The 60,948-nt window shown below is 43.1% G+C and overlaps 2 protein-coding genes across 2 annotated transcripts; both read right to left on the bottom strand.

The window, feature by feature from the left end:
- Positions 1-1,711: 1,711 nt before the first annotated feature.
- On the bottom strand, positions 1,712-17,628 carry znhit6 (zinc finger HIT-type containing 6). The gene is made up of 10 exons (XM_029147630.3): positions 17,423-17,628; positions 17,067-17,132; positions 16,814-16,920; positions 16,575-16,660; positions 15,381-15,481; positions 8,804-8,872; positions 8,569-8,649; positions 7,648-7,728; positions 3,837-3,961; positions 1,712-2,419 (listed from the first exon to the last, which is right to left on the bottom strand). Exons 1-10 carry the CDS (start codon positions 17,503-17,505, stop codon positions 1,857-1,859), a joined length of 1,362 nt encoding a protein of 453 aa, XP_029003463.1. The 5' UTR covers positions 17,506-17,628; the 3' UTR covers positions 1,712-1,856.
- Positions 17,629-18,025: 397 nt separating this feature from the next.
- On the bottom strand, positions 18,026-57,839 carry LOC114853820 (collagen alpha-1(XXIV) chain). Its single transcript, XM_029147628.3, has 60 exons — positions 57,169-57,839; positions 52,701-52,771; positions 49,275-50,593; positions 46,104-46,157; positions 44,583-44,636; positions 43,736-43,789; positions 43,374-43,427; positions 42,617-42,661; positions 41,727-41,780; positions 41,389-41,433; positions 40,978-41,031; positions 40,554-40,598; positions 39,990-40,043; positions 39,760-39,804; positions 39,573-39,626; positions 39,202-39,246; positions 38,866-38,919; positions 38,665-38,718; positions 38,422-38,475; positions 37,555-37,608; positions 37,425-37,478; positions 36,843-36,887; positions 36,588-36,641; positions 36,032-36,076; positions 34,772-34,825; positions 34,307-34,360; positions 33,402-33,455; positions 33,145-33,198; positions 32,660-32,713; positions 32,531-32,575; positions 31,873-31,917; positions 29,988-30,041; positions 29,355-29,408; positions 29,194-29,247; positions 28,796-28,849; positions 28,631-28,684; positions 28,332-28,439; positions 27,451-27,504; positions 27,060-27,167; positions 26,666-26,719; positions 26,295-26,348; positions 26,093-26,149; positions 25,440-25,493; positions 24,922-24,975; positions 24,636-24,689; positions 24,107-24,160; positions 23,670-23,777; positions 22,848-22,955; positions 22,618-22,725; positions 21,801-21,854; positions 21,618-21,680; positions 21,461-21,514; positions 21,258-21,293; positions 21,092-21,127; positions 20,829-20,855; positions 20,405-20,458; positions 20,126-20,294; positions 19,898-20,007; positions 19,506-19,727; positions 18,026-19,414 (listed from the first exon to the last, which is right to left on the bottom strand). The coding sequence occupies exons 1-60, from the start codon at positions 57,219-57,221 to the stop codon at positions 19,271-19,273; spliced, it is 5,088 nt and encodes a 1,695-aa protein (XP_029003461.1). The 5' UTR covers positions 57,222-57,839; the 3' UTR covers positions 18,026-19,270.
- Positions 57,840-60,948: the final 3,109 nt, after the last annotated feature.

Genomic DNA, 60,948 nt, shown 5'->3' with positions numbered 1-60,948 from the left:
TGCCTCATACGCTGTCAAACCTGTAAAGTGACCTAAGGAGGAAACCCGTTAGGAGGCCAAAGGCTTTCTGAAGAACTCTGCTTCGATCTAACACAGACACACAGCTGTGGTAGATGTCCAGGTCAATGTTCCACAGCTCAGCAGATCAAACATCTGCAAAATGAGCCGACGTCGATCACCAATCAAAGCTCTGGTACGACACAGTGGTGTTTGGGTGTATGAGCAAAGACCCCTCGGCTTCGACCAGGACTGGCTCCAGAAATGTGACCCAGTTTCCCTGATCTGCTGATGGTGGAGTTCGGAGATTCAACATTTAAAATGGGGACAACTTCACAACTGGAGGTGAATGTGAAAATACACAGTTTGAGCTCTCAACAAAAGGGAACAAGTTCTGCTCCAAACATTCAATTGGGCTTCAGTCTCCGAGGCCCAAGTGCCGGGTGTTTTTGTGCTAAAGTGTGTCAGTGACATTAACAGAAACAGGCTGGATGGCCTCATTTAATAAAATAGTGACTTTAGCAAAATATCAATGAAACGGTTCAGTTCAAAACATCAAAAGAAATGTAAAATATGACCCAGTTAAAGTAGAGACTTGGTTGAGGATGGATTTTAGGATTTCCACCATAAACACTGATTATTAAATTATCTGGACTGCACAACGTTAACAATTGTGTGTAAAAACAGGCGGCATCGAGCTCTGGAAACGTTCGTTTGTGGTTTAGTTCTGGATGAGTCCACCAGAACACAGCTGTGTCCCTAAATTGGTCTTGTAAAATCCAATTCTCAACTATTATTACAATTAAGCCCTTCCCACAAAATTACAACTAATTAATTGCAAACCAAATCGAGACATTTCAAAGGCCAATTTAGCTAAATTGGAGGCATTATTTCCAGTGAATGTACTCTCCTCAGACTAAAAACAGCTCCGATTTAACTTTAACAGCAAACAGAAACACAAGCACAGCTTTTGTGTGGTTGCGTTGAAACACTTTATTGAGATCGAAAATTAAGAGAACCGCTAAAATAAAATGGGCGGTAATTCAAACCAGGCAAAAGAAAGAGAAAACAGTGGTTCATCCACTTGATCCCACTCATAAGAGCCGTGTGTGCTTCTACACTGTACGGATCATAAACAACACAATCTTTAATGATCTAGTAATAACCACCATTTACAGATTAAATGTTTGTCTGAAACTAAAGCATAAATTGTAAATATGCTGTTTGCTAGTGTTGAAAGCAGATGTCTTTTAGCTTCAGACACTGCAACCTTTTGCTAGTACAGCTTGTACTTTAAATGTTTGTACACTGTTAATGTATGGGAGAGCCCCCACAGGCTTTAACTGACTCCATATCTGTGTATGTTGAATGTTGGGGAATTCCTCGGATTTCAGGAGGAGCGGAAAAATGCCTCATCCCAGCGAGCACTTAGGACGAATTGTGCATGAGAGTCAACGTCCCAAAAATGTTAGCCGGGTTATGAAAACACGGACCCCACCAGCGTGTTTATACTGTCGGTACCAGTGGCACCGCGCTTCCGTAACAAACCCACATTAGACGCAACGCAACCGAACGCTCCAGAAACGAGCACAAACGATTCAATGATGAGCTGATGAGTTCACAGATAACGATGAGATCACATAAAACTGTAGTAGGACCAGTAGAAAACAGCAAACTTTCCAACACCAGTTTAAATGGCTTTTATTTAAAAAAAAAAAAAAAAAAAAAACTAAATATAGACATTTGCACAAAAATGTGTTGTTTCTCAATGTTTGCATTAGTTCACTTTTTACCAGGCAGATGTCAGACACGTCTGCCCCCTCACTCTTCTCATCACCAACATCTGGGTAGTATCATTCTTATCCACAGCTGTCAGCAGCATTAGCTGACTCATTCTCATCTTGACATTGATGGATACAAACAAGCTCTGACTCTTTTGCGGCATTCTCCTTACTCACGCTGACCTCAGCACTTTCTGTGACAGCTGAAGTGTCATCTGCAAATGCAATAACATTCTCCTTTATACACTGATCCGTGCTGCCGTCACTTCTTCTAATAACTCCCTCATCAACATTAATGTCCATGTCGTCTCCTACTTCATCTTTCACCACCTCCGGTTCAGTAGCTGGACTTCTGGCTTGATCACAGCTCTTATTATCTGGGGTTACGTGTTTATCGTTTTCTTCTTCACTACTGTCTGTGAGCTCTCCCTCCTCTAACTCTTCTCCCTCCGCCTTTCTCTTGGCCCCTTTCTGCTGTGGCTTATCGATTTCAGATCTAGTCTCCGAGGTTCCCATCCAGATGTTGACTCCTCCCGGGGTGTGAGACCCTTGCAGGGATGTTGAAACTTGTTTTACATCATTCTCTCGGTCCACTCCTCCAGTCTCGGTTGTAAACGTACAGCAGGCTGACACAGGTTCAGCTGAAACGAGGAGCTTATTTGGTTATCACATGATTAACAATGCCCACTGTAGAGTTCTTACATGTTCAAACTTGCACGTGATCATTTGCACAGATACGGTAGGGTAAAGAAAAAAGCTCATTAGACTACAGGTTTAAACAGAAGCGCAATATATGACAAGCATTAAGTTACGCAATAAAATAGAACAAACACCTGTGAAATAAAGGCTTAAGAGTGAATGACTGCAAACGCAATTGTGAAATGTGAATCCTGAACTAATTATTTCTTAACATAAACTCCAAACAGTCTGGTGAAACATAAAACACAAGCAATAATGGGCAATGAATAATATAATTTGTGCAAATGTTAAGTCAACAAGTTATGCAAAATCCCAAATAAATCATCATCAAGCTGAGATCGTTTCAGCTTTCTTCTGTGTGAGCACGTACGACGTGTTCACTTACATCCACTCCCTGTACTTCTGTGTTACATCTCAACTACATTTACCTGTATCCCACTGCTAAGCACTAACTGTGGCTCTGGCCACTAGTTTGACCAGGACCTCACTTTGGGAGCCACGTCTCACTGTGAGACTAAGGCTTGCACTGCTCATGGTTTATCAGAGCCACATTGGATTACAAACTGTGCTTCTCAAGCGTGACATTAAAAAATTCTCCAGCCATAAATAAAGTGTAGACTTTAACAAGCTGAATGCAGCTTGAACCAGAACACTGTGCAGCTGCATGCTGCCTATTGGCATTACTTTATTCTCACTAGATACAGCGTTACTACAGAGGCCAATTGTTTGTTATCACTTCCTGCCCAGCTTCCCAGGCCATGGCATGTGCAATTATCAGGATGTTTCTATGGCTAGCATTACAGCCAAACCGTGTGCTACCAACGCCTTATCACTGAAAACACAAACAGGCTCAGACTAAAATTACCTCATTCGTCATTCTGCCCGTCTGGGTCTGACAGTATAATGATAATGAGATAGACAATGTCTTACCACACCACTCACATGGTGATATACAGCCCTATTAGCACACACACTGAAAGACTAATGTAGGAGATGTGTAATTTCTGATCATTTGCTCTGTTATTTTCTGATGATTCACAGCTCGGGAGGTCACCGTTCATCAGTTATGCACGTCTGATCCTCTGTTTGGCTGCGCCTGCAGTCGACGTTACGTTGGTGTATGTAATGTCCATAGTGGTAGCGTGTTACCATAGTGACAAATAAGTGAGTTGTAAAGTTTTAGATGTAGCCAACAGGACATGAAACAATACTGATGGAATCAGGGGTGTAGACTGGTTGGCTCTTTGGGGTTATATGTATATTGACTCATGATATACCACCAAACCTTTGTTGCAATAAGAACAATGAAGTGACGAAGAATTCACAGTAAAAAGCTTAAGGGCAGGGTGGTTTCGTTACCTCGTCCTTTTAGTGGATATTCCTCCCAGTGTTCCCGCAGAACAACATACAGCACAGGATATTCGATCAGCGTTTTGTAGCTCAGGTTGTCCCTTAGGCTCTTCTCCATGTCCAACTCATGGTACCTATTTGAGGTCAAATTGAAGCACAAAGGACACGGAGGCGGTTACAAGACAACCCAATTACCGCATGTTTGCTAAATTGCGTGACATTAGGCTCATTGTGGGTAATCTACACTTTGTGTGTCTGTGTGCCAGCGCAGACAGTATAACCTTTTTAAACTGGAAACTGCAGCATTATATTTTAAACTGCCAAGGGGGCATCGGCAGCTGATAGGGATTTGAGCCACGACTTGGCAATCAGGGACTGATAAATCACCAGACTAAATAGTGAAGGTGGGTTGCACACATTCAACATCAACACAAGGCATCGTATGTGCTGGATATCTGGGGCCACCTCCCTGCTGCACATCAAACCCCTGACAGTGTTAAGAAGGATTGTTTGTTTGGCACAACCAAACTTATTTTCCCAGTTAGATACCCACTCCCTAACTCTTGCTCCCAATATTTGATAAAAGGGTCTGGTTCCAATAACCCAGTTTCCTTTTCTTCATTTATTTTGGGTGGGCTAAAGACACAGCCCAAGAGTAAACTGCTGTATGTGCTGGCACTTCCTAAACGACAGGATGAAGGTGATGGCTGTAGGAACTTTAAACACACTGCTCATTTGCCAAACTGCAAACGGTTGCCAGGTATTGTGATGACGTGGGGGTCTATCCACATCAAAAGACTAGAACAGATTGAATAGAACATTGGACCCAAGATGTAGGTACAAGAGTCGCAGGGCAGAAAGCAAAGGATAACAAAGCCGGCATTTTTGTGTATACAGGCTAAACTGAAACACATGAGTGTGTAAACAAGTAGGGCAAAAAGGAGCGGGAGTAGGTGGCCAAACAGGCTGCAGCTCCCTGTGGTGTCAAGGAGACTGTTAAAGAGCTGGCCATCTCCAGAAACACGGCTGCAAGGACCAACCAAGAACAGGCGCACATCTGGTCTCTATATAATGTTCTAGTAAATGAACAGAACAGAGGGTGAGACTGATGTTTTATTCAGGGGGGTTCACTTCGCTTTCCCTCCACCGCTGAGGCCCATCAGCGAGGAGATAGCTGTGGTAGAGAACCGACGAAAACATTTTGACACTGAACAGATGTTGTTTTGATAACAAGTAAGAATTATACATGTCCAAAATTAAGCTGGACGTCTTTTAGCCATTCGCTAGTCGGTAGCGCCGTCGTTTAGTTTGAACAGCTGCAACGCGCAAGGAAAACACTCTCGGTTCGGCTCGTGCTGAAATCAGACACTCCTTGAATGGCGAGTGTGAACGTCTTCCGAGATTTCATGGCAATTGACCCATTTTTGTTCTTGCCAATTCTATGTCCTTACGTGTCCTTGTGCATCGACAGGGCAGGCGATCAAATACGTTTGATGAACAAACAAGACTGCGAAAGATCAAGATGCACATGGTTCTTAATATGAGAAAGTGCAGGTCTCCGTTGCATTTGAATGTTTGAGCCAAATGCATATTTTATATTCATTCCAGGCACAGAAACAGTAAATTTAAGTAAAATATTCCTAAGTCACTTGCACTTCTGTTAAAAGCCAATGAGTACTGATTGACATTAAAGTAAATGAGGTTTGGAAGTGATGATCACAAATTTTCTGAATCTATGACACTGTTGGGTCTGTTCTGAACAGTCTACCAAATTATCTGGTTATCACAGACTTTGATAATAGGTTAGAAAAATGGTAAGAGTAGTCAAAGCAGTATTGCTTCTGTGCTTCATGGAAGGTATTATTAGGCAACGTGACTCTGGTAATAATAAACTTATTCATCTCCTGGACAAGTAACAATACCTTTAGTTACCTCTGTACCAGGTTAAGCAATCCAAAAATGCTAATATGCAGTAAATTGGGCAGTTGTCATATGAGACCTGAAGCCTGTCAAAACACTTTTCCCACATGGTAATTGAAGGGACTGTATCTAATTCCAGAACATCCAGTCCAACCAGCATATTGACTTCACTAAGCAATTGACCCAGTTTTACTTCTAAACACAAGCCCCTCTGTCACTTTTCATAAGCGCAACACCCATAACTGATTCTCTTAAGGGAACACTAAACGTGAGGACATTTAAACATCTGAATGTCCTAATACTCGCTCAGTGTTTTAGTAACAAGGTCGTCCAAAATAACAAAAGGTCCCAAGAAAACATGTACTGCACAGAAGCTAACTTGAACAATGCTCAAGGAAAAGCTAGTGGAGAGTCTGGGTTTGCCACAAATGTGTAACAGAAAGCACTGCTTCATCTGGATAAACACATCGGTATCTAATGAATCCAAATTTGGAATAAAAACAAAGTTCACTAACAGGTTTCCTTTTACTGGCTTCAAAGGTAAAAACAGGATGTGCACTCCTGACACGTCAACGGGCGTAGGGGTTCTGTGGGATTCAGCAGACTGAGAGGAAAAGAAGTCGTCAGGGGAAAAAGGGCATCCTCATGATCTCAAGAGTGGAATCAGCCAAAAAATAAATAAACATTAAAATAAAAAATATAAACAAACAGCCAGCAGTGGGTGAATGCTTCTCTTGAAGGACTGTGTACTACCCAGTAATGATGTTGACTTGGTACACAGCTATGTTTAGCTTCACACAAGAGCTCATTCATTTGACCTGGCTGATATTCCAGTAGACGTTCAACAACACATAATACACTCATAGCTTTTGTGTTGGACTTGGCTGAGCGTAAGTGGGACACAGAGATAATGTAAGCCACTGGATTACTCAATACCACTGACCTTAGTAGAATGTGTCCAACTATTTGGCTTTATACAGAGGCAGAATTAGCTCAAAGCTTTCACATACACAACCTGTCTTCAGTTGTAGGCAAAGTGGTTACACCAATACTTAACGTTGATATGAATGGATACAGCGGAAAAAGGTAAAGTGGGGTAGTTTCCTGGTTTACTACATAAACTGCTCAAGTAAACGTGTAAAGTAGGTAAGTCAGTGTCTTCATAACTGATCGTAGCACCTGTGGGAACGGCGTCTTAAGTTTTAAATAGCAAACTAAATCTGTGCGTGGAATAAGGATGAAAGACGGGTTGGGAAGTTTCATGACGTTAAACGCTTGCCAGGAGGGTACGGATTAGGAGCGCCCAGGACCATCATTTACTCTATGATTAAGTGAAAATGGAGGAGAGCCAAAGAATCTGAAAGCAGGCGAGCAAAGAGGGTGTTATTACCACAAGCCTCTGACTGTCATTAACAATAAACAAAGACCAGTGGATCCAGCAGGAAGACGCTCACAGGTGAGGCAACACTACGGAAACAAAGCCAGCGTGTTGCCGTAAATGTTTTAATCAGAGGCATTCAGTGCTAGGGTGATACCTCTTGGGAAAGCGGAAACAAACATGACTAAGTGAAAATATAACAGCCTAAGAATCTGAGGGAAAAGGTGGGAGAAAGAGAGCTGCTGAATGTTTTGATAGTAAAACTCCCAGTTAAGACTTCACTGACACGAGTCTGAGGAAACTTCTGTCTGAGGAAGTCAAAGAAAAAAAGAACTGTCCTGACTGGAAAGAGTAAGGGGTCAGGGAGGATAACAGTAATACATCTGGTGAATCCTCAGCAAAAGCAAATTTATAGTCATATTATCAGATAAAGGCAGATAAGCCGTAAGTCATTAAGAACTAATTTCCCCCAAATTTCGGAGAAACCCAGTTTGAACTGTAAGGAAACCGGAAACTGTTCACCTCACAGAGTTCGCCTTCCTCCCCTCCGCCTTCATGAAGACTTTAACGTGGTCAGGAGGAGCTTGAACATAAATCCTCAACCTGAAACATAAAAGTCACAAAACACGGGGTGTCAGACACTGAGATAAGAACTTTTCCAGTGATGCATTTAGGTTTGAGAAACCTTTATGTTGTTTGTAATTTCTTTATCATATGACTTTAGCAATGATTATACTTTCACCTGTCCCAAAATAAGATAAAAGAAAAGAAATTACCCAAATAATTTACCTTTTGTGGAAAATGGTCCAATCTTAATATTTGTGCAGCTCAAAACGTGTAAATCTGTGTGAGCATCAGCTATGACTGAATCTTTCATTTTTCTTGTATCCCACTCTGGGGGATGTTTCTTAGAAGTTACTCTGGGCTTCCTTGGGCCCTTCCAGACCAATAAACACCCCAGTCATTGTGTGATCTTTGATCACCACTACTGGACAGGGCAGCTGTAATGTCTGACCACGTCTTAGATCATATTTCATCATATATGCAGAAATCTCTAAACTTCCAATTACCAGTGTAAAAGAGAAGGCACCGTTTGATAACTGTAAAAGTCAAAACACAAAGAGCTCACTTAGTGTGCACAGCAGCACACTTATCTGACACACCGAAGGACACATGTATAGGCTATGACTGGGGTATCATGTGCTCACACAGAACTGAGCCCTGTAAACGGCCAGTGGGGAAACCCATCACCGACCTCGACTTTTAATTTGAACCATGATGAGACAGACTGTTACAAGTTCATTTTTTAAAATTGTACGATGCAGTGGAAGATGACTGTGAACACAGCGAACCTCTACCCAGCACGAAGAAATGATCACTTACAGCATGTGCAGGGAGAACATACACATTAAAAGAAAAAGCATTTAAAAGGCCAGCACTCACTTTTGACGTGTCACAGGGTCTGACTCCGTAGGATGGATGTAAGATCTCAAGATGTGCTTCAAGGTTTGTTTGTCAGACACCCTAAAATGTAAAGAGAGACGTTGAAATAAAGTCAACTCAAATTTCGGTTCTAAATTCAATATGATTTCTACAAGGCTGATAAACATTTATCTGAATCTGAACACTTGTACCAAGCAGAATAACATTAAACAGAACGTTTTGTTAAACAACTCACCTCCTCTGACTGAACTCTGTGCTGCTCTGAGGAAAGATGAGTTTGAGGTGCCACATGAACTGTTTGTCTCTGAATGGGACAGAAACAAAATCTGTGTTTATTCTCATCTTATCAAAAACAGTAAAGTTTGATGTTTGTTTTTCCAACGCTGACAGATGAGGTCATCTGTGTTCACCATCAAACACAAATGCAAAAAGACAATACGTCCGGCTGCTTCCAAGATCTTGGCCATCTCAGTGACTGTGTGTGTATAAATGAATAAACCAGAGTTGCCATGGAGACCATGACATATACACTCAACACTACGACACCAGCTGTTGGATATCACATAATGACCACTTCTTCTGGGGTAATGCTTTGGGCAGTAGCTATTAAATGTGGTTGGGTTTTCTGGGTTGCTGGGCGTGCTCCACAGCCAAACATGTCTCCCCTTAACAGTTGCTCAGCTCATATCTACTACGGTCATCTTGATGCAAAAATAGCCAACGGAATCTGATGTATCAGACTGTTTAAGAGATATGAATAATAAGGCCAGGCCATTCGTTACCATCTATCAAAAACTAAGATGACAAGTAATGTGCTATATAATGTAAATAGTGGTTTACAGTATGACACTACATTTAAGTACATGTATCTTCACAAAATGAGGCCTTTTTCACACACACGCACACGCACACACACGCACACGCACACGCACACACAATATTCTAGAGTATACATATTGCCGTCCGTGGACTATATGAACACAGGCATCATAAAGTCCAGCCTACTGGTCAAATGCTCTTCTAGTACGAGACCCCACAGTGCTAAATATAACTACAAAGCATTGCTTTGAGCAAGGCCGCAAAATTGGCCATATATAGCCTGGGTCTGATCCATCAACCTCTTCACCATCAGAGTAGGATGACTGAGCCCTTGATGATCTGAGGAATGAAGATGAAACATACCCTCAAAAAGAGGCAAAGCTTAATTGTAAGTTAGATAAAAGAAACCTTGTTATTAGAGATTTTCGTACTAACCAAGAACAACTTAGAGGTTTCTTTTAAGATCTATAATATAACAACCAAAAAAGGTCTTTCAATTTGAACAAGATGAAAAATCAATAAATCTAATGCAATATTAATATCATGCTGGAATTAAGTAATGTTCAACATGTTTAGTTTAAGTCATTTTAGGAAACTTCAGAAAATATCTGGTTCCACTATGAATGTTTGATGTAAATGAAACAACCAGGTTGTGGGCAAAAGCATTAAGTTTTCCACAGACTAAAGAATGAATCAATAATCATTATTGAATTAGAAATAAAGAAATACAGGTCCAACTGTGGCGAACTGCCCCATATAAGTTGGTTATACATTTACACTTGGTGAGGAAAGAGTCCTTAGAGCTCCTGAAAGCAGCAACAGACAAACAGGGAGAGAAGAGGAGTAGCTATGGGGGATTCCCTGTGCAACCAATACCTCAAACTCCTTAGTCAGAGGAATTTATGTATTTCTCCTTTGTTGTATTGGTTCACCCGATGCGTGTGCAAGTATGTGTGCTTGTACGTGGAAGCAAATGTGGGTGTGGCACCAGGTGTGATACCATTATTCTGTCATTACAGCAAATGGAAACTATGTGCTCCAATGGAAAAGGGGCTTGCCCAAAGATGCATGGGATCGTTTCAAGCAAGGTCACAGCACATACCTGGGATAATTGCCACGGTTCATTGGGGGGGAAAAGTCAAAACAGAAGGCTCAACCTTAAACGACAACGGCTTTGAATATCAGAACCGGCTGAAAAGCACCAGAACAGATTGTCTGGACACAGTTACTTCTGGAGGGCGTAAACTGAAGGAGCTTTAGATTTTCATTGTTTATTTTGTCCCAGTCTCAAAACTCTGTGTCCTGAGTAAAGAAATCCGAGGTTTCAAATTGTTTTCAGTGGCCCAAATAGCGTAGGAAGAATAGAGATGGTCATCTCCAACTCTCATCCCCAAGGGTTTCTGCTTCCTCTTTCTCAAATTGGCAGCATAACATTATTTTGTTTCCCTCACTAGGTTACTGAATATTAACAAAAAATGGTCTAGACAAAGGCTTAAAACCCCTCAAAAAGCTCATGTAGAAAACTCAACAACAGCTTTTTGTTAGAGAAAAGCTGAATTTGAACAAAATACAAATACAAATTCTTATTGATTTATTTTACACCTAATGGGGCAAAACCCAGACGGCATGTGAAGGTGTATGTTAGTAAATGTAACATGAGACTAGAGTAAAACCACAAAAACAGCTCTCACACACATTACTGATGTGCCTGGTTATTGCTGTAGCTTTGCATATCCAGCCATGAACTCATACTTTGGACCAGGTGTAGTCTGTGCTAAAACAAAACACAAACCAGGACATTAACATGAACACTTAAGGGGTCTGTGTGCCTGTTCTTCCACAGTAGCCACCTCTAGTGCTAGATCATTGTGCTAAAACAAGACCTGTTTCGTGGCCAAACGTTATTAACACCAAAGTCGTTTTGTCCAAGTGCAAAAAGACCCAATTAATTCTAATTAAATACAACACATGGAAACCTAATTATGAAGTCTCAGTGAACTGAGCATGACACATGGCAAGTTTATATTCTCTGCAGCTCGTGCACCACACTCGCACTTCTGATTAATTTACGGTGTGGAATTTCATTCAGAGCCAGACAGCAGCATGTAGCCCACAGTTAAGTTGCCAATAGTGATGGCAGACATTGCAACACTGATGAAATTGCTGCTTGCCATTCTGATGTGAGGTTCGCCTTCGATGGCAGCCGGCATGGTCTCTGCTCTACATCAGCAGTGCTTAATCAAACCAGCGACAGCTAGAAGGCTGCCGATGCTTGTTTCATTTAAATGAATCGGTGGGAAGAAGGAGGGGTAGTGCATGTGAGCTTGCAAAGTAATGAACTGTCCCCCAACATCATATCTGTGGTAAAATATGCTTCTGCCTGGTTTAGATGACTTTTGCACTTATTCATCGAGGGGAATATCTATTCCCTTACTTTTCTTCAAACCTTTAATGAATGTCAAGTGCTACATGGCTGCCTTTTCAAAATTGCATTAATTGGCCTTAGGGAGGTATTGAAATTCCATCTCCTCCAATTACACCCAGTACAACTATTTTCACAACTAGCAAATAAATTCATAATTCTGTTTTTTTATCCACTAAGCGTGTGGTGCCAACTGGAAGTTAAAGTTCGTGAGGATGGTTTACCTCACATCTGGGGAGAACTTGTAAGTGTGTGTCCATGCTTCCAGTCCTGAAAAGATGGGCTGTGACCTAAATGACAGGCATGTCTACGTGTCTGCACAGATCTACAGGGATGTTTAGGTGTTTTCACAGAACTATCAAAACAGTATAGTTTAGCATGAAATCATTCTTATAAAACCCTGCTCAAAGTATTCAAAGTAAAGTAAGCTCAACGACACAATATTCTCCCTTATCAAACCATATAAAAATATGTTATAATCAGTCCTACAGCTTAAAATGAGTCAATTAATTCAGCTAAACTTTCTACTAAACTCAAAATTTGGAAGTTATTGTCACATCAGCTTTTCCTTGTGAAGGTTTTGTGAATGCTGTGGCCAATCCAGTTACTAAGAGGTTACCACATCTGTAACAGGCCTAAATAGAGAGAGACACAGCTAATCAGACCTTACACCCATGATCTTCAGAGTCGCCAATTAACCTATGACTAAGACTGTGGCAGGAAGTTGGAGCACTCCGAGAGAACCCACGTTGGCTGGCCAGCAGGTTCAAACCCGGTCTCCTCTATTTGTGAGCCGACAGTCACCACCATATGCCTGATAAGGGGCTATCTGCTGTGTGCTCACTCTGCCTCTTAGCGCACTGAACAAAAATAGGGGAGCTGATGTCCTTGATGACAGCAGGCCAGAAACAATTTCCAAAGCACTCAAGGAACAAGGAGAGATGAGGCATGACATAAAGTTATGAGAAGCGCCCCAGGTTCAGCGCTGCAAAAGGAGCAGCATCTGCAGGGAAGTGCTTGAAGGAAAAGGTGCAGGTGACAGCTGCTTCCTGCAACACAGACAAACCCTGTCTTCCAGCACATCATCAAGTCGAGCAATAGCTGTAAAAATAAGATGGTGATGACAAGGAGTCCGACAACAATTTCTTAATTCCTTTGTGGCTCCATCAGAAACTCAAATTACAGCATAATGAAGGCGGCACTTTGCTCAACCAATACACTGAACGGGGGAAGAGGAAGACTTTAGCCTGCAACAGATGCCACAGGTCATTTAGAAAAGTCTGACAGGCCAATGCGTCACACAGGCCAAAGCATCAAACATTCTCCTGACAGACAAATGCAGCATAACGAAGACATCTGTTAATATGTAATTATGACTTTATTCCATCCACAAAAATTCACTGTTCTTTGGTACCTGTCAATCAAAGAGAACTGGATTGATTGAGGCCAATTCCCATCATCAAGGAAAAAGACGTAGATGGTACAACCACACAAGCTTGTACAAGTAATTATCTGTAAAGCTAATGAATTATGTAATTATAAACATGTCACACGCATTAACTCCATCTGCATCATACTGACATGCAGTCCACTCAAGCCGTCCATGAGAAAATGCCCTGATTGCACCCAAACTCAACTGCTCCCGATGTTCTGCCAAATGACAGCTATTATACTTACCCTCCAAGGGCTGGACTGAGAGTCAGCTTGTAATTTTTCATCAGTCTATTTACTGTGTGTGTCTTGTTGTCGGGGGGGGGGGGGGGGGTGGGAGTAGTCGCCATTATTTTGCGTACAAACATTTAATCAAAGAGACGCGAGCTCGCAAACTTAAATTTGTACACGCGGGCAGACGCTGACACTTACGCACACACTGCTGCCAGGCATGAAAGCCCTCCAGTCAGCCGTCTGCCAGTAATGATCCTTCTCTGGCAGCACGAGTGCGTAGCATGAATATGTCGCTAACCAGCTGCAGTCACACTGCTCACATCTGCTTTTTATATTATGTACTTGGTACATTCTGAAGCTCATTCTCTCTCTCCTTCACAAGTGACTGTTTAACGCTCAACCCATCCCTTGTGTCCCTTTGTTGTTCTGTGAATGGGACACTGTTCACACTGACACGTAGTGAGACCTTGTCCAACCAGACTAAATAAAGAACTAAAACTCTGAAGTGGACTTGTGAATCTTTCGCCTGGGAATTTTGCTGAAGCAGCTGCAGGTACTTAACCCTTTCCACAGGTGCTGAACCTTTATAAAGTGACTAAAATGTAACAGCCGTACATGTTTCATTCTATAAAAGGGGTTGTGTAGGGAATGAGGACTTTAGGAGTGGAGGGTGGATACAGTGTGCTACTACAACCTGACATAATATTGCCTCATCCTGAACTGTGACGTATATATATGACTTGCCAGCAAAACACCAGAGACAAACATGACAGAGTGGTAGATGCAAGGATGGAAAAGAGGGTGGTAAAAAGGAAACTAACAACATAAAAGCAGCTGCAGACACTCACAAAGGAGTCTTTTAGTGGCAAACATATTGACATCCAATAGTCCCTGGGCATGCAAAGCTTGTAAAAGTTTAATACGCAGTTCAATAACCATTTTCCCTCTTATTCCCTGCCTATATTACCCCACTGAACGATTAGAGTGACAGAGTGACAAAGAAAAGAGAAAATGAGTGGCAGAAGCCTGCCCAAGTTGGGAAAAAGCTGCCAGACACGAAAAGACCACCAGTGCAAACTGGAAAAAGGCCCATGTGAAAGAATTACTCTCAACTTCAGGGTCTCATTGAGTCTCCAAATTACTCAAAGTGTGCGGTTCTGCTTTTTCACTAAGCCTTTTACCCACCAACAGAGAACCAATGAGATCCATTTTGCCAACGCAACAAAGGGTTTATCAGGTATAGTTCAACAGGAAACCTTGTCCTGGTAATACCTGAAAAAGGCTGCTTCACGCTCCTTAACACTAGTACACGACAGTTAAGAATGCGCTTAAAGGAGAAAGCTGATTTCTGCCTGGTTTGCTTTAGTGCATGTAAATGCAATGAGAGACCTTTTAAGCTTTGACTCAAGTGTCATTATCATGAGTTGAGTCAACATTCTAAGCAGCTATAAAGTAGGAGCATGACAGCGTCCCAGCAACTCATTTCAGTCTGTCATACACTAGTCTAAACGTTACCATTACCTGCCTCAGGTAATGTGTTTCATATACGTGAGTGGATATTCATGTTATATCATCATCCAGAGCATTTTTGGAAAAAAGAGTCCAAACCAGAAAGGACTACTGCTGGGGCTAAACAAGAGTGCCATCCTGTGGCTATGTAGAAAAAAGCTCTAATTAAAAGTTCAGAGGATTTTTTAGGTTGAATGGGATAAAATTACAAAAGAGGGTTTATCCCCAAACAAACAATAATTAACTGGTACAGGTTATAGAGCAAAGACTGGCTTCAAATTTTATGAAATGTCACTTTTCTTTAAAAAGCTAATTTGCAAAAACTGAAGGTATGTGAATAAAATCTTTGTCGTTAGAAACAGCTTTGTGATCCAGATGGGTGTAAGTGAATTCTTACTTTGTGAAGACGGTGGAATTCTCTCTGCTCTTAGTGAAGGTGATTGGGAGAAGGCTCAAGGTGATGTTCATCCTACTAGCACAGGATCTCAGTTTCTTGGCCTGGACAGGGCAGAAATGTGAAACACATCATGAAATTGTACGAATGTCCCTGATGTCATGCGTCAGTATTTTACACTTGATGCAGATATTTTGTGTAGTGTGGTGTTTTCAAATTAAATATTAGTAAAAGCTACGCCAGAAAAATGCTAGTTTTACAAAAAACAGATTTAATGGAAACCTTCTATTCTTAGACTGGAAGAGATTTGTTGGGGCCATGGGCTAGCTGACATTTTAGTTTAATGCAAAAGCCAGAGGGGATCTCCTCTAAAAACAAACACAATATTTTGATGCTGAACATCTGCTTTGCATCAATACGTTTGTCCAGGTTTCATTTGCAATTAAACCAAAGATTACATGAACCCATGTCTGCATTTCTAAGGACAGGGCCTTCTTTCTTGGTACTCATGTAACTCCTGCATGGTGGTTTGAGATTGGTGGATAGCAACAGTAAGAGAGGTATTAAGAGCTAGGGCGAACAGGAGATTAAAGCACTTGTAATGTTATACAGAGAATATAAATCCCAAAGCTCATCCTGAGCCAAAGCTGAATCAAAATGTTTCACAGAGAAATCCTCATTATTTTGATTAATTTGCGAAGCCACTGGCTCCAAAAACCCTAATGGAACAAGCTTTACTCCAAGCTATAAAATATCACTGCACTGTAGTAACAGTAAAGGTGAAAGTTGGCAGGGACATTGAATCTTACATAAATGAACCTCTGAGGTCTGGAGTGGCAGATGCATGCATTGCATAACTCCAGACACAAATTATAGAAGAGCAGGAGCAAAAGCAGTAAGAAGTAAACATTTCTGCTATGCAAAAAGTAATGATTCTATTTATAATCATCAGTATACCATTCACAGATTTTCAAACTCTGAAAATAAAATCTACAGGATTTCACACAAATTAAGGATTCTCTATGTTCTCTATCTACTACTAAAACGTAAAACCACAATGACCTCTGGTCATCTGCCAAAGTTAACTAAGGCTATTAATAGGTTTCCAGTTGTTTCATCATTACATATTTACATAATCTAAGACATTGAACCCATCGACTGAAAGAGAATATGACTTCGTATAATTGAAGAAACTACCTTTAAAGTGGTGTGAGGAGTCTGGACGAGACGGTCTCTGGTGGCACCATCAGCAAATCTCCCTGTATCCTCCAGTAACCTGTAGTCTACAGTAAAGGTACAGACAAAAAGACAATGAGTAGGTTTAACATTAGCAATGTCCAAATGTTTTTGCTTAAAAGGATGTAGCTTACATTTAACAGCACTTTCTATAATGTTGTTTCCTGAAACTGATCCTAGCAGGTTGTAAAGTTACTCACCGTTTAGAAGTGTCATCTCATCAAAGTGCGAGAGTGTGACAAAGGCAGTTTTGTCTCTCACTCCGGTGCATCCCGAATCCTTTTTGTGTCTGTTCACACAAAGCAAGCTGCAAAACACATGGTAATAAAAGAAAAAATATTGAATCAGACACATAAGCAACTTTGTGTCACAGGTATATTGTGAAGGAAGATGCACTTGGAGCAGCATGTTTGATGACTCTGCTACCGTTCTTACATTTGAGACCAATCTCACCTGCAGGAATGAGTGAGACAGGCAGGACACCTGTACTTGGCCTCCTCTGATCCACACACACCACAACTGTTGGAGAAATACGAGGTCAGCGTGGTACCACACAGAAAGTGCTCAGCGGATGCCTTGAATAACGGACATGTAAGGTGGAGCTAGCGCTAGCTAACGTGGCAACCCGGGCACTAAACGCGAATACTAAACAACGACATTACATTTTTTATCGATAAGACCTTCTTTTTGTTTGACTGTCATGTTTAATAGCTTTTTACACCAGCACACATGCCATTCTGCCGGACGTGCGTGTTAGCTAGCTACGGCTAAATTAGCAGTTCGCCTCGCGCCGTGTTCGTTAACCTTACTTCAGGAGGGAAATCTTCCTCTTCGTCCCCTTTTGCTCTCCTTCCTGGCCGCTGTCTTCCACCAGGCTCTCCACAGCTGACATCGTGTCTGTTGCCGATGAACTTGAAAGAGACGTTACAGAGCTGTTACACACGCTGGACACAACCGGCGGCACCAAAACAAACCTACTTCCGCTGGTGGAGGCACGTGGAGCTGTGTTCCGGTTCAATACGTGTCCATTAGCGCCCCCTGGTGTTTAAAGCTAATAACTACAACATTATTGTAAGCATTGCGTTGTTTATTGTTAACAACACACCACCTCGTTGTTGTTGATTTTATCTGTTGACTTGGCAAACTGAGAAAATGAGAATGTAAATTCATCACTAATGTGTTGTTACGTTCCACCTCTGAGCTGTAATGACTTTGATGATTCTGCTATGCATCTAGTTCTGAAACCTCTTCAGGTTTTGAGTGAGCTAATTTAAAGAACACGAAGCTAAATTCAAAATGGAAGGAGAGCATAGAAATACGCAGAGAAATTGTAGTTATATGTATTAAAAGCTTTTCACAACGTTTTATTTGGCAAAGTACTGTAACAAGAAAGCCAGAAAGTACAACACCAATTGTGGATAAAATGTTCTGTTTAATTGTGATCAAATTTATATTTTTTTTTATTATTTACACATTTTAATCCAACTTTATGAAATTACACTTGGTTCAAGTTGATATAACTTAAGTATAGAAAACGTTTTTGTTGTTGTATTCTGACTCTGGCTGTAGCTGCCAGTCCACTGAACCACCACTGAAACCGAAAGACAGTATGATAAACATATGGTCGGAGGTGTGAACACAAACACATATTTGAACATAAATACTTCTATAGACTGAGCTGTGGTTGACCAAATAAATCTCTGAGAGTATAACTTACTGTAGTACAGTAATATGGCCAAAAACATTAACAAAAAGGTTATAAATAAACATACAGTATGCTGTCAATATATACACAGGAAATTTAAAAACTCACTGATGACTCATTCTTTGATGCAGCACCAATGATAGGTTTGCCCTGAAGAACCTACCACATAGAAGGACACGCTACAAAAATATGTAGTGTAACAAAATAATGGTTCATAAATTAAAATGGACAAAATCAACATAAGTACTTACACAACATGACAAATCTTGATGTAACCGGTACATACAACACGAAAGCAAAATTGATTAACTTGACATTAGCAACTATTCTAGCAGGCAAATAAGCAGGTAGAGGTAGAGCACCATCTGTGAAGATGAACGGGTCTGACTGGACAGGACTGAAAATAAAAACCGTAGCCTTGGATTGGAAAATGAAATATTGAAAGCAGTCACATATGACCCATATGCTATTGCACTCACATAAACCTTTAGCTGGACAGTGCTCGGATGTAGAGGCCCGGCACGCTCCTTCGGGTTGGGCCCCTGTGTAGAAAGGTCTACGAGTGTTTGGAAAGCGGGCCGGGGTGGCGGTGGAGGTTTTGGGCTTTGGGTGTCAGTAGGCTGCTGCTGGGTGAAGCCCTACCCTGTGATCAGGGACTAAATATGGGTCCATATGCAGCCAACCTAAGCATTGTTTGAACTTTAATTAAAACAAAACGTATTTTACACATTTATTTCTTATAAATATTGGTAATCACTGTTATCCTTTGGACTTCTTTGCCTGGAGATGCAACAGAGATCGACTCCCTTCGTGTATGTCTACTATTGATGGAACATGGGCCCATTGTTACTCTCACAGACACTCCTTCCATCTTGGTCTCAAAGCTTCTCTTTGGGAGGCAGCCCTGCATTTACGTTGTTAATGTAAAGATGTGGGGACAGCGATGACGGTGTCAGAGGAAACACACGGGAGCAGATTCAATATGCCGCTGACTGTTGGGCTCCGTGGGCGATTCCTGTACGTCTACAATGGGCAGCTGACGAGTGTCCTGAGTGTGGAAGAAGAAACGTGACTGGTGCCAGCTGCCATCTTGGATCTGAAAGAGGAAGGATGGATTCAGACACAGAACAGGACAGAGCAGAACAGATCTCTCCAAAACACGAATCAACAAAATCCAAGTTCGTCACCTCGCACTCATCTTGTAGCACATGTGGCTCAAGTATCGCGCCTTTCTTAAAGATCTGCTTGTTCCAGCCGTGAAACCGGAGAGTGCTGCGTTCTCGGTGTGTGGGTCCAGTGGAGCCGGGGCCGTTTGGGTCGTTTAAGCAGTGCAGTGTGATGCTGTGGTTGGCCTCGTTGCTCAGTAAATGGAGGAACTTCATTTGGACTTTCCCTACACCAAACTCCATCTGTGGGGGAGGGGACAGAAGGGAACGTGGTCAAACTGCCGTCATGAGCACACTATGACAAAAACAATCAAATCAGAAAGCTCAACCAATGCTAACAGGGTAAATATAATAAATAGAATAAGCTCAGTCCTTTTGTTCAACACATGAAACCTGGGCTACTTATTTTTTACCTTATTAGAGGCCAGTGGATGTAAACAGGTCTGTCCTCCTGCAGTAAAATTACAGAACACCTTGAAGGCATCAGAGGTACAGCCTAGGTTTGGATCAATCCAGAACCAACCTAAAGGTCCCAAATCCAAACAGAAAACAGGCAAATGTTAAAAAAGTAATATGTTGTACAGTAGGTCTTCTAACATAAAGCATCTCCGTTCGACTGATCCGTCCCTGCAGACCCTCACCGTCTTCGAGCTTGTGCTGACAGTCCAGCAGGTCTTTACAGACGCGGGCCGGGTTCTCCCTGGTTCCCGGAGGTTTTTTGATGCTCTCAATCACACTGCTCAGATAACGCAGCGTCCTCAGTATCTCAGTATTCTGGTCCGGAAAGCTGGTCTCAGTATTTTGAAAGCTCTGGGCAGGAAGGGTAAAAACCACATGGTCAAACTCTACTGTATAAAGTAGGCGCCTTAGAGAGCCAACATCAAGAACCAGAGCCAAACAGACTGTCCTCAATGACTTACCTCTGCCCCTGAGTCTGACAAACTGTAGACTGCAGAGTCATCATAAATCACTTTCTGTGTGAAAAACAACCACAGCATATTCAATATCCTGTTCATCATTAAATTAATATATTTTTAGTCACAGTTTGGTTTGTGAACAACAACTCAGATTCTGTAAACACCAGCATTGCAGGGACACCTTTATTAGAACCAGACGTTTTAATATCAGAGAAAAGCTGTAAGGTGAGTCCTGCATCAATAAACCAGCACACTGCTGATGTCAGTAGAGGATAGAATCACACATTCCACTGACCATTTGTGTGTATATAGAGCAAAGGAGTAATCTGATATATTTGGTTTTAGACTTATTAAAACGTGTGTGTTGAATAGCAACTATCTACAGTGGGGGCATACCACAAAACAGTGAGTAATAAGATGAACTTACTGTTGGACCCGGAGCACCAGGTGGTCCCTAAGGAGGAATGGGGACAAAATGAGTTGGTAAACTAATCTCCATGAGGTATGTAGAACCTGACAACCTTTAGCAAGCTCAGATCACTGGACATTGCTTATTGCACCATATAAAGCTTCTGCTCCACAAGGTGTTTTACTCTCATGGTCCATGGATTCTTTCACACTGTTTCTTATGTAAAGAACTTGGGGGAAGATCTTTGGTTTCATATCAATAATATAACAAGATAAACATACTCTGGGCCCTGGAGTTCCCTGTGGTCCTTGAGGCCCCTGCGAAAAAGAATCTGTGTTAAACAATCAGTGTTAATATAAAAACAGGCCAAGACAGTATGTCTTGTGAGGAATCTGACATTTACTCTTTATTATCTTGACAAGCTTTTGATTTTAATTCATGTCTTACCATCTCACCATCACTTCCTTTTGGCCCCTTTGGTCCCTGTAAAAAGAATATTAAAATGAAACATCTCATTTTTTATTACATTATTCATATTACATACACACACACACACACACACACACACACACACACACACACACACACACACACACACACACACACACACACACACACACACACACACACACACACACACATTCACATACTGGCTTGCCCATTGGGCCCATAATTCCTTCCGGGCCTACAGGTCCTGTAAATCCCTGAAACAGAAAACAAATCAAATGAGGAATCTTTCCAATTTAACCTGTTTAAATAAATTAAAAAATTAAAAATTAAAATATTTTATGTTATGATTAAACCTACTAGAGTTCCAATAGGGCCTTTGGGACCAGGGAAGCCTCCCATTCCCAAATCACCATTTGGACCCTAATCAAAGGGAAAACATTTGTTTTTCAATTGTAATGTTTCACTGGATTAGAACTATTAACACACTGATCTTCCTGCTTGGCTTTCCTACAACTGTTGGTTCACTATGCAGTGTGTTACCTTTGGTCCTGGAAATCCTTGTAAGCCAACCATCCCCGCATCTCCAGGCTCTCCCTGAAAATTAAAAATATATTCACATCACAACAGATCAACACATTAACAAAAGGCACAATACGCTTCCACTCGGAAGAAGAACTCAATTAGTCTTTAAGATGACCTTAAGAATTTACACGTGTACAATATTCTCTCACTCATGCAGTCGAAAGGTGAGGTGTGTGCACCCTACAGTTTGTTTGAGGACTGTCTGTTATCCAGGGTGGCAGACAATTATGTTTGTACAGCCATATATCAATTTCCTGCAGACGGCTGCACATTTGGCCCTGTGGCTTTGGCGCAGAAGATCTGTTCACAGGAACGTGTAACGGGATCTGCCCCAAGGGCCTGAGCCTGCCCTGTGTCTCACAAGCCTCCATGACAAGTAGTGCAAGGAGGAAAGGAGCAAACGATCAAATGCTGCTCCTTTTTTCTCCTTTTTGAGGAGTTACATAAGTGAAGTGGACCACCTCTTTCTCTAGTCTCTGAGGAGTGAGGATCTTACATAACTTTGCCAGGCGGAATATTTCCATTCCCGGTCTCGCCCAGACAATTTGTTACTGTATTACTGTCTGTCAGAAGCACATTTTTAACACGGGTGCAGACCCAAGATCCTGAAGCTATTTAAAGAAGCTCTAAAACCTAAGGACTCTCCTGGTGGAGAAGATTTTATGATGATTACAAATAAACACAGGTATTTTGGACAATAAAGTTACATCAGCACCAAACTGGGTACAAATTTGGTGCTGATGTAAGGTATTCAAGACTATGGCCATATACATACTGCTTGTCCTTTGGGTCCTGGGTCACCTTTCCTGCCCTGGTCACCTGCAGAACCCTCCATGCCTTTGATTCCCGAGGTTCCTCTGTCTCCTGGAAGACCAGGTTCTCCCTGAACAAAAAAAGGCAGAAGTTTACAATCGTTAATTACGTATCAAACATGTTTGTGTTTGGATAAGATACAACCATTCAGATTCCCTCACATTAATACTGATAGAAGTGTCTCATTCTCACCTTCTGACCAGGTGGTCCTATTTCTCCATGTTGTCCAGGAAGTCCAATCTCGCCCCTAGGACCTGGCCGTCCAGGAGGTCCTTCTTGTCCTAGTAAGCCGCGCTGACCCTACATATAAACAGAGCTGGTGTGTCAAACTCCTGGTATTTTGAAGCAAAACTACTACCAGCTGAACTGTTACAAATTAGTTTGTAGTTGCACCAGAGAGCCAACAGGACTTAAGGAATAAGTGAAGTCCTTCTAAATACGGAAATACTGTAGCAGCCTGCTAGGATAATCCCTTTGATGTCTAATTTGCTCTTGAATGCAGGCAGCAGACCAAGATTATCATTTTTTACTTCATAAATGTATGAAAAGGCACGTCTTTGTTTGCCTAATACTGATGCTGGTGTCAGCCCAAGTGAGCACCTTTTACAATTCTGAATTTCAAAGAACTGACCTAATTTCACAGCCAAAGACAGATTTACTAGACAAGACTTGTATACAACAGTAAAACACAAATGAAAGCCGGAATGAAAGGATTTGTAACTTTTGGCTCTGGAGATAAAAGTATGCATAAAATCTCTCTCCAATGTGGCTGCACAAATATTTTAATAGGCTGACTGCGCTAGAGAAAGCCAAATTAAACATTCAGTGATTATTTAATTTTAGCCCCATTTCCCAGGACTTAATAAACAAACGGTAACAGCTCATGAAAAACCAATGCAGTGAAATTTAATTTTTGTGGTAAAAGAACAATGATGGTCACATTAGCAACATTTCAATTATAATATAGCACTTATTAAAAAAAACACATGTGCAGGTATACAGTGCTTCCATTACCTGTCGCCCTTGCTTTCCTGGTAGTCCGGGAGGGCCGGTCAGTCCAGGCTGCCCATCTGGGCCTGGGTAACCCTTCATTCCAATGACTCCAGGCAAACCAGTTGACCCCTGGGAAATAATGCGCATACTTAATGTTAGCTAACCTAATAAAAGCAAATAGAGACGAATACCTGCATATCTCAAGCAGAAACCCTAATCTGATCTATGTTTTTTTTGGATTTGATATGATACAGTTACTCCTTTTATCATTTACTGTACAGTACTGTGAAAACTCCATCACTTGATATGTTCTATGTATTGGGTTGTACGTGCACATGTAATAATCATTTTGCAACCATTATTCAGTGGTGATGGCTGAAGGGAAGCATGCATTCTCCATGACAAGCTGCACCATGACGTCTAAGGCTAAAGGTTAATAGGCAGTGTATGAGTCTTACTTCAATGCCAGGAGCTCCATTGAGCCCCCTTGCCCCTTTCTTTCCTGCTGTGCCCTGAAAAAGAAAATATTTTTACTTATGATATTTGTATCCTAAGTAATGGCAAATGCTTATTTTCAGCCGAACCCTTCTATGGTTTATAAACAATATCAAAATAATCACTCAATAAATGTATCATAGATGAAAGCAATTATCAACATTTGTATCCTTCCAAAGTCTGTGGTGTTACAGGTTCTCTTAAACAGATGTCTATATATTGCAGACAAACGTTTTGCTAAAACCTCAGCTAACCAATGTGTCGATATGGTTACATAATCACTATTGTATAAGCAAAAACCGGTGACAGGATTAAATTCACAAAGAAAACATATAGAAAAATACAAAAGCTGTACAAACATGTAACAGGCCCGAAAACCTATGAACCAAGGCTACCTGAGTTAAATCCTGATGCCAAAAATGTCACATCTTATTCGCAAGTAGCAGATGAAAATTACACCAAGGCTGATTAATAAGACTGCTGGGGACTCACCGGAGCACCTTGCTCTCCTTTTGGGCCTTTCTCGCCAGAATGGCCTGGCGATCCCTGAATAAGGCGCAATTTAAAAAAAATATTGAAAAAAATCCATCACAACAAGTAATTCCACACAATAGTGTACTCAGAAAATCCAAAATTCTCTACTTTTGAATGAGACTGTATACATGTTGATACACTACTGGTCAGTAAAATAATGATTGCATTTTTTGTAATACTGTACTGCATACATGTGGGACTCCCTGTAATGTAGGCACAGTACTATAGACACGAACTGACTTACTGGTGGGCCTGGAGGTCCAATAGCTCCACGAGATCCAACGGTACCAATGTGGCCCTGAAATACAGTTGTGCTTTAAAACCATTGTTTCTAAGTCTCAGCAAAATGCATTAGATGTTCATTACACTATCATTGACCTTACTTTGAAAATTCCTTGAAAAAGATCTGAAACTATTTAAAAACGTCAGAAATGGTAAACTCACAGAACCCTTTCATGTTATGATGTTGCTGTTTTTGTTAATCTTGCTGTAATTAGATATAGGTGTACATTATGTTGTAGATGCGGAACACAAAGGCCACTGTGAAGTGCAAGTTTATACACTATTGACAGCAAAGAATCCATGACTAAAGCCCGACATTTTCTTGGCTTTAATAAAAGGAATTAGGTAATCTCCTGCAACTTGTGTGGTCTGCCCTTGACGGAGCTTCTGAGTTTCAGTGGAACCCCAGAAGAGAACAGTATTCAAAAAGAAAAGGACTCCGTGTGAAATGGCTGGTGTTGATGTAATGCTTTCCTCTACCTGATACCCTTCATCCCCTGGCTCTCCACGCTCTCCTCGTTCTCCTGCTGGTCCCTATGCAGACACAAATGCTCACATTAACACATATACTGTTTTAATTTATACACAATATGCATTAAATGAGGTTGCACACAGAGGCTGTTTTCTAGATGTCATATGTGAGTTTGAAGCTTATATGTTGTGTCTCACAGTATTCATTAGCCATAACACTGTACAGTAAAGCTCTGAGCTTTCTTAGACTGGCTTGACATGAACTGATCCTCTTTTCATATTAGTCTAAAAGTAGCTTAGTTTTCATTGTGCCACGAGGTAACATTAGCTGAGTAACAGCTCTTACTACCATTCACAAAAATTTGGCCTGTTCCACAGTTTATGAGAAAAGGGAAGGCTTAATCTTAATTGTAAAAATGTTTTTGTTCAGTACTTTGCAATGACCAGAAAAGATCAGAGCCACACAGGTTGATAATCAGGGTCCTGTGTGACAAACATGTGGAAATACTAATACACTGCCAATTTGCTTGGACAAATACACGACTGTCCTTAGTGCTAAGAAATGTTATTTCATCTAGATTAACTTCCACTATTTAAATGAATTGGATTAAACAGAATGAGGAGTGTTAGGGATTAGAAAGGAGAGCTTAAGGAAGACCTACTGGTTCACCTAAGGGCCCTGGTGGTCCTGGGGTCTTATTGTCCTCGCCTGGATAACCCTGGAATATAGCAAACAAAAACACATTCACACATACACATGAAGAGAAACTAAAATTGATTGTTATTTGTCTGACTGCTAAATCAAAATACTTCAGCAGACGTGTAGATAGGAGTGTTGTTACCGTATGTGATGTCGTATATTACCTTTTCACCTTTTGGTCCCGGTGGTCCAATCAGCCCAGGCTTGCCGGCGTGACCCTAAAACACAGAAGCTGATCATAGTTTTAAAGGATTTTACTATCTATCTACTAGACACAGCAAGCTTTTCAAAGCAATGTGAGCTGCAATGGAAATCCTGGCAGCATATTAATCACAACTGTTTATTACAAAGATGCCGCCTTAATTAAAAGGTTTTGCATTGAGTCACTTAAGGATAAGGAAAGACAAAATTAAATTTAAATACTGTACATGTTTCATGCTATGCAATCTAGACTCTTCTGCATTTATGAGAGTTTAATACTTTCTAAGGCCTTTCATTCGCATAAGTACTTTGGCAGATGATTGACAAAACTCACTGTGTATCCTGCCGTTCCTGGTTGTCCTTCTATTCCCATGGCTCCAGGTTGGCCCTGGAAACAACACACACAGAAAGTCAGAATCAGTCCTAGAACCAATTAATTTGTTTTCCTAATTTAGTAAGATAAAAAACGTAAGATAAAAAACACATTAGGCTTTCTTTCTATGATTCAGCATTTGTTTACACAACATAAACCAATTTTTGCGTTCTGGGTTCTCCTTCTCCTTAATTTGTAGTTTGTAGACCTGTGAGTCCATCTAATTTGAGATCTCTGCACCATTCAAAAATGTACCATTATTCCACGTAAAGTACAGTATTGCTTTTTGGTACATCCAATTACTAGAACATAAGCACAATCAGAGAGAGGAAAGACTGGAAGAATGGGCACTAACTGGTGTTCCTCTGGTCCCCCTGGCACCTTTCAGCCCTGGTTCACCCTGAAGACCAATGTCTCCACGTGAGCCAATTTCACCAGCAAGGCCCAGAGGACCTTTTTCTCCCTGGAAAGGCACAAATTGTCAAAAGACTTGAAATATCTGTACAAAACAAAACATACCTACACCCTTTTCACCCACTAAAACTTTAGAACTGTCCCAAGTTGCTAATGTTCCAAAGAATGTCTAAACTTATGTTTAGAGCATCAGATGTTGCCCAAATGATAGTTCAACTAAAAGCAAATAGCCCAATAGAAAGTGAATTGAATGACTGGGGATTGTGTTACTGCTGTTTCACTACAGTTAGGAATACTGTACACAAAACCATGGTGGTGATCAGTGTCCTTGCCTTTTTTCCTTGTCTTCCTCTGTTTCCCGAGGGTCCCAGTTTTCCTTCTGGTCCCTGTACAAGAACATGTTACATGTTTACCACACACATTTGAGGTCTTTTTACTCTACATTCAAAGGCAGTGCCAAATGTAAACACGATTTTTCATTCACATTAATAGTGTGACCTGCTTCTGGCCTAATAACCCCATTAGGATGGATGAGTGGAAGTTTTCCAATTTTGTCTCTATTAACCTCACTTTCTAAAATTACTTGTGAGGCTTGATATTGGGAGTTCTAATTTCTTATAATTATTGTGTTTTTTCTTCTGTATATGTCTACATGTCTCTGTGCTTTTGCAACATGGTAATTTCCCCATTGCGGGACAATAAAGGTATTCTATCTATTTCATCTATCTACACACATATAAATATATTCTTATTGAAACAGGACATTGTAAAAAATATGAAATAAAATATGTAATGATGACCTCTGTTGGAGGACTGATGGCTCTGTTGGAGAAGGAACCTGATGATCCAACCCACTGGCCCGTTCATGAACACAGGACAGCATTTTATCAGCAAGGTTGTGTATGGGTAATGATGTAGTAATGATGTCGATTGCTGTCAGTTAACTGATGATTAACAGGTTGAACCTTTGAATGTCATGATGAATTAGGGACACTACTTTGCCTGAACTCCAACTGCTAACTTGTGGGCCCATTAAAAAGATGAGGCTTTTGCCCAGTAGGAAAAAAGGCTTTGCTGATGAAAAGGCTGACCTCTGCTGGGATTCAAGGGCATTTTCTAGTTATAAGAGTAACCTGCCTCCATATACTGTAGATGATGAAGACAGTGTTAGATAGGTGTAGAAGATAAAGTGTTGATTTTATAGCAAACATACACGAAAGCCTTGTTTCCCAGGCTCCCCAGGCACTCCTGGAGGTCCAGGGTTTCCTTCCACACCTTTATCACCAGGTTCTCCAACTGGCCCACAATCACCAGGTTCACCCTGGAAAAAGACAGAAGTAGACATGGGAGAAAGCGCAATGAAGATATTATAATTTGCAGCAGTGACAATAATCTTAAACGTGTTGTCATGTATTAACAAATACGCAACTAATTTGGACCACATTGTTGATTTTCTTAGAAAACAGTAAATTTAGGCAACAATAATGAACACTGTGGTCTTGTTACATTTACCTTGACTCCATCTTTCCCTTGAGGACCATCTTCACCAGAAGGACCAGGTGGGCCCTAGAAATACATTAACAATCAAGAAATGTATTTTTTTATAAATACATGACGTGGCTATATTAACCTAAATAAGAGAAGAAAGGGATTAGTGTGTTGTTTATGATCACTTACTCTCACTCCCTCCTGTCCCTGCTCTCCTTCATCTCCTGGCGGCCCAGCTTCACCCTACAGAAACACAAGACACCGAAACAGAAATGTCTGGAGGTCAAAACATAGTTTTGTATTTAAACTTTCACATCAGTTTATTTCAAATATGTCCAGTGGCCATGACCTAGATACCTACACTGGGAATAGTCACCCAACACAAACCTCTGACACCTGGAGCAGAGGTCCATGTTTTATGTTTTGTATATGAACGGCAGTCAGATGCTGTCTCATCTAGGGCATCAGCTATGTGAAGTACAAATTTACTTCACAGCCTTTCATCTGAGAGTGAGCTTCCAAATTATTTGGTTTCTAAGAGTGCAATGCTGTATTGTACTTGTAAAACGTTTTAGAATTGTATTAACCTTTGATCCAGGCTCTCCAATGGCACCTGGTTCCCCCTCTGCACCAGGCACTCCCTTAAAGATAAGACAGGCACCACTAATATTGAATCTGTAAGTCTCAAAATGAACATCGAAAACCTTTGCTATGAACTAAAACTTAAATAATATTTAAAGAAAAGTACTTCGGGTCCTTGCTCCCCGTCAGGTCCAGGTTCTCCAGGTGGTCCTTTGAGTCCCTGTAAGAAAAACAGACTACTATGACAGGTGAAACGCTAAGATTAATCCAAATAGTGGGGAGACCAGTACAGAAACAAACATAGAGCACAAAAAAGGCAAAACAAACATATAGTTAAAAATGTTATTTTGCAGAAAAACTAAAACCGAGAGCTTGGAATCTCTTAAGTAAGAAAACTGGAGATGAGCCAAAAGCAAGACAAGACCCGTAACATAAACCGTGCCTCCAGCGCTATTGAAACCTCTCACCCTAATAAATACTCGAATCTGATTGCTTGACATTCTTGATGTCCCTGAGGGACCAGTGAGATTTCAGGGATAATCAAGTATGAAGACTAATCTGAAGTGGCAGGAAAATGTATGGAGCTTTAAGGCGTGGTAAACACAAACAGAGCAGGCATTAATAATCAATAATCACTATTCCCTTCTACATAGTTGAACTACAGGAAATAAAAGTATGGGCTATCCAACAAGATAATAATAAGAATAACAAATAATGATTTGTTCTTCATACTTAAACATTTGCAGTCAAATCTGTGCCCAACAACATTAATGCATGGGCCAGAAAACAGGATACTTACGGCTTCACCGTGGGGTCCCCTCTCCCCAACACTGCCTGGAATACCTGCTTTACCCTGTGTAACAGAGTCATAATTATAGTCATTATTAATAGAACCATAAACATTATAAGTGATTAACATTTCAGTAATCTACAGTCATGACACTAATGGAATGAGAGAAATCTTTTTGTGGTTTTGCCAAGTTTAGATAAAGTGCGGCACTTTGAAACAGCTTTTAGTCCAACACTGACATAAGACATTACTTCTGCATGTGTCAGCTGCTCAATCCAAGTACCAGAATAAATAAAGTTAGATGAGGGGGACGAGCCTCAGCCTTTAGATGTTTTACTGGCATAATGTAAAACCATCATCAGTACAGCAGGTAGCACTAGTGTCATATTTAATTGCAAAATAAAATATTTTAATTTAAAATAACTGTAATTTTCTTACATTCTCAAAATGTATGACTAATGCTGAAGTAAGAAAAAAAGGATAACCATTAAAAAGTTCTCACATGCAGAAATAATAAAAGACGCCAATGAGTAAAATGTGTTTGAAGGGAAACCACGAGTACAATCACATAAAAATCAGCACTGACATAATCACTTAATGATTTTTAGTTATGTGTGACTAAGTGTTTATTAAATCCAGAGACACTTTTTTCAAACACAAGGTGGCGCCATGACTCCACACAGGTGCACAACACATAAACTCTTATTGTTATAATCCAGACATGTAACATTAACAGCAGCATTGTAACATTATTATTTGATTCAGTGAATAAGAATGCATCTCAAATTTAAGAGTTAATGTTTTGTGTCATTATTCTAACTGCTTTTGCTGCTGAGGGTTTGAGGCCATTGAGCAAGCGACAGGTTGCCGGTTTATCACAGAGATGCTACAGACAACCCCTGGCCCAGCTGTTAACCAAGCTGAGCATCTCTGCAGGAAGTCAGAGTGTCCAAAGTGTCCACACTAACAGAACATGCAAACTCCACAGAGAGGCAGCTGTGGGTGAAGGTGCTAATATACGCTCAGATATTTGTACTTTACAGCTACACTCAACCCAAACTGTAAGAGCGAATTACATAATAGTCTAGTAATAGTGCTGTGACCACCATTTACTGACATCGGTACAAGTCTGGATGCACCATAGGTTGAACCTGTCCAGCGTTTTATTCACCACCCCACAGAATTACTAAGTTTATTTTTATCTTCTCCTCATCAGAGTTTAGCTCCGGTTTCCTCAAAGGTTGGCAGCTGTTCACAGTAATTAGATTTGGGTATAACCTGATACAGTTAAGCTGTCCTGTACAAGCGGGACGCGATATTAGTGGGGAAGTGATGAGGAAGGATACAATAGATGTTAATTTAACAAGCGATAGTTATTGTAACCAGAGATACGTCCACACCATGCACATCTGTTGGGTATTGCTGTTTAAAACTATTACTACAAGGGCAGACTGGCGGCTTAGTGGAGACATTAGCAGTAACATGGCCGTTAATGGGGGTCCATAGCACCGATGCTTCACTGTGGTGGCATCAGTTCGTTACCGTGGACGGTCACATGTGGTTAGATCATAGTGAGACCAGGTGACAGGCATAGTGACTTCCAATGGCTGTACAGCAGGATACTCTGACATGCATTCATGGTAACTATGAGCTGAGAATGCTACGCATCACACATGAGGGCAGTTTAGATAAAACAGCTGTTCCAAATCATTGGCACATCCACTTCCAGTAAAAGGCCGTTTAGTCCCTTTTGAAGTGCCTAGAAACACTGCTCAGCATTTTCTTTTATCTATAGAAACTTCCTCGTTTGGTTACTTTACTAGAGCAGAGTCAAATAATAATGCTTGTGTATATTATAGGTGATCAAAGCTAATGTAAGTGAATTATTACTCACAGGCTTTCCAGGAAGGCCTCTCTCACCGGGACTCCCAGCTTTGCCCTTTAAAAAGAGAAATCAGTGTTTTCTCAAGTAATTTGATGATGAAAAATATTGTGGGAAGACACATAGTTTTCTATTTTTATACCTGTGAAACATCTGATGATTAGCAAACCGGTCTTTGTAAAACTCCCAAGCTCTAAAAATAAGGCACCAGCAAAGAATCTGGAGCTGGATCGGGTTTCACTCAGCTGGATCACTTAAGTTTACTTTTATCTTCCTTCTCTTCAGGAAATTTAGCTCAGGTTTCCTCACAACAAGCTGGCAGCTGTACATAGTAATTACATTTGGGCATAACCTGATACAGAGGCGAGAAGACAAAGGCCCACTATGCAGTGAGAATGATTAAAGGCCCACCACGCTTTGGCCGGGGCCTGCGGGTTATGCTGGCGTGACGTTTGAATTTACATGCAGTAATGTGTTTTCTATGGTGAAAATATACCACTTCAAAAGGAGTGTGCTTGTTACCGTGGATGCTACGGGATGATGCCTTTTTAGGGCTATGGAAAAATCTGGAGACATTTGCTGTAAATGTAACCTACCCAATAGCTTACTGTAAGCGCTTGATGCAGTTATGGGCATGTTGTGTAAACAAGTTCATTTAAAGAATGCTTACTATGAATCCTGGCTCTCCTTTCTGCCCAGTGTCCCCCTTTTCACCCTGAAAAACGATACCAATTTTACTCATAACACATTTAGTTCAGAATCTCTTCTGTGATTGTCTGATAGCATGACAGCATTTTACCTTGGTGCCTTCAGGGCCTGGTTCTCCAGCCGGGCCATCTGGTCCCTGTGGGCCCTGTGTGATAACAACACGACTTTAGCATCGCTGCTTTCATCAATGTCAATTGTTCCATCTTATAATTCACTTTGTTCAGAAACACAGCGTAATCAGCAATATGTGATTCTATTACTGATACAATAGATTTGAGTTCCTGCACCATGAAACCTGACCAAAGCTGAAACGAAACACACCTTTGGGTTTCAGTGGACAGGGGTTGGTTTTGTGCAGTAGGATGCATTGCTCTGTGTTAATCATAACTAGTATTATTAGAATGTGGCCCAAATCATGTGTTTCTATCAATTGAACCTCTGGGATGTGAGTGATTTTCTCTGGTGTGAAAAAAACAATGACCTGTCACACAAAATCTCCAGTACAGTGCTTTCATGGAGTTAATCAGAAATAACATAATACACAGCTGATGTCTCAATGATAAACACAGCTCTCACCCTCCTGCCTTTGGGCCCAGCGATGCCTGGACTGCCCCTCTGCCCCTGTGGACCCTGTAAGACAAAAAAAGACAAGCAGGAAACAATAAAGCAAAGGAAAACATACAGTCAGTCAGTTGAGACTTGGTCTACACTAAACTACCTGATATCAAATTACCCTCTAAAAATGCATTTAATGTACCAAGAGTTGATCTAAACAGGCCGTTAATGTGGATTCACATTCAAACATCTGCTGGAGATAAGGGTATGACACTTACAGGTGTACCTTGCAATCCGACGTCCCCGGGACCTCCTGGCACTCCTGGATAGCCCTTATACCAGAACAGAGCAAGATATAGTTTATAGCAATGCAAAAGTAGACCAGGAACTAATGTGGAACAACAGCATCAGCGCATGACTGTGTAGTAAAGGCCAAAGCTGAACGGCACATGATTAGTTCTGTTATGAACTGTTTCTTATTACGATGTGTTAGAATGCGCTCCAGACTTTTTACAAAAAATACTCCACTGTGTGAGTCGAAAGACCCTCGAATACATACACATACTCGCAGTGACTTCACCATCTAACTATGCAGTCAGCCAGCCACCAAATTAGTCATTCTACTCGTCAAGTCAGCCAATCACCCAGACGGCCAGCCAGCTAGGTCAGGACTGGGGCCAGTCGGAGATGGCGGCCATATTGTCTCTACGAACTCACAAAGGATCACAGCAGACAATGCAAACGCCGCTAAACTGCACGGGAGCATTTTAAGCAACCGCGTTAGAAACACAAAGTCGTGAGGAGCTACATTTATCCAACTTCAACACATGCTCCATTACTAGCGAGACATCACAGTCATGGCGTTCGTATCTTGTGTTTGTATGACATTGTTCTGCAAACAGGCCCAAGGATTTTTGGACCTGGGCTCATGTGCAGGCCTTTTTTTTACATGAGAGTGGTCACAGCGTCATGTGTCGCTCATTAGATTTGCTTAATCAAAGTCAAAACACACTTAAGCAAAAGAGTAACTGAAAAAAGGTTTTTCCTGCCAAAACCCACAAGCAGACTGTTCAGTGGTGTGATATTGATTATAGATGAAGATGGTTTTACAGTGCGGGTCTGAAGCGGACCCGCTTTCAGATGAGTTGCAGGGTTCTGCAGTATATTCAGTAACGCTACCTACCCCTGGTCCCTTCTCCCCAGCGGGACCTGTCGGTCCTGCTGGTCCACGGTCGCCCTGGGAAAATGAAATGGATCATTAAACTGTGAAACGAACACACAGCTTCTCATACATGTTTCCTAATTCGTCTACGCCGGGTGTTCTAGTCTTTCTCCTAGTAAATGAAAACCTTAAAGCAGGAGTGAACTCCGGTGAGCACTAAGGATGCCTGGACATTCTGATATACAGTGACGTTGGAGAGTTTGCCTACTGATTCTTTTTTGCTTTAAATGAATGAGAGGCGAGAGGGAGCAATGCTGTCGTGGTTTTAATATTGTTCTTGTGAGAGTGCTCATCTCGTGTGTTCTGGTCGTTCTGGGGCCTCAAGCCATGGCTGACTAAGACAGTCCTAATTAAAGGGTTCTACCAGTGACGAGCTGCCATCTAATGCTGACTGACAGCATAATGATAGAGAAACAATGTTCTTACCTTTTCACCAGGAACTCCTATTACCCCAGTTATCCCAATTGGACCTAATGGACCCTGCAAAGGAGATGAGAGCATGTAGATTGGAATTAGTAAATTAAACAAATGAACACTGCCAATGCAATATGACGGGGGATTACTTAGGTCAACACCGTGTCTGTCAGTACAAATGGCAAACTCAGTAAAGCAACACTAGCTAAAGTAAATATGAGCGTCTCGGAAGAAGCTTTACCACTTCCAGATCAGCACCACGGGCTGTGGTTTGGACCTGTGCCAGCCTGGACTGGACTGTACAGACTGTAAATGTCACCAGGTACTGTTTTATCAAGAACACAATCAGGCACTTAAATGAACTCTGGTTTGCAAATCTTGCATATGAGTAGGACAGTATGGAACCTGAGTCGGTGTGACTGTGTATGAACTCCAGAGCAGATTATTTTACATCTGCCCTTGTTTTTACTGGTTGTGACTGAAGTGTGCCTTAAAATCCCAAAACCAAAACTCCAAGAACTCTCTAATAAAATTTCACTTAGAACAGTTTATGGGAAGATTTAAGGTGATAGAGAAGCACTGGATCAACCCTGGCAGCCTAAAGTTTCCATGCATCGACCTGATGCTTAACCTACAGTACACTAGTCAACAACAGTAGAACAGACAGACAGACGCCGTCGTTGGGAACAAAAAGACATGTTTACTTCTTACGTATCAACTTATCTGAAAACGTTGTTATGGCATTTATTTGGGGTTTCATATGTTTTGGAAGTTTTCTCTAGTCACTGCTTAATACCTCTCATATGTTCACTGCAGCAACATAGTCCTGTGTGGTTGGCGCCACTATGCACAGAATGCAAATATTAACATTAAGGGGCCAAGCGGAGGAACGGACCTACTTTAGCTGTGTGCAAATTAAACATTTATAAAAGTTTTGAGCTACAAAATGAGGTCACTTCCAAAAAGGAACCAGTGACCGACGCCTCTTCTGTTCTACTGTGGTGTCCTGATGAAAACAGTCGTCTACAGGTCCATGAAAGGAACCGGGCCTGTGGGTCAGGCCATCAGGCCACCCAGGAGGATTCTATCCGTTTAACTGTGGAAGCATGGCATCATTATCTCAATGAAGTGTGTACATTAATCTGAACCACCAACGCCTCCACCACAGGCACCACATGGACACTTACAGAGGAGTTTAATGAAAAGCTACGATTCCGCAGCAGGACGGCTGTTGATTAATCCTATTACAGTACGCGTGTGAAAGCGACTTACTTGTGGTCCAATCTTTCCAACATTTCCCGTGTCCCCCTTCTCTCCCTGCAAGCAAAAAACATCAAACAAAGTGCTGCTCAGCTTCCTGCCATTAAAAAGAGAGCCGTCACACGCTGCCCCGCTACCAACACAAAGTCTCAGGAGCAATGCAGGATTATTTCCAAATGTGCCCACATACTGTACTGCATATGACAGTCATGGAGGCTGGTTCCTTCTTTCTACAGGGCCTAAATGCTTTAAAATCTTCATTTAAGAACAAACTCATGAGGTTCTTCTACATCTCACTAAAAATCTGGATAAAAACCAAATCAGGTCAATCCAGACGCATGTTGGGATGCTGAACAAGAGTTTATGGTTAATTGTAAACATTCACAAATAATTAATGAGAGTAAAACATTATATTGAAAAGTATGTAATTTCTAAAGATTAAAATCACAAAAAACACTACACTGATTGATGTTTAATCCATTTGCATCTTCTGTCTGTGTGAAAAGTTTAAAAACCTACAACCAAAACTCCCACAATTAAAGTTACAGCCCTGTAAAGACAGACGCACCATTAAACCGTCAGGGCCAGCTTCGCCTATGTAGCCTTTCCTTCCAGCTCTTCCCTACAAAGACAGGCAGAGAGCAGACACGTACACATGATGATGTCATCCAACGTAACATACACAACATACAGTAATGTGTGTGCAACACTTCCTCCAAGCTGCTTCCTAATCAAATATTCATCATGCATCATCTAGATGTGCAAAGGACTCGTGGGAGTGCATGTTTGTGTACACACAGTGAGTGAATCTGGGAGCTCTTACAGTAGGGCCAGGGGGGCCGGGTGGGCCAGGTGGTCCTTCATCCCCCTGGAGGAACACAGTACAGTTCACCTCATGTAAATAAAGCTTTCACATTAAATGTGCTAAACAGCTGAGAAGAACAGACCCAACGCAGCAAACAAGTCTTCACCTGCTTCTACACAACAATGGAATCTAACTGCAATTCTACTTAAATTTGCAATTAGTAAATGCGCTTTGTTACTTTCCATAGCGTTGCTTTTAGGTGCAAACACCAACGCTACACTTCTGTGAGCAGATGAGAGGCCAACGCAGAAATGTGTGTGTTGTACATCTTCCAGAGGCTTCTGTTCCTTTTCCAGGGCTGGAAAAGCTTCAAGCTTGTTTTTATAAGTGTTCAATGATAAATCATGACCTCACTCTGTGGAACATGCCCCAAGAGATCCTGCAGAAAAACCCCTTAAGACACAATGGCTTGAGACATACCTAGTGTAGCTCCTCTCGGCTGCTCTCAGATCAGTGATCCAGTCTCACGATGAGCTAATTTTTCCACTTTCGTTATTACTGAGTCAAAAGCTGAGCAGACACGTTGGATTGTTGTCCTACCTCTATTCCTTTTGGCCCTGGTGGGCCTTGGAGTCCTCTGGCACCTTGTAGACCCTGAAACATGAATGCATGAATATAAATTGAAGCAACAAAGAATTATAGACACTATATAATAGAGACATGCAGTTACCTTTGGTCCAGGGGGGCCGTTGGGCCCTGGTACGCCAATGTCCCCAGGAAACCCCTTCAAAAAGAATAGAAGAACACATTATAATAAGTTATTAATAATCTAGCATGAGTCCCAATTTAGGTTTTATCACAAACATACAGTCTTTATATTACAGCAGAGGCAGTGAACTACAGCAGCTCCACTCTGCAAATCAGTGAAGGCATCTCACATTAATCTGTATCAAACAGACAGAAAGGCGGGGCTTTCCTGGAGTCTATAGACAGGCTTTATCAAACTGATGTAAAGCCTGTGATTGATTGCAGCTGACTTAACCTCCAGGCACCTGCCATCACACCATCACTCACTTTAGAGAAGGTTCTGGCAAACTGTGGCCTAGGAGACTCCTAGCAAACCGCGTGCCAGTCACTTTCCATTATTAACACATGCTTTGCGTCAACAGCGACCTGCTGTAGGTGAGGAAGCATATGTAAAGTGTGGGCATGTTGTAGAAGGATGTGAGTGTATGGAATGAGAACGAAAATATCTGTTGTTCTGCCATAAAGCTTAGCAGCTGCTCAGACAGTTTGACCAATGTGATCATTACATAGACTTCACATTAATAACCATAAATCACAACTGTTTTATTACATCCTAGAGATATAGTGTTATTTAGCTTTACTTTGCACAGCAACCTACCACTACTGTACTGACAATTTAATTAAATTGATTTTTAATGGATTGATTGATTTTTTTATTGTAATATATAATTCTGTCTGTATGTTTTTTCTTTAAAAAAGTCTGATAAAGCATCCTGCTCCAATTATCTGACAAATGTGTTTGCAGCAAACACATTAAAAATGTTGGCGGAGGAACTTCACAGTACTGTACCTCCGGTCCTGGAGGCCCGGGTGGCCCACGTGTTCCCATCTCACCCACTTTGCCCTGTTTAAAACACAAGCCAAATCATTTCCGCATTCCGCATTCCATCATTATCCTTTCCTCCTCGGTTATTTTTCTCAATTCTCTTTTTACAGACACTGTGTCACTACAGCCACTGTACAATAAACTGTACAATACGCCTCCACTTTGCAAACAAATGAAGTTTAGGCCTCATGCACTGGACAAACATACCAATGGACCTGGCTTCCCTCTTGGCCCAGTTGGACCAGGAGCCCCAGCAGCACCCTGAAAGACACCAACAACATTATATATATATACATTGATATATGAAGCGAACAAAAAAACATTCAGTCGAATTCAATAATCCACTTTTTAATTTTGATTATTCGCTGCTTGTTTCAGCAAGGACAGGAGGACGTGCGTGGACCGTACCTTGTCACCTTGGTAACCCATCTCGCCTTGTTCGCCCCTTTGTCCCACTTCACCCTGGATTTCACAGCATCATAAAGAGGTATAACACAACACTAGCCTTTCTCAGTAGAACCATGGACAACACACAGAACCTCACACAATAACTGTACATGCTGTTACGTCAAGTCTAACAAGCTTTTTGCAATAACAGTATTTACATTTAGCAAAAAGTAAAGCTGCACATAAGCATTAAATTCAGTTCATCGGTTGCTGGGATCTTAAAAGTGTCTAATTATTGTCTGGGCTACTGACACATCACACATGGATACACAGCAATAATATAAACATTTAGATCACCTTATCACCTTTCAATCCAGGCAGGCCGGCTTGTCCTGTTGGGCCCTGCCACAGAGAGGACACGGACGGGAAAGAAGAGGAGGCAAAAAGGAAATAGGAAAATGTGTAAGAAGCAGTAACGTCATCACAAACACTCTTTGTAGCACAGAGCTGCAAATGAAATGAACGTTTGAATGATGTTAGATTGTGGCAACGATTGGAGAACTTACGTCTTAAAACAGTTACTGTTACAAGCGACAGGATGTGTTTAGTAGATTTAGAGGTGTGAGACTCATGACACAGCAAACAACACAGACAAGATTCCAATGTTATAATTTTACTGTTACTAAGATTTAAATAAGAGCAGTCGCATCAGCTAACGCGTGGCCTACCTGAGGTCCAACCAGACCAGCTAAACCCCTCGGACCCTCAGACCCCAGATCCCCCTGTGGAGACAACGCAATACACGAAGCTTATGTATCACAGACTTGAATAGTGCCTCACGTTGTTGCCTAAAACTATGTTGATGTTAGTGATAGATAATGCTTTCGCTGGCACAAGCTTGAACCCGATACTCACCCTCAGACCAGGAAAACCATTAACACCAGTTCCACCAACGGGCCCCTGTGAAACATCACAGCAACATCCTAAGTGCACAGGCAGGACACTTACAATGTAACACATTCCCAGTTCTCAAGGCTAAACTGAAGCAGTGGCAAGTATAAATGTGACACATACCACTTGTTATAATATACAAGTAAGAGGTGGAATACAGGAAGGAGAATAACACAGGTGACAGCTCCTCTTACCTCATTGCCGTCAGGACCAGGAGGCCCCCTCTCTCCCACGTCACCCACCACACCCTGTGAGACAAGTACACCCAGATTCAGTTTAACAGCTTCTAAATATACCCTCAACCTGCAGTAAATAAAACTTTAGAGGAGAATCAAACTGCTCAACATAAAACACTAGTTTAATCAAGCTCAGCAGCAGTTATGGTGATAACAGCCCTGGGGGTAATGACTTTGATCCACTTAGCCAGACGTACGCTACACATTCAGCAGACACTGGGCCTCCTGCCCAGTTGGCAGCGTCAGTACAGTCAAAGCTTCTTAAAACATTAACTTCAGACTCCGGGGCCCAAACTGGACGTTCCATCTGTCCTCATCACAGTCTAAGTGTAATTTAATTTGTGCAACAGTGGCACTAATTTTGCAACTGCATCCTGATAAACGCCATTAAATACGACCACTGGGATCTGTTACATACTGAGACGTAGACAGACAACTGTTGCTAGTGACAGACGGCAGACGACACAGTTTTGTGTTTGGAAGCATTTATGAACTATGGCAGAAATGAAAGTAGATCATTACGCGTCTTCCTTTGGGACCAGGTTTTCCAACGGGACCAGGAGGACCCTAGAAAGGAAAACAAATGAATGCATGAGAGTACAGTAATTTAGCCCAAAGAACGGACTGAACACATCCACTTAATAGTTCCCTTGGGACAAAGCAGTTGCAGCAAACATAACAGGGAACATGAAGACAAGGATTTCCTGTGCGCTTAGTCGTGCAACATAAATCAAGAAGCTGGCAGCAAAATGTTGATTAGAAGCTAAAACCAAAAAGCAGAATACATCACACTTCAGTCCGTGTTAGAACACACTGAAGATAAGGGAAGGTGGACAAGGATTAGACGACTATGTCATAGAATGATGAGGACAACAGAGGGAAATGTGATTTATGTAGAATAATTAGAACGGGTGTAATTTAATTGGTGAAATCAAACATCACTCACTTTCTCCCCCTCCAGACCCAGAGGCCCAGCAGTGCCAGGAGGCCCAATGAAGCCCTGCAAACAAGCACGTTGAACAATGTCTGAACATAGGAGCAATAATATACCAGTAAGAATAGTGTGTAACAGCCACATTTGAGCAATATTATGCAATTTTATCACGACAACCTGATGTCATTTGTCTCTGACGTCTACAGGAGCTCAAACTCAAGGGTTTTACGTTCATCTCACCTCCTATTTGTTTGTCTTCTACCTCTATGTGTATATATGTCTTTTTTCCAGCTTGAATAAACCATACAACTCACTTCCTACCTGTCCCTGTACATTAGCACTGACGGTGGTCTCACGCTGTTCTAATCAGTGTGAGAGAATGAAATGCTCAGTCCAGATGAGAGTGGTGCTGCTTGTACTTACACGCACACCTTTAGGCCCTGGGTTCCCCTGTGGCCCAGCTAAACCCTGCAAACAGGCAGAGACAGTGATGAGGAAGAGCCGTAAGTATAACATACATGTACAGCTTTTACATATTGCTTTGACACTGCACATGGTTAAAAGTAAAAAAAAAGCATCAGAAAACAAATGTTTTGGAGATTTTTTTAGGAGACAGCACCTGTATTAACTAAATTCCAAATCCATATAATAGGGAATAGGCATAGAATAAACACCTAGATATGACACAGTTATAATTATTGCTGTTGTCAGTAGTTTCTAAGAGAACTGATGGAGGCGTATTGTCGTATTTTTCACTGCACCTGCCTGCCAGGGTAACCTGCAGCTCCAGCTTCTCCCAGAGGCCCCGGGACGCCCTGCCGCAGAGGGAGAGAGCGAGGCAGAATCAGCAACAAAAAGGGATTAGACGGATGACAAAGTGAAAGAGGAGAACGCACATTTCTACCCGCAATGCCAACTGAGGGATAAAGCCAGCCTTGTCGTTCCACACCTCCTCCACCACCACCCCCGACCTGTCGTTCCACACCTCCTCCACCACCACCCCGACCTGTCGTTCCACACCTCCTCCACCACTACCCCCCACCACTACCCCCCACCTACCCCGGACCTGTCGTTCCACACCTCCTCCACCACCACTACCCCGACCTGTCGTTCCACACCTCCTCCACCACTACCCCGACCTGTCGTTCCACACCTCCTCCACCACTACCCCGACCTGTCGTTCCACACCTCCTCCACCACTACCCCGACCTGCCTGCACCCCTCCAGCCGAGCCCTCCTTCACTGGCTAAAGCGCTGCTTTTCCCTCAGCTTACTGTTCAAATCAGACTTTTGAGCTATTTTACAAGAGCCTCGCAGTCCCAATAATAAAAGTTATCATGATGTGTTATTTTCATACAGGAAGATAAAACTTCATTTTCTTAAAATGATCAGTGGTTTGTGATACAAAATCAAGGGGCAAGCGCACATGATCTCTCTCCACTGTCTCTGTTGTGCCACTGGAGTTATTCCTGCATTCATTGAAATAAATTTCTACTTGAGATGGCCAAAAAGACGCCTTAATTAGCTGTTAGCATTTTGAGGAGGTGAAATGGACTGATGATGACTTGCACACTGAACTGAACACCTATTCACTGTATCTTGTGTTAATCACGAAAGCATGGATGATGATAGAAATGCAAACACAACTTACTTGTTCACCTTGAAGTCCAATGGGACCTGGAAAACCTTTGGGGCCCTTAAAAGTGGAATAAAACAAACTCTTTTCAGTAAATGCAATCAGACAGATCTGAACTTTCCTTCTCTGAAGCTCATTTATCCTTGACTTATGATTAACAGCAACAGATGTTTACAGATCCAAAGCACAAGGCCAGATCAGTGACATCTTTGTCTTTCAAATAGTAGCGGTGCTTTGGGTCTGAGTTCCCAAGGTGGAGATGCTTAACCTGTCACACTCAATAAAAAGCTCATGTAAAGAACACGCTCAGTTCCAGTGGTTCCTCCTTTTAGGCATGTCAGTTGCAGGTGAGAAGGCTGAGATGTGATACTGTGGATGCCGTTGCCCCTGACCTCTGGCAGGGGGCCTTTCCTCTTACAGAGGACCTTTAACCTTAACCTTTAGCTCACTCAGGTTTGAGCAAGAAGAGCAATGTTCAACAGCCAAGTCTGAAGCTGTGAGAGACTGGCGGCGACAAAGGCATAGAGGTATGCAGAAGAAGAAGGAGAAGATTGAGCCAAGATAATGTAGGAAACATACTGTAGAAAAGAAAATTTAAAGTTACATATGCAGTTTTAATGTTTGGACTTGAGGCTCAGCAGCTAATCATCACACATTCTTTAGCAAACAGCTAAATAGCAACTACAGTACAGCTACTTCAACACAGATGGAGTATTTCACACCTCTGCACCCACGCCGTATTTAAACACAAGCAGAATAACCTTAATCTTACCAACGGGCCTAGAAATCCCTTTGGTCCCAGCAGACCCGGTGGACCTCTGTCACCCTATAGAACAAGAAAAGAAGTCATTAATGTGTTGTGGCAATAGTTAATTGTGGTTTACAATAGTACGTTAAAGGAAGGAGGAGGAATATCAAGTTCCTTTCAGTCGACGCAGATGAAAGTCATTTAGTATTAGGTAAAAGTAAATAAACAATGTTTTCCACAAAAGCTCAGCGACCTCGATGACTAATGGGAAACTGGAACTACGTTGTGAAAGAACACAGGATATAATGTTCCAATTTACAGTGGGTAAAATATGTGATGGGTCAGAGAACAAAAGGACAGAAATCGACAGGTTGCACAAGTCCTACCTTCTCACCCGGTGGAGCCTGGCCTGGAGACAGCCCAGGGTCCCCCTTCGAACCCTGCAACAGCAACAGGGTCCAAATGTAAGGAATGTAATCATTACCTGCTACTAACATTTAAACTTTCATTTTGACTGATAGCTCAAAGATAGGCTCAGCATGAAAAACACTTCACACATATTTTCCAAAACTAAATCAAAAGGTTTCTCAATCCATGTTCCACCTCTGCAGGGGTTTAGGGTGTGAAAATGACTCACAGGTCACTGTGGAGGCACTGATCTTGGTTCTGGATGCCTGAACATGTGGGTGTAAAAGCTGAAGGAACAGCCAGAAAGCAGAAGGCTCTATATTTTATAATCAGCAGTATATGACTCATCAAAGAGGAAGAACAGGGTTCTTCTCTTTGTAGGTGTGGGCTGAGATGTGAAGTGATGTGAAGCGGCCGCAGTGCTCAAAACTTCCACATGTGTCTCGTCTTCAGGTTAAGGCTGTTCTGCGTTGGCTGCTTACAAATAAAAAAGGTTTCCCATCGAGAGACAAACCAGGAGAGAGTGAACCAACAGCTTTGTTCTGTCTACAGTCTAGAGCCATTACATTGTGGTGGCCAGTCGGGACCACAGGCACCACAAGCATCTGCACGGAGCTGCCCACATCCTTACGCAGTTACACCAGCGTATCCTCTACATCTGCTCCCATGATCAAACAGGACTTTTAAAAGTAAAGCTGTCATTAAAGCACAGGGCTAAATTCAGTTCATCATAAACATTTTATTATTGTTGTTTTATGAATTTTTTATTCAACCTTTTATTATTCAATCCTCTGACTTGTCCCCGTCCTCAGATACTGAACTCACCTTGGGCCCAGGTGGTCCTGGCTGTCCTGGGTTACCATGTGGACCAGGGGGTCCCTAAAAAAGCAGAACACAACACTAAACAAAGCTATAATATTCTGGGCTCCGTTTAGCAGCTACGACTCATGACGGCGGTTATAGTGAGAATGAAAAAGGTAAAGACATGGTTGCAGCGTTAGAATCAATGAATCCAACAGTTTCCTAAATATGAATACCACACATGCCATACGCAGACTAGGAATGCAGTCGTTTTGTATCATGTCTGTTCTCAGCTCACTGAAGCTATTTCATTCTGCGAACATCACAGGTATGCAATGAATGCACAACCACATCGAAGCACTCCAAATATCACATTCATACCCACAGACACACACTCTCACGCATGCACGCACTCATACATACACATGCACACACACACACACACGCACGCACGCACGCACGCACGCACGCACGCACACACACACACACACACACACAAACTACAAATATACTGCATTCCTGCACATCTGTTCTCTGGCTGCTTTTTCTGCACGGCATCCAATTCTCAGGAAAAGGATCTCCCTCTCTTTCTTCCTCTCGTCCGCGGTCTTATCTGTCAGTTGTGTAATAGAGGCTTCAGCAAAAATATAAGTCCCAGTGAAGAATAAAAGGTCTCCACATTCAACCTTCATTCTTTGGTTCATGCTGCATAAACTGAAAGCCTAGTTTAAGTTAACAAGAATGAAGTGACCTATGAGCTTCACTGTGGTGTTTTACTGAGTCAGTGCAAAACAGCAACACAAAACCAACGTGCTGCCTTTTGTTCACACTCGATCCTGTCAATCATCAGCTCCGTAATTTACCATCTACATGACACATCCCTGTATCAAATAGCGTTCTGGTTTGTAACCACAGAGTGTGATACAGCGAACAATTAGAGGCATTGCAGTCGTTCTTTTCCCCGGAGACACGACCACAACACCACACGCTGCCTCAGCCCTCGTCACTGAGCTCCAAGAGCGGGTTCTCTATCGGCCACGTGCTTTCAGCGACAGCATCACCTACTGATGCTGCAAACATCAACCTTTAACTGAACCTCGTGTAGGATTCACCTACTCTTTAGGCTCCAGGGTCTGTGGCTCGATCGCAGCACAGCATTCGTCTTAGCAGCTGCAAACAGCGCAGTCTCACGATAAGAGCGAAGGGGAAGGTTTGTTCACTCAGCTTTAATGTCCTAAGGGTGCTGAGACATAAACAACTTTGCCTGAATCCATAAAACGAACTTGTTTCCCGTCATGTCTCTTTACAAATCAAAGTCCTTCTGAGCCTCATTGTGCCTCAGGGCACTTTTCCTGACAGACGCAGGAGGGTTTTTATAATAAATACAGTGGAAACACATATGGTCAACGTCTGCTGACGTCATATAAATACATCTGTTAATATGTTGGTGATGGTAATGACACAATTAACACAAAATGACACATAAGGGGACACAGTGAAAGGAAAACGCTGGCCTGTGTCATCGGCTTTGTGCAGGTTACTCACCCGAGAGCCTCTCTGTCCTGGAGGGCCAGGTAAACCAGGGGGACCAGCAGGACCCTAAATCACAGAGACAAAGAGACACAGAGTGAAGGGAAAAAGAAAAAAAGCTCTATGTTAATGGCAAGCAAAAACACGCAGCCCACTGTCCAGGCCTCCGAAGGACGAGTGCTGAAAAGACCAAGTGTTTTCAACTAAAAGCTCGGAGCAGAGGGGTTAAATTACATTATTGAAGAGAGACTGACACCACCAACTCCTGGTGAACCTCCAGGATTCACATGGTCCTCTGGCCCTGGGCAGCTGCATGTCATGCACCGTGTGTGTGTGTGTCAGAGGCACATATTGATTTGACGTTGTAAGAGACAGACTCCCTCCTTCAACCGTCCACTTGGACCACTTTCTACAACAGTTGGATGTCATTTGTCTTCTCTCCAGCAGAGGGCGTTGTTAAAATTCACTAACGCCTGAACTGACCTCTGCTCTTGGCTGCTCAGTAAACCTATCTAGTAACATTAAATCTGCTACTACAAAATGGGAGACACTAGAGAGCAAAGTCACGTCAATCAGACGACAAGAACAGACCCACAACTCTGACGGCCTCAGCTTGGATTCACCAGTGCACACTGAAAACAGCGACCCAGTCCACAGAGCAGGCTGAGCTGTGACGTGTAACCATTTCTGTATTGAGCTTGACTAATGTTGTAATGTTTTCACTCAGGTTATTATGGTTACACTCATAGGATACGTGTCCTCATATACAGTATGTCTTCAGGATCCACCAGGGCAACTCAATAACACGGCGCCCGGGTCCTGGGGCGGCATAACAAACCCAGATCATCACTCCTCCATCACCGTGTTTCACAGGAGAGTTGGAGTTTGGTTCCTCCTTTTCTGGACAGAAGAGTCTTTCTCCTAGCAACTTCCCAAACAAACCTTGACATTAACATTTGACACACTTAGCGAGAGCTTCGCAGTTCGATGTAGCTCTTGGGGTTTTTCCTCTCTCTTTGAGTCCTACATGATCTGAACACAGGGTGAACCTTCTGGGACTCCAGGGAAGATTACGTGTAAATAATCATTGTCCACTGTTAAACGCTTCCAGACAGATGTGGCAACAACGGCTGCTTTTTCCTATTGGAATCACCAACTCATCTCACACCTACTCAGACAAGTAAATAAACCCAAAGTCTTCACACCTACTGAAAATCAAATAATTAAAGGAGCTGTGACATTTTACAGGGAATAATATTTTTGTATGACTTCATTTTCAGTGTTTTTTTTTTCATCATCAGCCTACAATAGTGTTAAAACAACAGGACGATAGCTACAGGTATACAACGTCACAGTCAACAGTGACGTGACAGTAAAAAATATTTAGTCCACAAATTAAGAAAAATGTATTATATTGAATTATATCAACAACCAACAAAGCTAATCTGATTCAGATAATCAGAAAGATGATCAGATGTCCGTCATTTCTGGTACATCTTTGACTGTGACAGCTGATACTGCTGTAAAGTAAAGCGTTGGGATAAACACAGCTCTTTGAACATTGCTGACCACAAAACCAATCAAGTAATTAGTTTTCAGCAGGTGACTGAACAACAGGCCTGACCCCAAGCCTGTACATTGAGATGGAACTCAGATTTCTTTCATTGTCACTCACTTCATCATGTAGGACTATTACAGGTTTAATACAATTACAGTAGAAATGACAGAATGGCAATAGGAATTAATTTTGAAACTCATCTATCTCAAAGCCAATAAACATTAACAACAGCATGAAGACGCCTACACATAAATCTCTAATAAGATAACAGGAGGAATGTCTGTTTTATGTAAAGAAAAACTACAAGGTACAATATCCAGATCTTCTGATCCGATTCTATTGTGGCTTGAGCAGGAGATTAGAAAGGAGTTTGCTGGCTCATCCTGATCCCAACAGAGCACTAGAAGGGCACAAAGGGAGACATGAATAAAGAAACAGCTGTTTGTTCCTCCGGACTCCCACATACAGACACATGGAAACTGTGAGCACACCACCGCCCTCGCCAGGGCCTAGACAAACTGAGGCACTCATGCAGCAAAATGATAATATCCACAATACCTCATCTCTGATGCCAGGACAAGGGTCAAATACTTGGAGTCACTTAAGTGGAAAGCTGAAGGGGAGAATGAGTCATCGTTTGCACTTGTGTGACATTGGCTGAATGACAATATCCACTGTGTTGCTGCCCAACATACAGTAAACAAGTCAGCAGTTCTGTTCACCTTAGCAAATACCTCATTTTTAGGCCTTTGGGTCATGTGTACTGGATACTGTACCTTGATCAATACAGTATGAGAACCCTTCATGACATCAACATGTTAGTAGTAACTGTAAATGGTCCAAGAACATCAGCTGGGAGGCACTGACACAGAGGAAGACCTTCTTTCAGCATTCAAAGTCTGCTGGTATCAACATGGCAGTCAAGAAATGCAAGCCATGAAAATAAAAGCATTGCAACATAGTAATACTAGCAGTGATATCAATCGTTTGCCCATCCACTGGAGACATATGAGCAAAATCATGCTCATAATACTGCTGTAAAGAGTTTGAAGCTGAGCTGCAGGGCTCAGTGATCACGAGCCATGTTCCACCTAATGGGCTGCAGGCACTTTAAGCTAATGCTTCAGGTAACCGGCGGATGACGTCTTACATCATTCTTCAAGCTCTTGAACTGATTTGATATAAAGACCCAAAACATTTAACAGAAAATAAGCAATGCCTAAACAGCTGAGCAGCTCGCAGCCATCTTCCAGGATAAGGCTCCACTGACAGCTAGTTTTTGTAGCCAGGGTAATACCTCTAACCTCCAGATGAGTAATCCTCTCATAAAAACACAAGGGCCTGGCAGAATGTCAGCAAGGGAATGATATGTTATTGTAACAACTTGTGGATACATGAAGAAAGAACAGTGCTTTAACATGTCATCACCTCCAAATGACTTCACCACCCTCCAAATATTCCTTCATATATTCTTGGCCCATGTAAGACATTTCAAAAAGCGTTCAAATGTAAGTAGCCTAAATTAGCTCTGACGGGTACAGTAGTGTCTGGACTGGATCGTTCATGACTTCAAAGGCGATTCCATAATCACTCAGATATTCTCGTGATTCACAAAGTCGATCACTTACCACGGGACCTGGCTCTCCTTTGGGACCATGGAAACCGCCTTCGTAATCATAGAAGAACTCCGGCTCTTCGTATCCGTAATCGTATCCCTCCATGTTCGCGTCGTCGTAGCTGCCGTCCACATCGTGCTGTTCTGAGGTGTCCACGTGGTTCTCCCGGTACAAAGTGGTGCCGTTGGCTATCAGGTACATCTCCTGAAGCTGAGGAGTGGACTGGGATTGAGCGCGAGGGTCCTTGGAGCCGGTGATGGAGTTGTTCTTAAGTCCTTCTTTCAGTCGACTTTGCCTGGCTGGGGAGGTCAGATCTGGGGCGCCATGCAGAATCTGGACACTCACAAAGCTGCTTTCATCCTCTGTGCTGTTCTCAGACACATCATCATCACCCTGGGGTTGATTCTTTTTTGTCAATGTGTTTTTTGTAGCGGTCGTACTGGTGCTGTAGACGGGATCAAGCACTCCTTGCCCGCTTGGTTTGGGTGAGATGGGGCTGTCAGGCTGAGCAAGGGGGTCCAACGTGGAAATGTGGCTCTCGTCCCTCTGATGAAGGTTTACTGCTGATTTGAAGCTTGAGTTGTGGGTTAGTTTGGCATCTGTTTTCATGGAAGCACGATGTGTAGGCACTACTCCAGCGGGGGACTTAGCAGAAGGTTCATTTGCCTCAGAATCCAAACCAGAATGCAACAATCGAAAAGTGTCGGCCAGCCGGCACTTTTTCTTAAGGTAGCTGCAGTAGCGAGCGGCGGCTTGAGCGGAAGGATAGACATCTAGTTGGCAGACGCGACCGTGGAACGCTGCCGCTTTGGAGTTCATCCGTCCCAGAGTGAGAAGACCCCTGGAATCCCCCAACGTCAGAGACCTCCCCAGGGTCTGCTCTCGCTGCTGCACCGCCCCACAATCCGCGAAGAAGGACACCGAGCGCGCACGAACGCCAACGGCAAACGAGTGCTGGCGCCCGTCCTGCCAACTGTAGGTAAAGTAGATGGAGGCCTTCTCAGCCGTGTACACCACCACTCTGCGCGGCAGCAGCTGGATGCCGAAACGCAGCCGGTCCCTGCTGTCTTTGACACTAAAGAGAAAGGCATTGCTTGCTCGCCAGGAGCTGAGGCTCACCACGACGGAAAACTCCTCGCCGAACTCCGGCGGAAACAGGCTGGCTGCCGGAGCCTCATAAAGCGAGTCTGAATTGAGTAACACACCAAATCCAGGAACAGGGAGACTGAAGGGAGAGGAAGCGGTGGTATGAGCAGTCAAAGGTGAGCTCGTCCTGTCGTTTTCTGCGCTGCTTTGAGCTGTAAGCCCCAGCTGATAAAGGATATCCACACCTGTAGAACAGAGGAGACACCGGTGAGGTTAACATGTGTAAACAAGTTCACAAAGCAGGTAGATAAGATTACATTGTGCAGTACCATAATCAAACCATGAGGTAGCAAAACCTTGTCTTTTTAGATGCTAATCTTTTAAATTTTAAAGGTGCCAGTAACTCTGATTTCCTCAGGCAGGTTGCTGCAGAGCCCTGGGGTCTGCTAAATGCTCCTTCCCCCTTCATCACATCTCTGGAACAGATAAGGAAGTCCAAATATACACATGCCTTATGGTGCTGCTGTTTGAGGTCCCAAATGTATGTAAGAAGAAATGCCACCCAGACGAGAGAGCAGCCAGAAAACAACGCTCCTTATTACTGCTCGGAGGCTTGATTCAATCAGGAAAAAAAGGAGCTTCAATAATGAGTGAGTAATAAATAAATACAAAAAGATATTTTTATTACACATGACAGAGGCAGTTGTCAACCTTTGGGAGTCTCTACTCACTAAATGGTTCAGATTGAGTTAGAGCTGAGTGTCGTCAGCATAACAATAGCAAAAAACAGAACTAACATGAGGGTTTGACTAACGCGCCCAGAATTATTATTCGTATAGACATTTTTATATTGATAACCACCATTACGTTAGGTCTCTGACTGATTCCACACCACTAGTTTTCACATATTCATATATAGTTATTTTCCAACCCCAAATAGTCAGGAACTCTGTTTTCGTCCACTCTTTGTTCAAATGATTTACTTGTCAGACAATATTATTTTCTGTTATCAGCTATTTTTCTTTCTTTCTTTCTATTACACATACACTGTAGAGGCAGCTGTGCTCCAGATGAGCAGCAGAGGCTCAAGAAGGATGACGCAGACTTGGGGCACAGGAAGCTCAAAGAGGCCTGTCATTGTTTTTCCTGCCTACAGGTAATTCCTCGGTGACTTTATGAGACTGAGGCACAGCCAGCAGATGCGTGGGTGACCAGTTATTTAACTAGATTGGACACAATTAAAGACCAGAAGGCTGCAGGGCACTACGTTACATGAGTCACACACAGCATCACTGGGCAAATGGTTAAAGTAGGTATGAACTACTACAGCTGAAGAAACCAAGGAAAGATCATCATAGATCACCTTACAAAACACTCGGCATTAATATAATATAGTTGTGTCACACAACTAACACCAAAAGAACTAGTTAGTTAGTAGGAAAGTGGTGCATTTGAGGGAAAGCTTTTGTATTGTGGATTTTGGTGACTGCACTGGAGGGAGGATTAAACACAGAGCGAGTGAATGATTAGCACAAGCACCACATGCAGTTCATCTTCCTGAATCTGGTTTCACAGGGTTTTTAGTGCAGACCAGGAGACAGACTATTTATCTCTAAGCAAACACTGCGATGCCCTTGACATTCTTTGCCTGGAGTAATGTCAGCCCAGATTCCAATTAACCTGTCTGATGTGAAGACAAGCTCCGCTAGCATTCTGTGTGCATTCCTCCTCCCCTCATTATGATGGATTGATCCTTGGAGTAGTGTCGGCTACACGTGGGCAGAAGACACTTTCATTCTTCCTTGATGAATGAATTTCCTTCATAGTGTGAAGGAAATGTATGTATGTATGTGATATATGTGTGACATAATACTATATTATATTATACTGTAACCCCAATGTCATTATGCTGGTTAGTCAAGGTGTTCTGCAAATATGTTATATATATTATATATTTTCATTGTACAGATGTTTCCTTATACAGATGTTTGCTCCCTTTAATAAAAAGAAAACACTGATTGTTTGTTTCTTCCTGCTTTTAGGCAAATTTTCTTATCGTAAGTGCTTTATTCATAGCTTTAAATAACATTTCCACAGCTTTTAGTTACTAAGACCATCTCATCTAACTGCCTGCTTTCACTCCACGTTATGACATGATTGAAGTCAGCCTCAAAGCCACAGTGCACATAACCAGGAACAAGGTGGCATTCACCAGAATCACAGAACAGCTTTTCTCTGGGTTTGACTTTGTTATCCGGGTTTTACTAAAGCCAAATGTAGAAACACGTCCCCTGAGTTTGATGTCAGCAACGTCTTTGTTGAACTTTAATTCTGATTTACATGAGGATTTACCTTGAGCTAGGTAGCTTTCTTCTCCAGAGAGTACCGCTGAGCATACTGACAGGAGCAGGAGGAAGTTCCACCTACAGAGACGTGGAAACACAAGTCAATCAGTGGATTACACAGGACTGGCTACTTCGGTGCTGTAACAATTAGTATGTACAGTGGTCACAATAAGATGCACAAGGAAACACAGGTGTAGTTAATCATGATCATAAATGTTTTTTATTACTTATTTTAATAAGAATCACTTGTTGGAGCCTAAATGCCAACACCTCTAGGTGGCAGTGCCCACCTTTCAGCTACAGGAGAGCAGAGAATAAGACAATAAAGATAAATAAATGAACCCAGATGAGTTTCAACACTGCACTAACATTCGTTTCCCACTCTTGAGAAACATAAATTATATCCCTACACTTACAGATGAGGTCTGATAAACTGCGAGTGAAAAGCAATCACAGTCTCCAGCGGATTATTTTCATGTGTCCATATGTGTCCACCCACTGGACACAACTGTTCTTGTAAAGTTACTGTACCCAGATCTGAAGGAGGTTTAACTCAGTCCAGCCATGAATGACAATCAAAATCTAATTAGATGCAGCTAAATGGAAAGATCAGAGACTTCACGGGACATATGTCCTGTAAGTACATACAGTGGGTCATCCTATCATTATAGTGCGTCCAACAAATGAGTTCTGTAGAAAGAAGAAAGAAAGAAAGAAAGAAAGAAAGAAAGAAAGAAAGAAAGAAAGAAAGAAAGAAAGAAAGAAAGAAAGAAAGAAAGAGAAAGGCAAAGTTTATTTTTGACTGAGTGCAAGTAAAAGCAGCATGTGTTGTGTCTGTCACCTGTTCCCCGTCAAGAAAGTGGTGCGACATTCCTCAGCCGAGAAAACAGAAATATCCCCAAAGCAGGAAGAAGCAATAGGGGAAAGCAGGAGGGGGCATATGAACACAAGCCTCCATGTGCTGAGAGGTAGAAGTGACACTTCAGAAGACGGTACAGAATGCTGCTTCAACTTAGCTGAGACAAAAACACCAAACTAGACCTTAAAGTGACTGAATTCAAGCCTTGATGGTCTGTTTTCTGAGTCTAGTGGGTTCATCTGAGGCTGATGCAGACAGACCTGTTCAGCCCGTCTGTCAGGAACACGGGTCTATTTAAGGCATCCCTGGGGCTCTGCCACCAACAGACCCAGGTCATCGCTTCAGTGCATGTGCAGCAACGGTGGGAAAGAGTCAGCTCCTATTGTAATAATCAAATTATTTATGACGAAACAACAAGGAAGTGGTGGAAGCATGAAACACTTACTCACAGTATTTGCTGCAAACTCACCAGTTTCTGCTGTTACTTCATTATAATATATGATTTATTACATTGGGAGCTAAATCCTCATCTAATTGACAGCACACTGTGACATGCTTTCCAGTTCTGGCACCCAATGGAAAAGCCTGCTGAAAGCATGACAAAGCTCCCCAAACACTGCTCTGTTGACTAAGGGAAATACCACTATGGGTGTCGAGTAAAGACTATAAATAATCACAAGTTGAAATCCCCCTCCGCCGTGAATCATTCCTGCAGAAACAGCCCTTCTCTCCTCAAAATGAGCTCGGATTCCAAACAATGGCTCATTCAACCGCGGGAAAAGGCCGAGAGTCAAACGGAAAAGCAAAGTGTCGGATCCGGTTCGACGGAGAAAAGCTCACCTCCGTTCAGTGAAGCTGTTTCCTCGTGTTCAGCACTGACGTGTGTCAGAAGGTGGCTTGAGTTTACAGAATACTGTTCACAGGTCTGATTTGGCGGCTCGTTCACCAAATCCATCCCTCTGTCACACAACTCTGAGATGAGGAGGAAGCATGTAGACCATGATACCGATGCAGGTTCTGTTAATCCCAGCTGGGATAAGAGCAGCTTCTTCTCCTGTCCTGGGTGCATTGGTTGCGTCAGACCATGAAAATAAAGCCGACAGTCACCGTGACTGAATTGTTGGTTTAGAAAAGCTCTGTAACAGTGGCTGCAGTGTTTGTGAGCCTCAACACAGAGTCATTACTCAGTAGATTTGTGGTTATAGGACTTGGAGCGTGTGTGTATCTTCCATTATGATTATATGCCACTTTGAAAAGACGTGGCTGAGCCGAGGCCCGGTTTAAATGCTGTATTTGAAACACAGGGCAGGTAATAACTCTGATGACACGGGGCTCTGCACGAAGCGGCCGGCGAAGCCCACGTGAAGCTGTTGGACGACAGGGCATGGAGTAAACATCTGTGTTCCTTGCTAATCAGGTGATCCGTCCCTACACGCTGCACCTCTCAGGCCCAACCAAAACATTCCTGGATATGAACAAGCCACTGATCCGCAGCCAATATCTGCTGCTACTGGCTGCGTTTCAGCCTCAGCGCTCGTATCCTGAGCATAATTACTTCATTATGGAAGCGTGAAGCGGCTCGGAGTTCCTCTCACGTCCAAATGGCCAACAGCAAAAATTAACAGTCAACTACTTTCATTTGACTTGCTGTAGTTGCTCCTGCGTTTGACTTTAAAACCACCCCGAGCGACTGATGCATAAAAACATGAATCCCATAATATCCGGTGGCCGCTTGTGACGCGAGCCAAGCGTTCGGACGGTGCGCTTCCTCCGAGCGGCGACCGGAGTCAAGAGGTCGGTGCCGAGCAAAGATTGACTGAGTCCACAAGGAGCGAAGCCACAACCGGCTGTGAGTAAACGTCTGCGCTGCTTTATTGGTTTGCTCCTTCACTTTAGATGTGAGGAGGGTTAAATACACCTAATGACACACACAGGCCAAAGCCCCTGCAGCCACTCGTGTGTCAAAGGTGCAAGTTGGGATCCGACCAGGTGGAGGCGGGTTTCGCTCACCTGTGGCACTGACATAAGCATTTGCAGCAGCGTTTGCAGGAAGTGGAGGGTTGTATTCGTTGTGTAGGAGAATCGGCTTTTCCCAACGACCGCATACCATCCAAACAAAATCAATCCCATAATTCATTATAACAATATGGAATGTTTCCATGATGGGTAGTGTTTCAAAGTCTTCCCTTGGCAGCATATTCAGCCAGTGTACATGGAAAACAAATGTTGAGGGCCTTGTAAAGGGGCATTGTAGTGATTGGATGTGATAGCGGCCTCATGGTGAGCTTGAGTGTCTGTTCTTCATATAATGACCTTAAGAGCTGGGCAGCACCCATGTGGTGAACGCACACAGCTCCTCCTCGAGGCTGGTGGTCCGTGGAAACGTCTGTCATTTCTGAGCGCGTCTTAATCTGCGGGTGAAGCTGAACTCGCCTGTCTGCGCTGCGTTCTCCTTTCCCTGCTTCGTTTGCTGCGACGGAGCAAAGGAAGCAGCAAACGGTGAATGGGTCGAAGCCAGTGGCTGTGACGTTCACAGTGAGCTGCACAACACTTCCTGTGCTCAGAACCAAAAGACCTGGTCTTTAATAGACTCCACTTCCGGATGAACCCACCACCTTCAGGCCTGAGGAGCGCTCTCCCAGTCCGACCACTGCCAGCGATGGAGCAGCACAGCCTCCAACAGTGGATGATTGTCTGCAGCCCATGAGCCAGTCGTCCACCCATGCACACGCGCTCGGACCCCCTGTGGTTCCAGGGGAGGCCTCGCTTTGTGCCAAAGGGCCCTCGCCTTCCCTCTCAAGGACACTTAGAACCCCCAATCGGCCCAATGCTCCGTTAGCTCAGCTGCCTGTGGATTCTGTCTGGACAGCGTTCATAATGTGCTGCAGACCGCTCGGATTTAATTCCGATAGCAGGCAATATATTTGCTGACGACACGCACGCATCGGCTGCTCCACGGTCCCAGCTGGATGTGGCAGGGCAACAAAGCCCACGTCCTTTATGTCAATAACACACACGTCCATGAGGAATTTTAGGGTTTAAAGGCGGAACAGATTCAAAGTTTCAACACGGTGACAAACTGAGTTAATGAGTAAGACATTGACTCACTGTCAGTGGTTGATATCATCATAGAGATCACAGCAGAAATGTATCAGAGATATGCTGAATATGCATAATTGCATCCAAGACAAACTCTCTCCCTGCTAGTGTTTATTCCCACAGCTCATCACAGCAAACATGGAAATGATTAAAGACAAACATCATACTCAGGTTGTAATAAGCAGCTGCTGCGTTTCTCGTGTTCAACCACCCACGAACAGACCTGAGGCTCAAACGCCTCAAAGCCCCTGACAGAACCATTATCGAACGCATGAGGCTGAACACGGAGTCAGAGCGCGAATAAAGGCAGGGAAGTCACAGAAACATCCTGTTGTGAGGCAGCTCTGCACTGAAATAAGCTGCATGCGTTCAAGCCACTGAGTGGATGAGTGTCAGTCAGGTACCGAGTGTGACACCAAACCCCACAACAGTAACGTGACCTGCGCTCCCACTGCATTTGTGAAGTTCCTCCAACCCTGACATGAAGCCAACATCTGCCCAAACATCTGCCACTTACGTTGCTGCCGCGGAAACGTGTCCACTCCTTGTCCGTTGGGCTCCTAAATGCATTTGTATGCATTTGTCCAGGCAGCAGAGATCTGGGTGAAAACAGAGGATGCCTGCTCATGGGCCGACCCTTCGCTGCAGCCACGGGAAGCGCACTGCCGCCTCACAACGTCCGCATCGCGTTGCGGTCGCGTGGTGAGACTTCGCCCGCGCGGCGTCTTTGCGCTGCGCGGCGCGCGCAGGTCCGGCTGCTTCTCTCCGAGGGGGCGGACGGCGAAACCCGGAGGGCGGCTGATCGGGCGGCGGCAGAGCTCGCGCGGGGGTCGGTGTGTGGCTTCTGCTCTCGGAGCGGTCTCCGGCTCGACAGCAGATGCAGCTCTGCGCGTCTCTACCTCCAGGCGGTGGTTTCTGCTATGTGCCTTGACTTGCACTGATGCAAGGGGACCTGTGTTCACCCCAACGCGACTGCAGCTGGCGGTGTTGGATTTCACCAGTTACTGACTCGTGACATCACGGATATAGTTTTGGCCTCTGTCTGCTTTAGGTGCCGGCGCAGCGCGCGGTCCGCGGGCCGGAGGGCGGACGGCGCTGAGGAAAGCGCGGTCCAGGTGGAGACGCACGTGCACTACGGTTCACACCGAGACAGACATAATGCCACAGAGGCAGAGATCAGCTGTTGGCTGCTTCCTGTCTTAGTGATCCCTTCTATTACTACGTGCCCGTTAAAACCTGCCCAGTTGGATTCTGCTCTTTATTTTCTTTGACCACAATCCAATAATGATTTCAGGTTTATGTTTATGCCTAATTATCCAGTCATCATTATGATACAGACCATTTAATAATCATGTGCATGTAAATAATATTAAAATAAAGTGACTCATCACAGTGGGTAGCATGTGGTTTGTGGGATTTACTGTAGATTTTGCATCTGCTCCAAATATCAATTCTGCTTTATTTTTCTGGAGCGGATAAAAACGAGACACAAACATTATTGCAGCTAAGTCTGAATACTCTTGTCTCCCTCTTTATCTCCTGCCCTGGTTTTCATCCACACAAACAGGCTCTACTCCACTTGCACCGCTCCGCGTCCAGGTTAACCCATTAACCTAGAACAAACAGAGCTCTGTGGCTCCACGGGCGCCTCCCACAGCCCAGCATCCTCCTCCAGACGTCCCGGTCCAGCGTGGACGCGAAGGGCCTCCATCTGGTTTCCAGTTTAGGAAACTCAGGGGGAACTACAAGGAGCCGGAGCAGTTCCTGTCTTCAATCCCGGGTGAGACGCACAAGTAAAACAAGCAGGCACGAACATGGAGCTGAAGAAGTGGATCAGCTGCAACATTAACACCTCTTGGTGCTGGTTACGTTTACCTGGTTGCTCTCTAACCACTGTTTCTGACTCGCTCTCTCTCTCTCTCTCTCTCTCTCTCTCTCTCTCTCTCTCTCTCTCTCTCTCTCTCTCTCCTCCTCTCTCCTCTCTCTCTCGTCTCTCCTCGTCGCTCTCTCTCTCTCTCTCTCTCTCTCTCTCTCTCTCTCTCTCTCTCTCTCTCTCTTGTTCTCTGTCTGTTTTTATGATCAGCAAACACTGCAATGAAGCAATGCTGTTCTTCTAATGAGATGATTATGCATTTACTAGACCAACAATCATCATCACCAGTGTGTCCCATTTGTGGCTAGTTAACATTTCTTACATATAAAATGCGTTTAGACATGTAAATTTAAAGCAAACTCCCTCTTTTTTCACAAATCCAGATGTGAGCTAATCAGTCCAATGTGCAGTGCCGAACCAGAACAATGAGGCCAAAGAGTGACTGCTGTCAGAAAATCTGAATCAGACCCCGTCTCCGGTTTCTCTCTGGAGGATGAGCGCACGCCGACCTCCTCCTGAAACATGTGGTCGTCCCCGTTTCATAACTTGTCCCGTGAAATGGCTAATAAAAGCGCTGCAGTCGGGCCAGGACCGCGGGACCAGTGTTCCGTGAGGGTGACTACAGCGTTTTAAAGGCGTGTGCATGTTAAGAAGCGCCTGTGGAGGACAGCGCTTCTCATTCGAGCTGCTTCTGCAGACTGGCAGCGAGCTCTACCTGCCCGGCCCGGCCCGACCCGACCCGACCCGACCCGACCCGGCCCGGCCCGACCCGGCCCGGCCCGGCCCGGCCCGGCCCGGCCCGGCCCGACCCGGCCCGGCCCGGCCCGCGCCTCTAATTAGCAGACGCAGCGCTGTGAAATTGCTGCGCTGCGTGCGTGTCACCGGCTTGTAGGGCTGTTTGTGCCGCGCGGGGAGAACGTGGGCAGCAGCTGGGGGAGTGTTCAGCAGATGGTGGAACACGCTCAGGCGATGGAACAGTGCGACGTAGCGCACGCAGCGAGGCTTGAGGGATCATGGGAAAGCGCACAGGCAACTTTGAGGCTGTGTTTAGGGAAAGTGAAAGCACCCGTGGCTGACGTGGGATGGAGGAAGCGTCGGCTCAGGGGGCGGGGCTTCGTCTCAGCCCTGCGAGCGCTGCTGACGAGTCCTAGATTTCCAGTTTGTTTGATGGTTGAGTTGAGGAGTAGCCTGTGATTGCAGACAACAGACAGACAGCCATCTTATCACATGCTCGCTGTTGGTGCTCTATTGTGAGGAAATGAAGTCAACCCGCGCTTTCCGTTTCTGATTGCAGCACCGCGCCTTCAGACGGATCGAGGCTGCACATGTTGAGCAGACGTCAAAGCCACAAAAACAAGCCTGTCTGTCAACATTTACATAAAAACCTCTGGCATCCAAACGCTGCCAAAATCACACGGTGCAGCGTTTTAAATGACTCACATTTAAGGTGAATGTGTGTCATTTTCAGTTTCCTTAACATCATCAATTAACAGTTCTTGTGAAACCAGCGCACTGTCTGAACTTGTATTTAACTACACCCTAGAAAAAAAGGTCTGTCTGGTGTCTGGAAACTAGGAACAGAGAAAGAAATGTGCTGAATAAGATTCCTAAAAGTACATTGTATGTTTTTAATCAGTCCCTCATAATCATTTCAGCCTTTCACCTGATGCTAAACCAAATCTTGGTCTCAAAGATGATGCCGTGTCCAGAGAAGATCTGCAAAATGAGGAAAATCATCAAGACAAGAGCCTTTACTTAAGGCCAAGCAAACGCTGGAAACCGGGTTCTACCACCAAACGCAGCTGAATCGCTACTGTGCAGCAGGTAAATCATTCAGTCTCTCGGAATGTGTGTGGTTTTATACAGACACAACGTTTAAAACGTGTTTTACCCACAAGTGTTTATACTGTGTTATTACCACTGATGGCTTCACCACATACTCTGACATCTGCCCCACCTACAGTAGGTGAACCCTCAGATGAGTAAGGGAATAGATCATGTTCAGTAGGAGATGCTGCAGGTATTCAGACCACCATCATGTAGAACTACATGAAAAAAAAAAACCCACAAACATCATGAATGATATCCAGTTTGTTTAAAGATGCAAAAATGCAAAAAGGAAGTGGAGTGGACGGGAGGAGAGGGACGGCGAGAGCAGGAGCTCGCTCGCTCGCTCCCTCGCTCGCTGGCGGAGGGAAAAAAGCCACCTTGACCCCACTTTCATCTCTGGAGCTGATCCTGTCTGGCGTGAATTCTCCGTGGAGCTGGCTGTGGAACAGAGAGTGGCTTTATGCCCGCTTACTACAAAGTTCCCTATACAAAATCCCGTTTCATGAGAGAATGGCTTGAAAGGCATGTTGTCTCTTATCGCCAGTGATACCATTAGGCTGCGAGTAATTTAGCCTGATCCATATATTCTGTTGT

The sequence above is a fragment of the Betta splendens genome, chromosome 4 (assembly GCF_900634795.4).
Source record: "Betta splendens chromosome 4, fBetSpl5.4, whole genome shotgun sequence".
Taxonomy (NCBI): domain Eukaryota; kingdom Metazoa; phylum Chordata; class Actinopteri; order Anabantiformes; family Osphronemidae; genus Betta; species Betta splendens.
This window is presented reverse-complemented; position numbering and strand designations above follow the sequence as displayed.

Bases quoted from the DNA above. Each gene is read 5' to 3' on its own strand.
- znhit6 (XM_029147630.3), bottom strand. From the start codon at position 17,505: ATGTCAGCTGTGGAGAGCCTGGTGGAAGACAGCGGCCAGGAAGGAGAG. The intron at 16,921-17,066 runs GTGAGATTGGTC...TGTGTTTTGCAG, and splicing joins TGTCTCACTCATTCCTGCAG to CTTGCTTTGTGTGAACAGAC. The intron at 3,962-7,647 runs GTGAACAGTTTC...GACCTCAAATAG, and splicing joins AGGAAGGCGAACTCTGTGAG to GTACCATGAGTTGGACATGG.
- LOC114853820 (XM_029147628.3), bottom strand. From the start codon at position 57,221: ATGCATTTAGGAGCCCAACGGACAAGGAGTGGACACGTTTCCGCGGCA. The intron at 25,494-26,092 runs GTAGGTCTTCCT...GTGTCTGCATAG, and splicing joins CAGGGCCCTTAGGTGAACCA to GGACCAGCAGGAGAACGAGG. The intron at 22,726-22,847 runs GTGAGAATGAGA...TTTTTTGTTCAG, and splicing joins TAGGACCACCTGGTCAGAAG to GGAGAACCTGGTCTTCCAGG.